The sequence below is a fragment of the Podarcis muralis genome, chromosome 17 (genome assembly GCF_964188315.1).
Source record: "Podarcis muralis chromosome 17, rPodMur119.hap1.1, whole genome shotgun sequence".
Taxonomy (NCBI): domain Eukaryota; kingdom Metazoa; phylum Chordata; class Lepidosauria; order Squamata; family Lacertidae; genus Podarcis; species Podarcis muralis.
In genome coordinates this window covers 11,967,902-12,039,651 of record NC_135671.1, presented here as the reverse complement: position 1 = coordinate 12,039,651, position 71,750 = coordinate 11,967,902, and the positions used below count along the sequence as shown (strand labels likewise).

Below are 71,750 nucleotides of genomic sequence, written 5' to 3'. Positions count from 1 at the left end.
CTCTCTTGGGGAATACAGTGGAACCTCGGTTTTCGAGCGTCTTGGAAGCAGAACAATTCGGAACCCGAACGCCGAAAACCGGGACGTAGTTGCTTCCATTTATTAACGTGCCTCGGAAGTCGAATGGCTTCCAAAGTGCATTTTTCATTCTCTCCCCCATTGACTTTGCAGCCAGCCCATTGATCCTCGGGTTTCAAACATTTTGGAAGCCAAACGGTCTCCCAGAATGGATTACGTTCGAAAACCAAGGTTCCACCATATTGGAAATGTGGGGAGAGAAGATCAGCATCAGAAACAAGGGGGGGGGGGTGGAGAACCCGTGCTATTATTTTCTAAAAAAAAAAGTTTAGGGGTACTCTCATTTTCCTATTCATATTGAAATACTGCCCATCAATGAGGCCAAACTTAGATTCACAAAATGTTTTGGTGTATGCATCCCCCTGCGTCCCCCCAGGAAAAAAACAAAACACTGGAGACAACACAGGAGGAATGTTGAAAATGGGAGAGTCAAGATTAGCATCGGAAACAAGGGGAGGGAGTCAATATAAGCATCTTAAATGAGCAGGGAGCATGGAGATCAGCATCAGAATGAAGATCTTCACTCTCCTCTTCACTCCCCAATTTTACCCGGTGCTGATTTACACTCCTTCCTTCTTAAACGTCACTCTTTGCTGCTTCTCCCTCTTCTCCAAGAGAGGGAAGTGAGGCTGTGAAACAATTCCCTTGAGTTAGGAGAGGTTGGTTGGCTCACGGCAGCTGTGATTCCCTCCCTTAGTTCACCTTCTCCACTGTCTAGGCCCGGGATGAGCAAACTTTTTCAGCAGGGTCCACTGTCCCTCAGACCTTGTGGGGGCCCGGATTATATTTTGGAAAAAATAAATAAAAAATGAATGAATTCCTATGCCCCACAAATAACCCAGAGATGCATTTAAATAAAAGGACATATTCTACTCATGTAAAAATCCGGGCTGGATTTAGAAGGCAATTGGGCCAGATCTGGCCCCCAGGCCTTAGTTTGCCTACCCATGGTCTAGGCAGTGCTGCAAACTGGGTTGTTGTTGTCCTATTATTTCTTTGTGTATTTCACTTATTAGTTACTCACTACAAAAGGTTCTCTAAGCTACTGTCAGGGACTGGGCAGAGGGGGAATGGTGGAGACTGCCTCCCCACCCTGACCTTCCCAGGGAGGAGGAAGAGGAAGACAGTATAGATTTACAACAGTGGTTTGTGGAGGTCACAGCACATAGGCAGATGAGGGGGAAAGTTGGGATATAATAGGAGAGGAGCAGCAGGCAGAACTGGAGCAGCAGCTGGCGGACACAGTGTCGTTAGAAAGCATTCCAGACCCTCCATCTTCCATAATCTGGAGAGCCTTAAAAGTAGGGGAGCAAAGAGCTCAAAGACAGAGGGCACGTAGCAGCACCCAGAAAAGTGATGAATGAGGAAGTGGGAGAGATGAGGGGGGTGGATTTTTGCTTGTGACAACAGCATTATTCAAAAGGCTGGGTTCTATAGCCTCTCTCCATAAAGATTAAAATAAAAAAGAAACTTTTCCTTGTCTTTATACTTTCCTGGGCAACCAGCTGAGAGCCGCTGACAGCATCCTGACAGCTACATAAAAAAAAAAGACTCAAAGGCATAACATAAAAACAAAAATAATGCATTGCAGCAAACCTAAATTTCTTAAATTTATATCCTGCCCTTCCTCCTTCCTCCTAAACAGACCCAGAAAAACAACATCACTAGAGGAAACTTAGCTACAAACAGCAGAATATTTAGCACGATTTGTCAAATGCCTGGGAGCAGCGAGAGTTTTTCACATGGGGTCATAATGGTGTCAACAGTTGTGTCTGGTGGACTTCACTGGGGAGCTGCAAGTGGGGAGCCACAACTGAAAAGGCCTTCTCCCATGTTGCCATCCTCTTAATCTCCCTCAGAGGGGTTACCTTGAGGAGGGCCTCAGATGAAGGCCTAAGGACTTAGGTTCATACTAACTCTTCCTCGAATCTGATTCCCACTGCTGTTTAGGGTGAAAGGGCAAGGAGGTGAGCAGGTGGCAATAGCTGCTAGTGCTTCTCATTGCTCCTAGCACCCACAAATTTTACTCTTGGCAGCAGTGGCAAAAGAAGTAGCCGCAGGGTCCCTCCTGAGGTTGTGGGCCTTGGGAGTTACCTGAAGAAGCCAACTTCTGACATCAGCCTTGGAGACAAGGAAAAACCAGCCTAAGAAGCATCACAAGGCAAGGATGATGGGGCAAAAAGAGGAAGGTGCTGTTGAAGAATGTCAAGGCCGTTGACTTTAATGCTGGCCATTAAAGTAAGTCCCACCAACCTTATTGTGAATTGAAGACTGGTGGTTGTGGAAAATGGAGGATATTGGTCCCAGTCTGATGACAGTCCCATGTTTAACCAGGTTAGGGAAGATCACTTGGGGCATAACATGAAACTGGCTCCTATGGCAAGGAGATTGGCATTCCATAGTGAGATCTGAAAAATCATACTTAGTTCCTGGTTGTATTCTTCAGCAGAACTCACCATGAGTTTTCTGCTCCAAATCCATGACTTGGTGGCTTCCAGTGGGGATGGTAAAACTCACTAGAAGACACCCATGACCACATTGTGGGTGTGGGTGTGTTAGGAGGGCAATTTGTCATCATAAGCCACAGCAACATATAGGCCACCTCTCATTTCAGCCTCTGGGGCTTCCTAAACCAAAGCACAACGAAAGCAAATTAAGGGATTATCATCACACAATAGTTGACTTTAAGAACAAAACCCAGTCATTCCTTTCCTTCCAATTCATATCAGCCAAACCACAAAGCTCATCTTGATGAGGCAACATATCCTTTTTGTTTCCAGGTCCTTCAGACTTAAGTTCTTATCTCAACCCTACAAACATTATTATTCATTAACACGTTTGCATGAATCAAACATGAGGTTTTGGGCTTATTTTTTTAAAAAAAGAAAGACCGATAACAGCGATACTGCCTTTGCTGTGACGAATGCAACTTTGGAGAAGCCAATAGGCTGGGTGATAAAGGGGTTCAGGTACAAATAACGTGGATTGCTATGGGACACCCGGTCCAAGGTGCCACAACCAGTTTTTCTAGGAGTGTTGCATTAGGAAGGAACAGTCAACAGGTAGGTAAATTATCTGTTTTTCTAATCAAAGTTGCTTTATATTTTTCCTTGTCGTGTAGAGTGATGCTTAAGATCTAAATCTGCTTTCACCGATTATTTTCTAAGTGGAAGCTGGGCTTAATCAGGCCCTTGATGAATTTATGAATTTTGAGTGAAGAATAGCCTAAAATGACTACAAGGGAGGAAGAAGGGTCCATGGGCTTAAATTAGCCATAACTCAGTGATTTCTGGGATCATGTCTTTGAGAAAATATATGATTTCATAACACATGAACCTGTGAAATTCATTGTCTGAAATTCACTGACTGAAGCATCTGGAATTGATCCCTCTTCATGAACTATCTTTCTGCCTATCTTAAACAGTATAGTAATACAGAAGTTTTCTTTTTTCAAGTAACATTGATTTTTTGATATTTTTCCATTGTGAATATTATTATTGTTGAAAACATCCCACTCTTTCTTCAAGGAGCTCAACAGGGCTTACAAGATTTTCCATGTCCCTCACCCAGTCCTATTTTTCTAGAAAAAGAGGTGCTGGAACTCACCATGAACTCCTCCATTGTTCTCTTATAATGTCAATGGTGCCCACCTAAGAGGTGATGGAACTGAGTTCCAGCGAGTTCCGGTTGAAAGAAAAAAGCCCTGTCCTCCCCATATTTTTCCAAAATAACCCTGTGAGGTAGGTTGGACTGAATGATAATGGCTAGTCCAAGGTCACCTAATCAGCTTTGTGACCGAGTAAGGATTTGTAAGCTGGATTCGCCACTTCAAAGCCAATGCTCTAACCACTATGCCACACTGAATTTCTGTTCCTATGGCCTATTTCTCTGTTCTGCTTCAACAGTCAACCTTTCAAGAAATAGCACCCACCTATGAAATGACTGGTTTGGCGAGGACTATGGAGACCAGACGCACAGAAGCTTAGGGCTCCTATATTCTTATCAGACCAGCAACAATGGGGATAGCCACAGTGCCAATGTGAGTGGCGCTGTGGTCTAAACCACTGAGCCTCTTGGGCTTGCCAATCAGAAGGCCAGTGGTTTGAATCCCTGCTGCGGTGGTGAGCTCCCATTGCTCTGTCCCAGTTCCTGCCAGCCTAGCAGTTCAAAAGCATGCCAGTGCAAGTAGATAAATAGGTACCGTTGTGACAGGAAGTTAAACGGAGATTCCATGCACTCTGGTTTCTGTCACAGTGTTCCGTTGTGCCAGAAGCAGTTTAGTGATGCTGGCCACATGACCTGGAAAGCTGTCTGTGGACAAACACTGGCTCCCTCGGGCTGAAAGTGAGATGAGCGCCACAACCCCACAGTCGCCTTTGACTGGACTTAATCATCCTTTACCCCTTTCTTTTCTTTTTTTCACCTTTTAGTCACCATTTCTTCCCAAGAATACCCCAGGCAATAACACTACATAGGGTTGCTATATTTCAAGAATTTTTTTTGTGTGTGTGCAAAGTCTCCATATTCACCAATTTTTTAACACTTCCGATATAGCCATACGCCAATTCAGCAAGTCACCACATGATCCTGCAGTAAAGTATTCTTCAGGTTGTTAAAAGAAAGAAACAAATCCTTCTGCCATCTCACGTAAAGTAAGTAAAAAAAATTAGCGTTCACTCACAACCCCTAAAGTTCAACACAATATTGGGGGGACATTTTTTATCCCAAGCTGAAACTAATGAAATTCACGTGGGCTGAATATTCCAACATGAATGCAAAAGTTTCTAGAGCTGTTTACAAAGATCAGTAATAACACTAGACAGTCCCTTTGAAGGAGAAATTTAAAATTATTGAGGAAGTGGGAGAGGAAGTGCAAGCACTGTGTTGGTTGGAGGAGGCAAGGAAGTGTGAACACAGAAGGGATGGTGTCTGGAAAGAATAATAATAATAATAAATTTTATTTATATCCCACCCTCCCCAGCCGAAGCTGGGCTCAGGGTGGCTAACAACAATCAAAATAGTCCAACATTCTAAAAACATTCATTATAAAATTAATTAAATCAAATTAAAATCAAATTAATGGCAACCATCAAGCAAAATTCTGTGCAGATTGCCAGAGGCGGGGGTCAGGCTGCGCCCTGACCAAAGGCCTGGTGGAACAGCTCTGTCTTGCAGGCCCTGCGGAAAGATGTCAGGTCCTGCAGGGCCCTAGTCTCTTGTGACAGAGCGTTCCACCAGATTGGAGCCGCGGCCGAGAAAGCCCTGGCTCTAGTTGAGGCCAGCCTAACCTCTCTGTGGCCTGGGACCTTCAAGATGTTTTTATTTGCAGGCCGTAAATTTCTCTGTGGGACATACCAGGAGAGGCGGTCGCGTAGGTACGAGGGTCCTAGGCCGTATAGGGCTTTAAAGGTTAAAACCAGCACCTTAAACCTGATCCTGTACTCCACCGGGAGCCAGCGCAGCTGGTATAATACCGGATGGATATGATCTCGCAGCGAAGACCCCATAAGGAGTCTCGCCGCGGCATTCTGCACCCGCTGGAGTTTCTGGGTCAGTCTCAAGGGCAGCCCCACGTAGAGCGAGTTACAATAATCCAGTCTGGAGGTGACCGTCGCGTGGATCACAGTGGCTAGGTCAGGGCGAGAGAGATAAGGAGCCAACTGCTTAGCTTGGCGGAGATGAAAAAATGCCGCCTTTGTTATAGCTGTAATCTGCGCCTCCATAGAGAGGGAGGTATCGAAGATTACACCCAAACACTTAACGGACAATGCTGGCACTAATTGCACCCCCGCAAGAGATGGGAGTTGCCCCCTCAATCCCATATCGCTCCATCCCAGCCAGAGGACCTCTGTCTTCGACGGATTTAACTTCAACCGGCTCCCACGTAACCATCCAGCCACAGCTTCCAGACATCTGGTTAGTGTATCTGGGGCTGAGTCAGGATGGCCGTCCATCAACAGATAGAGTTGGGTGTCATCGGCATACTGATGGCAACCCAGCCCAAAACTCCGGACAAGCTGGGCGAGGGGGCGCACAAAGATGTTAAAAAGCATCGGGGAGAGAATCGCACCCTGAGGCACTCCACACACCAAGGAGTGGCGCGATGACAATTCCCCCCCAAGCGCCACCCTCTGTCCCCGACCAGAGAGAAACGAGCGCAGCCATTGAAGGACTGTGCCCTGGATCCCCACGTCGGCAAGGCGGTGGTCCAGGAGTTCATGATCATCCATGTCGAAGGCTGCTGACAGGTCTAGAAGAAGTGGAAGAAGTGAGAGATGGAGGAGAAGAGTGGAAGAAAAAAACCAGGGAAGGCAAGCAAGGAGAGGGGGGAAAGAGTAGCAAAAAGCTAAAAAGAAGAAATGAGTTGGTGGGGAATTGAGGGAACAAGGAAGTGAATGGAGTTAAGGGAAACTGAGGAAGCAAAAAGGAAAGGATGGGAGGGAGGGAGGATGAAAACAAAGAGGTAACAAAATAGATGGAAAGGCAATGGGAGGGTGTTGTGCTCCCCTCTAATCTGGCCTACCACTGCCAGATGGCCTGCACAGGTAACAATAATATTATTGCTACTATTAATATATTAATTATTTATATTTATATAATATTATATTTATCTAATAATGTATAATATATTAATTAATAATGTTAATGATAATAATGAACATTATTATCCTCATGAATAATATCCTTACCTGACAAGTAAAGCAATCAATGTGTACATAAGGAAAACTGTCCCCCCGACTTTGTCGGTGTCCCCCACCCACTGAACTTTGAGACTGGCTATGAGAGTAAGGCTCCAGCTAATTTGTATATTATCCTGGTATGTGGCTGAGGCAATTTTTTCTACCCTGGAGTGCAACTGGCACTTGCTTCATGTCACTCAGCTGGTTTCTCTCCCAACAGAAATCATCTGTACCAGATGAGACCCGCCATCCTGTTGCTGCTCTTTTTATTTGTCGCCATGGGTTCCTCTCGCTCGGTGCGCAGAGTGAGTATAATTACTTCACGACAGTCGCCATCTAACAGCTTGATCTGTCTGTCCAATCAACTGAAGTCAAAGCCTAAACTTTGCTCTCTGTTGTGTTGTGCTGCTTGTCTGTGAACCTTGCCAAGGCATATTCAGCAAAAAAAAAAAAAAAGGTTCCCCTAGTGCCTCTTAATGTAAGCACAAAAGGCATTTGATAGAGCAGCAGGAACTTTTAAAACTGATCAGGGCCGGCCCAAGACATTTTGCCGCCTGAGGCAAAAGAGAAAACAGCATATCCTCCCTCCCTGCCACCTTATTTTTCACCACCTCACCGCCCTCCTCCTCTGCTTCCTAAAGCAACTGGAGGTGGCCCAAGGAAGCCCCAGCACACTGAAGACACCGGAGAAGGAGAGTTTGGATTTGATATCCCGCTTTATCACTACCCGAAGGAGTCTCAAAGCGGCTAACATTCTCCTTTCCCTTCCTCCCCCACAACAAACACTCTGTGAGGTGAGTGGGGCTGAGAGACTTCAGAGAAGTGTGACTAGCCCAAGGTCACCCAGCAGCTGCATGTGGAGGAGCGGAGACGCGAACCCGGTCCCCCAGATTACAAGTCTATCACTCTTAACCACTACACCACACTGGCTAGCACCAGAGGGAGGCCAGAAAGAAGCAGGTTCTGCTCTTCCCGGGTGATGCCAGAGGGTGGCAAATGCAGAAGGTGGCAAGCATCCTCCTCCATGGGAGCTTGGATCTGCTGCCCCTCCAGTCTGCTGCCTCACTGAGGTTAATGGATGGGCCGGTCCTCTTGTTGATGCAGGGCAGCCGCACCATTCAAGAGAGTGGTACATGTGACATTAAAGCATACTGTCTTTTTTGTGTGATCAGCCAGTTCGGAGCATACTCTCCCAAATCGGAGATGATGAAAAACGGGATGTGGGACCCCCAGACTCAGTTTGCAGAGACAATTGAACCACCCCTCCCCACTGCCAAACAGGGGCAAAAGCAGCAGGGGAGGGGGCCCTCCCCTTACCCCAGGGCCAAAGCATAAGCCAGGACTCACCTCTGGTGGGGGCATAGGTTCAACAGTGCGACGGAAAGCAGGAGGCAGAGACCAGCAGCGCAAGGAGACTCCATTCTTCAGGAGCCAATCTGCTCCTACCCTCGGCTCAGATCCCCACTCCTCCCAGTGCTGTGGGGTGCATGTCCACACCCACACACCAGCCCCATGCAAAAACACATGTCTTTTGGTCCTGCTGTCTCATGAGAGAGTGCGGAGCAAAAAAACACACGACATTCTAGGATCCATTCAGAAGCCAGGATGGTTTCTGTAATTCTGGGGTGTCCTGGTCAAATCTGGATGGTAGGGGGATATGTCCATTCAGAACTGAGGAAGGTCTCATTTGGTGGTGGCTCAGTGGGGTTGAACAGCCCTTATGATTCTGAAAGGGAATGTTCAGAATCTGGTCTCCAGTCACATCCAAACCATCCATTCAAAACACTCTTAATACCATTTCAACAAACCACTGCTTCCCGCAGAGAAACTCAGGAACTGCAGTTTCTAAAGAGTGCAGAGAGCTGTCCGGAGACTCCCTTACAGGGTTAAGCTTCCCAGCACCCGTAACAAACTATAGTTCCTGGGATTCTTTGTGGGAAGTGTTAACTGTCGAAGTGATACGAGCCCTTAAAATGTGTGTTGTAGGTGTGACCTTCTTCTCTGATCTCTCTCCAAGACCCTAGCAGATCAAAACAGATGTTTCCACTTGTCTTCATTGTGCAATGAAATGACCAGCGTACGTGAGAACATGCTTTGTTTTCACAGCCTAGAAATGGAGATTGGACCAAGTATAGGCCAACGCTTGGACTTCACTACTGGTGGTTCTCAGGAATTTCCAGGCTGCCACCTCGTGTGGTGGTGGTTTTTGTGCCTTTCAAGAAGCCCTCGGTGACCTCTGGTAATGCAAAACCTGTGACACCTGGAAGAGTTCCAGATATAAACAGAACTAATGCAACACCGGGTTCAGAAACAGGAACTAGTGGTAGAGGAGACAGGAACATGGGAAGAGGGGATCGCGACCCCCTGGTCACACCTCGTCAATATTGAATTGCTGAGGGAGCCCATGGTTAGATTTCCTGCATTTCAAAAAGGCGTGTCATGTGTCATGTGTCATGCAGATTGGGTGTTGAGAAGGGGGCTTTAATTTCCCCACCCCAGTGCCATTTATCCTGATCTAAATTGCGCTCTGGAGCTGCTCTGTGCTTTGGGAGGCAAAACATACAGACGCTATACGGGCTCCAGTATGCTTTACGCCTTAGCACAAATAGCAGCGGGGGTGGGGGGGTGGGAGGCGGGATTTAGGCATGAGAGGAAAGGGTTAACAGTGGTTCTGAATCTCCTCCAGCTGTATTTTCTTTTTAAAGAAACTGTTAGAGAACCAGTCATGAATCTTCTGCGCTCTCATTTTGTTGAGCCCTCAGATGCTGCACAGAATTGAAATGAAACACCGTGTAATCAAAAGAAATTACAGAGATCTCAAACTGAGTTAGCATTCATATTGGGGTATAGTTTTTTGTTTTGGTTCTTTTAGGGTTTCTTTTTTTTTTTGCTGAAGGGAAAAGTAAGGAGGATAAGTATTGACCTTAGCTGTGTTTTCTTTTATTTCTGTTTTCTTCCTGTTCCCCTCAAAGACTCAATAGTCCCTTAGTTTCTTTCAGATTTGTTTCTTTCTGTATTTTGGTAAATCATCTTTATTATCTTTTATTGGTTGAAAGCTAGTTATGACTTCTGTAACCATTTAATATATATATGTACTTTTACATTAAATTGGAAATCCATGTTAAAGACCATGCCATTGATATTTTATTTTTTTAAAAATAGTGCTTGGCTGACATGGTGCTTAAATAGTGCTTAAGTTCAAAACTCTTTGACCACAGTGTCTGATTTGTAAAGTGATGGCTTAAAAAACCCAACACGGAATAGTTTTCTTCAACCTTCACATCTCTGTACCACATATTAAAATCATAACATGTTGTATACCAACAGAACAGTGAGATCAACTGTGACCGATGAAATAGGTTGGATGGTATGTTGCATTAATAAGTGAAGCTGAACCAAGCAAACAATTGTCTAGCTAACAAATCAATAGCCAACCTGATCTTTGTAAATGGCATGATTGCTGTATTTCCTAAAATGGACACCAGAGGGAGGAAAAACACAAGCTACTACAGGATAGCATCTTTTTTTATTTTATATTTTAAAAACAACTTCATAAGAGAGAAATAAACAACATTTGTTTTGAGTTCAGCACAATTTCTAAGATCAGGAATTGTAAGGAAACGATTGGAAACATCAGTAGTAATCTTCTAAATGAATATAAGAAAGGCAAATATAATACCTTGAGCTGTTTTTGGTGCTAGAAGTAGGTGTGATGTTCATATCTTGCACTTGTATCTTGCATTCACCAAGAATCAGAGAAAAGGAAGTCTATTTTAACCGACAGTGCAGAGTCGGAATCAGTGCTGGATTTATGTATAAGCTAAACAAGCTATAGCTTAGGGCGCCACTCTCTTGGGGCCCCCCAAAAAATTTAAAGGAAAAAAACACACCTGGATGTACATTTCCAAAACATAAGATAAAAAAATAAAATAAAACGTACATACAGCAACAGTGTTTTGTGTTGTGTAGGCTCCTATGATGTAAATAATGGGCCCAACCTGCTAGCCTGCTCCCTAAAATATCACTTGTTTGCTATTCTTATTTCATGTTATAGCAAGTTTCTAGAGACTAGATTATGAGTCTTTGTAAATTGTGTATCTAAAGGAACCTTTGTTATTGCCAAATGCCAATGTGTTTGCATTATTAAGTTTGTTATGAATAAAAAAATCATTTTAAGTTAGAGCTTAATAATTATTTCACTATTAATATACTTCTTTTTAATTGCATTTCACTCTTAATATACTTCTTCTTAATTGTATTTCAGTTCAACAATTACTTTGATAAAATACATATTTTGTTATGTGCAAATGGCTTAAGGTTCATAAATTACCATATAGCACATATTCAACACAAAAAACAGCGGCAATTTGTTGTTGACAAAGGACAGCTGGATATATAAAGGGCCCCATTACCTTCAGTGGCTTAGGGCCTCATCAAACCTAAATCCAGCCTTGGTCGGAATCATCCAACAGCAAGTGCCACACAATACAGTCCTAGTGTTTGAGGCACCCTGGAATCAGTTGGCCTAGTTCTGCTGGAACTTCAGTACAGGCTCCTGCAGTTGTGAACCCTTCTTAGCAAAGCAACTGGAGGAGGCGGAGGAGAGGACAGAGGAGGAAGAAAGAGCCGTTAGTGGAGAGGGAGCCTTTGCCCATCCTTTGGACCCCCTGGGAAACTTAACAAACCTGCTGCACCTGGAACAGGGTGTGGAGAGCGCAGCTGAAGGGGACAGAGCTGTGAGCAGCCAGAGGAAGGGCCATCCATCTTGGGTCTAGCCATAAAAGCAAGTGAGAGACTAGGGTGATGTCTACACTTTCCAGGAACTCTTCTTGTTGTGAGATTTTTTTGGGTGAGCTGAGAATTTATTTGGACCCTGGGTGAGAAGCTGGAGACTGAGAGAGCTGATTTATATATATATATTAGTAACTTTGTATTAATATAGTGGTACCTTGGTTCATGAAATTAAAAGACGCCTGCTTCTTGGGAGAAAAGCAATGACAAACCTAGACAGCATCTTAAAAAGCAGAGACGTTACCTTGCCAACAAAGGCCCATATAGTCAAAGCATCGGTTTTCCCAGTAGTGATGTATGGAAGTGAGAGCTGGACCATAAAGAAGGCTGCTTGCCGAAGAATTGATGCTTTTGAATTATGGTGCTGGAGGAGACTCTTGAGAGTCCCATGGACTGCAAGAAGATCAAACCTATTCATTCTTAAGGAAATCAGCCCTGAGTGCTCACTGGAAGGACAGATCCTGAAGCTGAGGCTCCAATACTTTGGCCACCTCATGAGAAGAGAAGACTCCCTGGAAAAGACCCTGATTTGGGGAAAGATGGAGGGCTCAAGGAGAAGGGAACGACAGAGGACGAGATGGTTGGATAGTGTTCTCGAAGCTACCAGCATGAGTTTGACCAGACTGTGGGAGGAAGTGGAAGACAGGAGTGCCTGGCATGCTCTGGTCCATGGGGTCATGAAGAGTCGGACATGACTAAACGACTAAAGAACAACAACAACCTTGGTACCCAAACAGCTTGGCTCCCAAACAAATCGGTTCCCGAACACCGCAAACTCGGAAGTAAGTGTTCCGGTTTGCAAATGTTTTTTTGGAAGCCAAACATCTGTTTGGGCTGTAAGCATTGTTTCTGGGGCCAATCAGCCAATAGTTTGCGAATGTTTTGGAAGCTGAACGGACTTCCAGAACGGATTGAGTTTGAGAACCAAGGTACCACTGTATATGTAACTGTGCATTTCTGTAATAATTTAAGTTGTCTGCTATTGCTCCAGGTGTTTTTGGTTTTTGTTTTGGCACACAGCTTAGAGATATTTTAACATATTAAGTGTTGAAGAAATAATTTATTTGTACCATGCCCATCTGACTGAGCTAAATTATAATGATACCCCCCAAATAGGTCTAGGGTTTGAGCCAAATTTCAAAATTCAACAGAGATTTATATCTAAAACATACATGCTTCCGCACCTCAGCTGAACACCTTAATATGCCCCCTACATCTCCGGTTAACATGAGCCGGAGCAGCACGAGGGTTTGCTTAGCTGAGGTGTGGCTCCCCTTTGCATCAGCTGTTAGCTGGGCTGGGAGGCTGAAGAGCCTCAGGAAAGCTCCACTGTGCCTCCGGCTCACGAGGAGACCCTCTCCAGAGTGCATAGAGGATGTTCTCTTCAGGCTCCAGGAAGGGTCTCCTCATGAACTGGAGGCACAGCCAGGCTTTGCTGAGGCTGGTCAGGTCTCTCTCTGTACTTCCAGGGACCAGCTGAGAGGTGCCAGAACACTGTTCCAGCTCAGTCCAGCTGAACAAAAAGCCCTGCTCAGAGCCAAGGGAGGGATGGTGGGACACTGAAGACAGGTCAGTGGATGAAGGGGGCAGGGCCAGAATGGTTGGGTGCTGAACAAACAACAGGCTTGAGTGAGAGAGAGGAAGAAGAAGAGGCAGAAAGCACTGCAGACATAGGACAGACAGCTGAGGAGGAGGTTGGGGCTGAGGGGGCTGAGGCTGGAACAGATTCCCTGGAGCCTACAGATCCTACTGTATTCAGCTCCCCTCCTTCCTTGTCTCCAAGAGCATACAGAGTTTTGCATGTAGCAGAGCAGAGAGCATGGGGGGTAGGGCTCCCCAATGGAGTTTAAGACTGCTGGGAAAACAGCTGGATGGTGGAGAAGACTTCGGGGGAAGTGGGAGAGACAGACCATCAGTCCTGGCAACTGCTTTACCAGGGCCAGTCTTGCCCATAGGTTTCTCTGTTTGTATTCTGTTTCCCTGAATAAAGGATCAACTTTACTGCTCATCTCTGAGTTCCTTTGCTGACCTGCACTAGCCCTGACACCAGGTGCAAGGAGGCCCTTTACAGAGGAGGAGCTAGGTGCTCCGGTACCCAGAGCAGCGTGTGCAGGGCTAGCAGCGGGGGCGAGCTTCCCGGGGGCGCACGTGGCAATTTCATCCCCCCTGGGATGACACCCAGTCACCACACCCCCTTTCTCTGCCAGTGGCCCTTTATCATAGAACTGTTCTGAAATCCTTTGTGATGGCCTGGGAATCAGATTCAGAGGCTGAACCTGAGGAATCCCAGCCTGCACAGGAGTCCCTGCCTCCAGGACCAGCTGAGCCGGGGCAGGGGCTTGAACCTGAAGGGTCCTCACCTGTGCCAGATCCTCAGGTGCAGACACCAGCTGAATCTGCTCTGGCTCCGGAGGTGATTGAGGACCCATTGCCTGCAGGTGCTCCACTCTCAGCCCCGTCAGGGGAAGGTGAGATTGCCTCTGGGTCCAGTAACCCTCCAGCCTCTCCTGAGCTGCAGAGGCTCAGGGCAGAGAGGCGGAGGGAACTAAGTTCCCGCAGGAGGAATGCTCGCCTCCAGGCCAGGAGAGGCGAGTCAACTGTGGACCGGGGCCGCCCTATGCCTCGGGGCACATAAAAGCTGGCCAGCCCAGTCCCAGGTTGCGGGAGCAACATTGTTGGTAGCCTGTTCCTGCCGGCACCCTGTCCTGCTCTTCTGCCAGAGTTTCTGACCACACCTGACTCCTTGCCTTGGACCTCGCTTCAGCCTTGATGGACAGCCTCCATACCACACCCTCAACCTCGGACTGGACTTGGACCACGCCGCACGGTAACCCCCCGGGACCAGCACATCCTTACTGTGGCATAGTGGTGTCACCTTGTGCAGAGGACAGGGATAAATCAGGATTATTTATGTGGTATCTTCTGGAGGTTTTGGCCTCCGACTCCCATCATTTCAGTCAGCTTGACTGGTGGTAGAACATTATGAGAATTGTAATCCAAAATATTGGAAGGGCACCACATTAGCCTTAAAATCAGGCCTTAAAACTCTAGGTAAACACTTGGGACAGGTATGGGGGGGGGACCTTTGGCCCTCCAGATGTTGATGAACTGCAGTTGTCATAATCCCTTGGCCACGCTGGCAGGGCCTGATGATCATTTTAGTTCAGCAATATCTGGAGGGCCAAATGTTCTCTACACCTGACTTAGGAGATGGAGGTATAGAAGCAGCCTAGCTAGGAGGTTAGGGTTGGAGCAGGAATGTTGTTATTGTCGGCAGCCATCTGTCTGAAGAGACAATGGAGTGTGGCTCCAGGGGTGAAGTCAAACTGCAGCACCAAAGTGACCTCTCTGGGGTGCAAGCCTGGGTAGTGTGTATGGAGGTCCTAGGCTGCCCATATGACAAGACCTCCCCATCGACCTCACTGATGTGGTCCAAAGGAAAGCAGATCAGTTTGGTACCAGCTCGGCTGCAGAAGTTGCCAGAAGGAGATATTCAAGGCACCAACCAACCGTCTCAGGGACTCCACTCCGGATTTGGGCAGGGTTTACTTCTTAGCCTGTTCTTCTCCTGAAAATGTCCCACAAGGCAGCAGAGGTTTAGGACCGGAGTTTTCCTCCTCCTAGACTGGCTTCCTTCCGAGGTTGCCAAGCCCCACGAGAAACAAACCCTATAGAAGAGGGACGGAGAGATAATTTTTTTAGCGCACAGACTTGCAAAGGATGTGTTGAATCAATGGTTCCTTTATGTGGAGCAGCAAATGTGAATAAGAGAATGGGGGTTCTGCAGGCTCTGACCGTTTTGGAACGTACCTCTGCTTTATCTTGAGAAAAGAGGAGGCCTTTTTCTCTTTAGGAGTGTTCTGCAGGGGGAGTTCATTCTCCTTAGACACCCAGGAATAAAGAGCAAGTGTGGATTGTGTCCTTTCAATATGTTGCACTGCCAGCCCAACTGATTTTTATATGCAACTGATTGCACATCAAACAGCCCAACTGATTTTGATATTTGGCAATTTCAGTGTTGTGAGTCAAGGTGAGTTTGGTGTTACATTACTAGTCACCAGACAACCAGGAAGCCCTTAATTGGCAGCACAAATCCGAAGCTATTTTAGGAGATCAGTATGGGATTAGGAGCACCTTTTGAATCAAATGTGTGCATTGGTTCTTGCTCATTATGTCTACTTATGCTAAGTCTATTATGAATCACATTTTTGCTTACTGCACACTTTGAAAATAGCCCATTTATTACATGTAATTCTTAACCTAAATGGGAAACATTAGTTTCTTCACACTCTAGAGAAAAGTTGGAGAAGTAAAATTATATACCACCAGTTGATCTGTCATTTTCATCTATATTATCACAATCTAATTAACCATCATTTCTGTTTTGCTGATGCTGTGTTCATCTCTACTACAGATAATCTTAAGGACATTTTTGCCTTGTCTAAACCATTAATTATGGTATGATGGTCAGGTTACCCAATTCCAGAATTAGGTGTAGGTTTGGAGCAAGAAGTAACTTGTTAAAAATATTCTTTTTGTTTTCCTTTTTCTTTTTTTTGCGTAATTAAGAGAGAAGTGGGGAAGGAGGAAAGCATGAAATCGAGGTGATCAGAAAAAGTGGGTGAGTTAACGTATGTATTTTTAGAAATGTATTGCTCGCATAAAACAATGAATTTCAAAAGAGAGAAGAAGAAGAAGAAGAGGAGGAGGAGGAGGAGGAGGAGGAGGAGGAGTTTGGATTTGATATCCCGCCTTTCACTCCCTTTAAGGAGTCTCAAAGCGGCTAACAATCTCCTTTCCCTTCCTCCCCCACAACAAACACTCTGTGAGGTGAGGGAGGCTGAGAGACTTCAGAGAAGTGTGACTGGCCCAAGGTCACCCAGCAGCTGCATGTGGAGGAGCGGAGACACGAACCCGGTTCCCCAGATTACGAGACCACCGCTCTTAACCACTACACCACACTGGCATATTTATACACCACCAGCTCATACACAGGCTTACAGTCAGTGGACTAGGGAGACTAGATTAATTCCCTAAAGGGTCCAAGTGCCCTCCCACTTCCTTCCTACAGGGCTCCAGAAGAAGAAGAAGAAGAAGAAGAAGAAGAAGAAGAAGAAGAAGAAGAAGAAAAGAAGAAGAAGAAGAAGAAGAAGAAGAAGAGTAGTAGTAGTAGTAGTAGTAGTAGTAGTAGTAGTTTGGATTTGATATCCCGCCTTTCACTCCCTTTATGGAGTCTCAAAGTGGCTAACATTCTCCTTTCCCTTCCTCTCCCACAACAAACACTCTGTGAGGTGAGTGGGGCTGAGAGACTTCAGAGAAGTGTGACTGGCCCAAGGTCACCCAGCAGCTGCATGTGGAGGAGCGGAGACACGAACCTGGTTCCCTAGATTACGAGTCCACCGCTCTTAACCACTACACCACACTGGCTCCTAAAATAGGAGTTTTAGGCCCAGTCCTAAATATATTTATTATTCTGGGCACTTCCCACTAAGTTTAGTGACATTAACTTCCACCCAAACATATGTAGGGGTTAGGCTGTGTCCAATCTGCAAAACACTTTGCATTTCATCTGAACTGGACACTATATATGGTCGAGTATCTGGATGCACCTTCTTCATCTGTTGCTATGGTTACTGTTCAGTTTGTTGAGCCTAAGGATGTGCTCAGAACGTCCAGAGCTGTAAGGACATTTGCCTGGCTGATTAAAGTAACCAGAGGTAGCATGTTCTGCTGGGTGGGCAAGACAATAAACGCTTCTTTATAGCAAAGCAAGGTGCCAAAGGTTTTGAAGAAAAGCATGGCAAGACAAGACTATTACAGAAGGAACTCTTTTTTTTTTTTTGACCCCACCATTTTAAATGACTACTGGCCTATACATTCCATCTGTATCAGATGCTTGACACCCCAACTTCAGGTGCTCCTGGAAGACACTAATTTTTTGGATCTATTTCTATTCTGGCTCTCAGCCTGGTTTTGAGACTGAAATTGGAATTGGACAGGGGGGCTTGCATCCTCATGCTGGATCTCTGATGGCCACACCGACCTGTCAAAGGGACTCATGGGGAGGGGAGAGATTAGGATCCAGTCCACCAGGCAAATCCAGTTCCCCACTCCTGGTTTATGAGACCCCTTAGGCTTCCACCTTGTCCCCAAACTATTTAATATTTGCATGAAAGTGCTGGATAAGTTGTCCAGAGATTTGGAGTGTAGTGTCATAGAATCCAAAGAAAAGGGCAAAGTCCCCCCCCCCCATTAAACCCTCCAAGGAGGCCTTTGTCGAGCCCACTCAAGCTACTACCCATCTCATGGGCTTCCTATTCCTTTGCTCCTCCCACTCACAGCCTTTTCTTAGTAATTGCAGCGATGCATCTTCTGTCGCCTCTCTACTTCCTTCCAGAACCACATAGGAAGCAAAGACACAGCCTATGCCTCATTTCTCCTGTTCATCTCCCAACCACCACCACTAGGACCAATAGCACAGCTGCCTTTGTGATCCCCCAGGGAAAACACACACATACACTGGGGGGAAAACCTGACCTCTCTCCACAAATGTCAGGAAGAGAACAAAGGGCAGGAGCGAGCCTACTGGGCACATGGTGGGGAAGAATGTAGTGATGCTTGCAGATACCACAACAGAGGCTCTGATGGGGCTATATGGATGCAGACCCAGAGAATGAATCAGAAGAGGGACCACATTTGCAGAACACATGCAATCTGTCACCCAGCTAAGACTGCACATACACCATACATGTAAAGCACATTCCTGTCCCCTCCAAATATCCAGAGAACTGTAGTTCATTAAGGGTGCTGGGGACTTTAGCTCTGTGAGAGGTAAGCTACAGTTCTCAGGATGCACAAAGCTACAATTTGACGCACCCTTAACTACAATGCCCAAGATGTGCTTTAAATGTGTTCTGAATATTTGTTGTGTGCACAGCCTAGCAATGTTTGTGCAGAAGCACTTTCTGATTGTACATGTCCCCTCTGTAAGTTGGGCATCAGTCTGAAGAACCGGCGAGTTGGATATGGGTGCTCCTGAATTATGAATTATGGTGCTGGAGGATTGAATTATGGTGAATTGAATTATAGTGCTGGAGGAGACTCTTGAGACTCCCATGGACTGCAAGAAGATCAAACCTATCCATTCTGAAGGAAATCAGCCCTGAGTGCTCACTGGAAGGACAGATCCTGAAGCTGAGGCTCCAATACTTTGGCCACCTCATGAGAAGAGAAGACTCCCTGGAAAAGACCCTGATGTTGGGAAAGATGGAGGGCACAAGGAGAAGGGAACGACAGAGGATGAGATGGCTGGATAGTGTTCTTGAAGCTACCAGCATGAGTTTGATGACCAAGCTGCGGGAGGCAGTGGAAGACAGAAGTGCCTGGCGTGCTCTGGTCCATGGGGTCATGAAGAGTCGGACACAACTAAACGACTAAACAACAACAAACAACAACATGGGTGCTCCTGAGGAATAATGACATGTGATCTGAAAGTGGGGTGATGGTGGTTAATTGCCTTCTCTCAGAGGCAGGTGTGTTCCACCCCTCAGAGAAGTGGGTCTGGTTTGGTTTAGCTCATTCCATGTGTGTTCCACCTCAGTGAGAAAAGACTTCCCTCAATAACCACAGACTTTCTGTGACATAATGATACTTGCTGCTAATAAGATGTTGGGCATTGCGTGAAACACAAATGACTGTGTGTGGGTTCGGCTTTGATCACTGCCCACTTGGAAGAGAGTTTAAATTCCATGCAGGAGACGGGTACATCCCAAAAAGACTTCAGCAGCCGGGGAAAGAGCTTCAACAAAGCAGCAGGAGGACCAAGCCATTATTTCTTCTGAATTTGCCATACAACCACGTGGTAAGAATTCCTTGTAATGCCAAGGTTGAAATTTGCAATGTGAATAATGAAAGACGGTGGGGGAAAAAATCATTTCTGATTCTTTCATGCAGGTACCAATTTGAAATATGAAGATTGTAATTCTACTCCTTTCTCTTCTGGGGCTGGCAATCTCTTTACCAGTAAGTAGCTTTTAATCTACTCAAGCTTGGCTGTTTTGGTAAGACGCATGCATACCTAGCAAGCTACAGCAAGGTACACTTAATGTACGGCGTAGCTCTGGGCTTCTAGCTGATAATGGTTCAACATGCTTCTCCCTAAATCCAAGCCTGCAGGGGCAGTGAAACTCACCATTCCACATGTAACTTGGCTTCCTCTGTGCTGCAATACTTTCCCAAACAGGAGGCAACTTCATGCTCCAAATATTGAAGCTTAGGTGTGAAAATGTTCATTTTCAGACTTTTTTTTTTTGTAATCAGCATTTGCACATACCAAATTTCAGTTGGTTGAAAGTAGTATAATTTTTTTTTGTGTGTGTGTGTGTGTCCTTATCTCCCCCCCCCCCCATTTCCTAGGGAGAGACTTACAAATGTCTCAATTTCACACTGTGCTAGTAATCAGGGGACTGCAGTGTGCTATGCCTATGCTACTTGCTAGCTTTCTGAAAGTATTTTCAGCAACGGGGGTATAATGTTTCTGGGGGCAGGCCTGTGAATGTCTTTCTTTTCAGCCTTTTTCTGCCAACTAGTCCCAGACTAGGTGTGTGCTTTCTGTGTGGCAAAATACCTTAACCACATGGGTTGCAATTTATAACACCCACCCACCCCAATTTGAAGACGAGACATAGAAACATCCTGCTTTCAGGGGGGGGTGTAGTATATTGTATACTGTAGTATACAGTTGGGGTATACTGAACTTTATGTGTGCCCATTTTCAGAGCTCTAGCTCACTGAGAAATACTCATTTTCATTTCCCAAGTGAGCCAAGCAGACAGTAAGGGGTATATGTGTACGTTTTCAGAGAATGAGAAGGTTTAGAAAGGTTTATATGCAGAGGAGAGATTGCCGGCTTGCTTAATTCAAGGCTAGGCATAACAACAACAACAATTTAAATAACTAACAGTTTGCTGCCCTTTCATGGTGTCCCAAATCAGCTGCCTGAGGTGGAAGGTTTCCTTTGTGTAAAGGCAGCTGCTTGCCTTTCATTGCTCATGTTATTTTGCAAAGCACTATGTGCATTGATTGTGCCATTTCTGTGTTTCCCAAGCTTCTGAAAGCTGACACACATTTGGCTTTTAAAAAAATATAATAATAATAAGTAAATCCTGAATTAACATTAGGGACATGCATCGGTTTCAAAGGAAATTCTAAAAGCTTACTTTTATGTATGAGAAAGAGCTACCCGCACACAGAAGTGCCCTCAACCTTGCTTTTTGAGGCATCTGTGTCCTGTGTGGGTCTTACCTGGGGTTGCATGTCCAGATTTTCCCAGAGATATTTGAAATACCGTGGTCAGCAGCAGTGTCTGGGCAAAAATTGTTGAAATGTCCGGGAAAATCCAGATACCTGGCAACCGATGTCAGCAGTGTGTCGTTTTTACTGATTTCCCATAAAAAAATAGTTCAGAAACGTTAATTTTGTTTGCAGTTTTGGTAAAAAAAAAAAAGCTCAACAACCTGTCCGCATTTTCACGGTTTGAAATATGGCAACCCTAGTCCTCCAAGGATAGATCATTCTGCTATGTCCCAGGTTCAACCCCTGAATGTCTCCAGTTTAAAGCAGGACTGGGTAGCAGAGGTTGTGAAACCTTTACCAGAGGCCTTGGAGAGATTTTTAAATGCTTGGAAACAATACCCAAGAAAGAATAAGCAGTTCCATGTATATCCCCTTAGAGTAACAATATTTACACATGTAAATCCAACACTAAAAAGTTCATCAGCAGCTCAGTGCATATGCACCTGGCAAACACAGAGTAGTGAATTTCATGTGATAATTTATGCCATAAATATAATGCTGCAACTCACAAAGCTCTGCTGATGCTTGATCTCTGCCCATCTCATTGCACAGAAAGTTCTGTGCTCTGTTTCTGTAGACTTCTGAAACTTCAAGCTGTGATGCTGGGGAGATGTTGCTACCTTGATGCACTGCGGTAAACGGTGCACCGCCCAAGCAGTTGGTGCGACGTGACCTATCAATCATAAGCATTCAGGAACTGCTGCATTACCATTATTTCATTTTGAGTAGGTTGCAATGATGCTGGAACATGAACTAGGCAATTGCTATAGGAAAAGCGAATGAAACGCAACACCAATGGCAGAGGAAGGGGGGTGGGGTGGGGGCGGTCCGCCCTGGGTGTCGCCACTGAGGGGGGTGACAAAATGCAGGGCGGCACTCACTGCGGGGCCTGAGCCACGTGTCTCTCCTGGGAGTGAGGTGGTGGCTTGGGCGCCATCAGGCTCCATGCTGCCCCAAGTGGTCAACCCGCTGCCTCCCCCTCAGCTGTAGGGCGGCTGAGTGGGAGGTGGCAGGCAGACTCTGGAGGCCCCACGGAGCATCCTGCCCCGGCTCGCTCTGCCCAGTGGGTGGCTGGCCCTGCTCTGAGCACAGGGCATGCGTGCCACCCCAGGCGCCCGATCAGCTTGCTCCGCCGCTGTGCAACGCCAATCCATTTTGGTGTACTTCATCTGGAATGCATTTACTTCCTCCTTAGGTGAACCAAATGGGCAGACTCCTTGCTACAAGCAACAGCAGAGAGGTAAGCAGTGTGCTTGTGTGCATGCATTGTAATGTTAGGAAAGCGTCTTTTAAACTATGTATTTCCTTGTCGCTTTTACAAGCTGGATAATTAGCTAGACAAATGCCTATCAAGATGGCAGTGATGCTGGAGACTGGCACAGATTCTTTCCCCTATATACATATTGTGAGTTGCTGGGTTCCCTTGGCAGCTCCTCAGCCTCCCCCCCCTATTGGTTCTGGCCAAAGCAAAAGGCAGAGGAGGGGCTGTTTCTCAAGGTTTGGCACTGTTCAGCACTAAGCCAGAGTGCACTTTGGGGTGAATTTGAGGGCGAATGCTCAGTAGAGGAAGCTGAACAGATGATCTCTCTGGGAATTAGACTGTGGTTCCTATTTGCAGAGTATGCGGAAGACAGACCTGGGTTATCTGACCCTTTCATTCTCTTTTCCCTCGTATAGAAATGATGCAAGACACTCTCGTTTAAAGTTAAAAGAATGCATAACTTTTACTTTGTGTACTTGCAGTTGTGATGTCCCCCCCCCCCAATTGCCCTCGCAAGCTGGTACCTCTGTTCAGATGTTTTGTGTTTCCTGCAAATATTTGGCTTCTCTGATGTACTATCAGCTCTGGTGACAAATGTTCTATAAGGGCTGGTGAAGCTGTGGGTGTTATTGTGCCGTTTTTGTTCTTTTCTTCCTTTTGTGCCAACCCGAACATCTCCCAAAAGTCTTCATCAAAACATTCTGTTTTGTTTTACCGCTGTAGACACTTTGAATTGTTTTCAGTCGAAATAAACTGCCTCCCAAGCTTAAGTACATGTGTGTATAGGAAAACATCCGCAGTACAAGGGAAAGCCAGCAGATTACTATATATCATAGTATATGAATAGTCTACATCACTTCTCCAATGATGAATAATCCAGATTTATCACTTGCAAGAAACTGTTCTGTAATTCAATCCTCAGATACTACGACTGATGCAAAGATACAAAGCCATGGGGAACAATCCGCAGCAAACACAGGTACCTTAAAAGCAAAGTAATTGAAGTGCAACAAGTTGGAAAAGAAAAATTAAGTTTTAACTGCATTGTTCTTGTGAATGTGACGTCTCAAGATAATCTTTAACTGCTGCAGAATTAGGTCATAAGTTTAGTTCTGTATTTCTGTGTGCTGGCTTTACCACTGAATATTACCAACATTGAAATTTCAAGGCTAATTTGATGGCTCAGTAGAAGCATCCAGTTCAAATGGCAGTGGAATGAGAAATGGAGAACAGGGAGCTTGGAATGCCAACAATTCCTTGTCAGACAAGGCTGTCCCACTTCAAGTTGTGCAAAGCCCACTTTAAGCTTCTCCTAACTTGGGCTTCTCCTAACTCTGGGCTTGGACAACACCTCTAATCTTTGCAGCTGGAGACTGAGTACAAGACCCACAATCCTCAACTGCATATGGCAACCAAGGCTAGGTTCTGCTCAGTAAGGGAGGTACAGAACTAATAAGGAGGGGGAGGGTGTCTATATTCTGAGTTTTGCTAGCATTTATTGTGAACATGTAAAGGCTTCTGAGTACACAGTAGGAATGCTTCCAAAAACCCAGGTGGTTTTTGAGACAAATAGGAGAGTGTCTGCACATGTTATAATCCAGGAGAACTAATGGAGTCTATTCTTGCCTCAAAGGGACATTTGGCACAACTACTCAAATAGACTTCTGTCAGTATCCTTATCTTTGAGCCTCTTGCTCTCTCTCTACTTTATGGGACTTCCTCCCAATCTTCAGCATCCCTAGTAAAGCTATTTCTGTCCCTAGAAGCTGATGTGTGGTTTTAACCCCAGCCAAACTGACAGCATTGCTGTCCTTCACAGACCCACAGATACTGAATTGCAAACATTCTGATACACTTCCCACCCAAATATGATGGTGGACGGTAGATGACAGACAGACAGACAGATGATAGATAGATAGATAGATAGATAGATAGATAGATAGATAGATGATAGATAGATAGAGGATAGATAGATGATGATAGATAGATGATAGATGATAGATAGATGATGATGATAGATAGATAGATAGATAGATAGATAGATAGATAGATAGATAGATAGATGATAGATAGATAGATAGATAGATAGATAGATGATAGATAGATAGATAGATAGATAGATAGATAGATGATAGATAGATGAAGATAGATAGATGATAGATAGATAGATAGATGATAGATAGATAGATAGATAGATAGATAGATAGATGATAGATAGATGATAGATAGATACTGTAGATGATAGGTAGTAATAGCTTGCTCTTCACCAAATGGTCCAGGGCAAATTACAAAAATATCACAATAAAAACAGGTGCAATTTATATTAAAATCATAAAAGACCACAAAACTAACTGATAACAAAGTTAACAAAACACGAGCCCAGAACAGCAATGGATAGGAAGGAAAGAGGAAGGAAGACATATACTCAACCAAAGGCAATCCATACTGGATCTTCCAATAGGTAATAGTGGCTAACTAGTACAACCTCAGTGCAATATAGAATTAATTTCATCATTAGAAAGAGAAAATCTTGGAGCAGTAGCAACACTTTGGGAGTGCTTTTCTTTATTTCGAACAGAGGCCATCTCTCTTTTAGAGCTGAAGCAATAAGCAAACATAAACCTGATCCTTAAAATAAAATAAAATAAAAACAACGTTCAAATTGCATACTTCATCCTTAATTTGTGTTCCCTCCTTGATGGTAGCAAAGGCCAAGATTGGGGCCTGGATTGCCTCCAGCAAAGCTGGTTCCAGATCAGAATCCATCAGTAAACCAGGTGCCCAATGAGGTAAGCTGGAAAGAATTCATCTCACAAGTCAGTGTTGTGTAATGCGTTTCCATGGTAGTGGGTACCGCTATTTTAGAAGTGCAGACAGAGAAATCAATGCCAGCTGCTCGACTCCAAATTGCAGGCCTTCTGGCTCATGGGGGAATGACCCAGTGGAACTGGTCTGGCTAGGTCCATTAAACAAGATGCTGTAGGTGGGCTGAAAGCAAGGAGCTTAGAAGTCCCAGGCCTTATGGTGTGAGGGCAAAAATGAGAAAAGTTTGCAGCAGGCAGATCTGATATAATGGCTCACATTCTAGAGGGAGTCTGGTGCCTGACTGCCTTCGCAGATGAGGCTTCTGTTACTGTTATGGAAGGCTGCATATACATCTGCTCTGTGTGGTTCAAGACAAAGAGATCTGGGCGCTGAATGGCAAGACATTTCTCTCTTACTGCTGGTGTTATTTGTGCTACTAAATTGACTGTGCAGAGAGGAAGTGATGTGGTTAGAAATACATTTTCTTAAGCCCAAGTTAGTGGTTCCAGCTAGGTCCCTCCTTACTGCACATGAAGGGGTCAGTCTATGGACTGACAAGAATAATGATGATTCTGGGTTTGTGGCAAAACTAGTTCACATTCCTGCAGCAGCAAGTGTACGACAGGTGGGTCAATCCTATTCAGAATCAGAACTGGGACTAATGGACCTCAAGAGTCCCAAATGCTCTTGCTCTTGTGTGTTTCAGAGCTAAATACGCTTGTTTTGAAGTCATTTCCTTAGTCTCACCTATTTCCACTGGACCTACTTCTGAATAAATGTGTTTGGGATTACATACAAAGTCTTTTCACCACAGCTTGACTGTGGCTCAGATTTCAACTAAGAATATGGGAGATAAATTTGGCATATCTTCACGCCCAATATCTTGATTCAAACTATGCTTATCCATATTAGAAGAGTTTGGATTTGATATCCTGCTTTATCACTACCTGAAGGAGTCTCAAAGCGGCTAACATTCTCCTTTCCCTTCCTCCCCCACAACAAACACTCTGTGAGGTGAGTGGGGCTGAGAGACTTCAAAGAAGTGTGACTAGCCCAAGGTCACCCAGCAGCTGCATGTGGAGGAGCAGAGACACGAACCCAGTTCACCAGATTACGAGTCTACCGCTCTTAACCACTACACCACACTGGTGTATTTACTCTGGCTAAAATTCTATACACAATGGGGTTAACTCCTATTGAATTCTGAGTGGACTGCACTGTCCATCTGTTCCAGCATAACCAGCTTTCCAGGTTATATTTATTAAATGCATGTTGATCAATGTGATTCTTTGTCACCCTTTAGCAGGTTGCTCCACTTGAATGGACCTTTGCAAATTTCCCAGTTACTTCCAATTTCCCACAAAACCCACCAGAGCTGGGAGGGCCAAACATGCAAGTAAGGAAGCTTCTTAAAGGGTTATGTGCCGTCTTAAAAGCAGATCATAAATGCATTGTGCTTTTCTAACTTGTAACAGAGATTTGAGTATTATTTTATTTTATTTCTCCATGTAGTCCAGGAATTATTTTCTTTCAGCATATAGTCCAGATATTGTTCAACTCCAGCTCCCACCAGCCCTGACCATAGGCTATGTTTACTGGGGCTGATGGAACATTTGGAGGTCCCCCTCCTATTACCTTCTTCTAGGACCTTGTTTTACCTTTTCCAGTGTTTTTAAATAAAACTGAAGGATACATTGGCCTGGTTGACACATCACAATCAGCCAACCATGGCTAAGCACATGTGTGTTGAAGTCTTAGCCACTTCGTTCCATTCTCCTGTTGTGCTGAGCTAAGCCATGGTTTGGCTTAAGATGTCTTCTGAACCTGTGCTCATGATGTAGCTCTCCCAGACTCTTTCCACAAGCCATAAACCACAGGACGAACCTTAAAGTTCATAGTTAGTCAGTAGAGGGCTAAACCACAAGCCCGTATTTGGATGACATGATAAGCCAAGCTATGGTTTATTTGCAGTGCAGTGCAGCTCAGCAGCAGAACAACTGTAGAGGAGAAAAGCAGCAGCAGGAGTCCCCATGTTAGTACAGTCATGCTAGGCCATGGTTTCACTTAACGTGGTGTGTGAAACAGGCCATCAGTTCTTCACTGTTATGAAACATTCATTGTGAAGTCACTCAACAGTAAGTTTTAAAAATGAGATTTCAAATGGTTTGATCTTTAAGGGCTAAGCAAATATTCTAGAGCTGCTATTATTGATTTGAATGATATCTCCTACTCCTCAGCCAAGAAAAGTTCCCAGAGCAGCAAACACTGCTCTGTTGCATCACCTGATATCCAGAATACTCTTTGAACATTAGAATACAAAGTAATATTCTGCCTAGTAAATGTGTTATATGCTATGACTTTCAATGTTTTTGCATAAATCAGTGTTTCCCAACCTTTTTTGGGCAAAGGCACACTTGTTTCATGAAAAAAATCTCGAGGCACACCACCATTAGAAAATGTTAAAAAATTTAACTCTGTGCCTATATTGACTATATAAAAAGTACAGTGGTGCCTCGCAAGACGAAATTAATTCGTTCCGCAAGTCTCTTCGTCTTGCGAGTTTTTCGTCTTGCGATGCACGGTTTCCCATAGGAATGCATTGAAAATCAATTAATGCGTTCCTAGGGAAACCGCCTTCAGACCAGGTCCGGGGACAGTCTGTCCCCCGACCTCTTCTGAAGGCTGGGGGGGGGGGAAGGGCTTTTATTCCCACTGCCAGCCTTCAGAAGGCTGTTCTGAAGGCTGGCGGTGGGAAGAAAAGCCCTTCTTCCCACCTCCCGCCCCGCAAGCTCCGGGGACAGGAGGGCTTTGCTGCCGACCGCCAGCATTTTAAAAGCCCCTGCTGTCCCGGGGCGATTTTAAAATGCTGGCGGGCGGGAGCGAAGTCTCCGCTGCCCCGAGGAGATTTTAAAATGCTGGGGGTCGGCAGCGAACGCTTCGCTCTCGCCCGCCAGCATTTTAAGATCGCCCGGGGCAGCGGAGAAGTCTCCGCTGTCCCGGGAAGGCAGGCGGGGGGAGCAAAGACTTTTGCCCCCGCCTGCCTTCAGAAGAGGTCCAGGACCTCGTTCCGATGCCGGGCGGCGGGGTGCGAGGTTCCCGCCCCACCGCCCGGCATCGGGGCATCGTTCCGATGCCCGGCGGGGTGCGAGGTTCCCGCCCCACCGCCCGGCATCGGGGCATCGTTCCGATGCCCGGCGGCGGGGTGCGAGGTTCCCGCCCCCCCGCCCCGCTTCGGAGCAGCGCTCCGAAGCGGGGCGGCTGGGGCAGGTGTTCCCGCCCCCCCGCCCCGCTTCGGAGCAGCGTTCCGAAGCGGGGCGGCTGGGGCAGGTGTTCCCGCCCCCCCGCCCCGCTTCGGAGCACCGGGAGAAGCGATCTCCCCACAGCCCCTTGCTTCAAAAGAGGTCCGGGGGCAGCGGGGAAGAAGCGCTGCGCTTCCCGCTGCCCCCGGACCTCTTTTGAAGCAAGGGGCTGCGGGGAGATCGCTTCTCCCCGCAAACCCTTGCTTCAAAAGAGGTCCGGGGGCAGCGCGAAGCGCTTCCCGCTGTCCCCGGACCTCTTTTGAAGCAAGGGGCGGTGGGGAGAAGCGATCTCGGGCGCCGCGGCGCGCAGGCGCACTGCTCGCTCCTCTTTCCGCGCAGGCGCCTTCTCTCGCTCTTTCGCCTCCTTTTCTTTCTCTCTCGATGGTCCGCCTACAAAGGAGCGAGGGAGGCGCCCGCCATGTTTGGATTTGCATTCAGCAGGAGATGCCGCCGCCGCCCCGCCTCTCCCGCCTCCCTCCCACGGCACACCAGGCAAGGTCTCACGGCACACTAGTGTGCCGCGGAACACCGGTTGGGAAACACTGGCATAAATCACTTTAAAAAACTTCAGTCATTTTTGTGTTACAGAACTTTCCTGGCTATAATGTACTACCATTGACCCAGATGCTCCCATTGGACCTTAATTCTGTAAGTTATTTTTCTTCCTAAGCATGCCATGTTCTATATTTGGTTTCATCACTGCAAGATTATTATTTTTTTTAACAAAAAGAAATTGAAGAAATCATTCTGGTTTTGCTCTATAGGAAGTTTTGTTATATCTGAAGGTATTCTGATGTAAGAAGACACCATTATTGCTGCTCCTATTACAGAACTTCTATTTATCTAAAAGAGTCAAAATATAATGTCATAAGCACGATGTGTCCCAATTTTCTGGTACATCTCTCTTTCAAACCACTGTCAATGACTTCCTTTTCTTTTTTGAATTGTTAAAGTTGTTGCTCTTTGGGGTTCTAAGAAATACACACACACACACACACACACACACACACACACACAATATCTCCCAACCCTGTAGCAGCAGGTGCTGTTGCTTACAAAGAGGGGCAGGGGAGGGGCAAGGTGCCAGAGACCTGGGTGCAGTGCGAATGGGCCAGATGAGCCAATCCAGTTCTCCCACAACCTCCCTGCCGCTGTCCCAGTAAGCGGCAGTGACTCATCTGCCAGGAAACTAGCGTGCTGGCTCTGCCCACCCACTGACCTCATGGTCAGATTCAAGCTGGAATGAAATTTCTCTGAAAACAATTTTCTGATAAATGTGGTGAATTTTTCTTTTTTTTCTTTCTTGAACTGAACTGCTGGAGAATGTATTTTGAGGGGAAACAGCCCTAATCCATAATAATAATAATAATAATAAATTTTATTTATATCCCGCCCTCCCCAGCCGAAGCCGGGCTCAGGGCGGCTAACAACAATAAAACAGTACAAAAGTACAGCATAAATAACATTCTAAAATCATTCATTATAAAAATTAATTAATTCAAGCCACTGGCAACCATTGGGCCAGAGCTCCGCGAAGATTGCCGAGGGAGGGGGTCAGGCTGTGCCCTGGCCAAAGGCCTGGTGGAACAGCTCTGTCTTGCAGGCCCTGCGGAAAGATGTCAAGTCCCGCAGGGCCCTGGTCTCTTGTGACAGAGCGTTCCACCAGATCGGAGCCACAGCCGAAAAAGCCCTGGCTCTAGTTGAGGCCAGCCTAACTTCTCTGTGGCCTGGGACCTTCAAGATGTTTTTATTTGAAGACCGTAAGTTTCTCTGTGGGGCATACCAGGAGAGGCGGTCCCGTAGGTACAAGGGTCCTAGGCCGTATAGGGCTTTAAAGGTTAAAACCAGTTTCTATGTAGTTTCTATCAGTTTCCTACTTGAGCAGCACCCCCCCACCCAGCTGCTTTTTGCCCCAAAGCTGCTTTTTGCTGAGAGGAGAGGGGATTTTCAGCAGGAACCTCACATAGGTTGCCTGTCTAAAACGGGACCCCATGTCTTCAAAGTCAAAGCACACTTTTTAAAACGCTGCAGATAAAGTAAAATGGTGCTTGGCCCTGTGTGCCCCCGTTTAGCAGGCAAGTGGAAGAGGATCTATGGATCACCAGAGGCACAGGTGCAACAGAACAACCAAAGGGCTTCCAATGTCCCATGGTGGTCTGCTCCTCAAACTGACACCTTCTTCTCAGAGGTTTCTGTCTGCTGTAGTTCCCTGTTCCAAACTGTGCTTGGTGCTGTGAGTAAAAAAAGCCAGTGCCCAGTTCTCAGGGCTTCACGTTGAGGCCACACACTCATACCCTCCAACATTTCTCCGATGAAAATAGGAACATCCTATTCCATAATAATAATTTCATTCATTATACCATGCCCATCTGACTGGGTTGCCCCAGCCACTCTGGGCAGCATCTAACATGTTTAAAAACATAATAAAACATTAAACACTAGAAGAAGAAAAAACCCTTCCCTATACAAGGCTGTTTTCAGATGTCTTCTAAAGGTTATATTTTTACATATCTCCTTGGCTTGGATAACTCCATATTTCGCTGATGAAATATGAATAACTCCATATTCGGCTGATGAAAATAGGGATGTCCTAAGGAAAAGTGGGACATTCTGGGATCAAATCAGAAACTGGGTTGGCTTCTGTAAATACAGGACTGTCCCTGGAAAATAGGGACACTTGGAAGGTCTGCACACTGCCTGTCAAATGATGCAAACGACGACATTGTTCAAAATGACTCAACATTGTCTTGGCAACATTGTGGCTGCCCTGTTTACCCATCATGAGATGGCCTGGGCTGAAGGCCTCTGCTATGACAACAAAGCTCATGTCCCTGTCATCTGCTGTGTTTGGAATTAAAATATTTATGGTTCTGAGAAATTATAATCAGATTTTACATAATTGATTTCAAATGGAGCATTTATTCTCTTTCTGTATTTGTCCCTGATAGTTTCAAACCCTTATTTCTTTTCACATAGCTTGCTATCCTATTGGGGGCATTGACACTTCCTCAGACGCTGCCTGTAGCGGGCGTTGGAACAACTATGCCACAACAGCTGCTGCCACCCCAATCGGTAAGTATTTTATAGCACTTTGAGGCTGCAATCTCATACCTGATTTGTTGTTTGGTCGTTTAGTCGTGTCCAACTCTTCATGACCCCATGGACCAGAGCATGCCAGGCACTCCTGTCTTCCACTGCCTCCCACAGTTTGGTCAAACTCATGTTAGTAGCTTTGAGAACACTGCCCAACCATCTTGTCCTCTGCTGTCCCCTTCTCCTTGTACCCTCAATCGTTCCCAAAATCAGGTTCTTTTCCAGGGAGTCTTCTCTTCTCATGAGGTGGCCAAAGTATTGGAGTCTCAGCTTCATGATCTGTCCTTCCAGTGAGCACTCAGGGCTGATTTCCTTAAGAATGGATAGGTTTGATCTCCCTGCACTCCATGGGACTCTCAAGAGTCTCCTCCAGCACCATAATTCAAAAGCATCAATTCTTCAGCGATCAGCCTTCTTTATGGTCCAGCTCTCACTTCCATGTATCACTACTGGGAAAACCATAGCTCTGATTACCTGGCAGTAAATCCCACTGAACTCTGACCATGCACTTATAGGATGGCGCTGTAAACATACTAATGCTGCAAGTCTATATAAGTCTGCTCCAAAGTGAGCAAAGGATGGCGGCTAATAGTGTCTACACTATTCACCCTTCGCCATTTGGGAATTTATGTTGGTGCTAGTGAAGAGATACTGGTGCAACACTAAAAAACACACACTCACCCTTCTAGATAAGACAGCACAGCTAGAGATTGGAAACTGGAATGCAAATGAGAATAATGTCCCCATAACTTCTGTGATTACTTGTAGCTTTGTAAGGGGTAATCTACAGCTTCCATGATCCTTGTGTAGGAAATGTGCTTTAAAAATATGGTGTGTATTTTAAATTTGTCAAGGAGGTGCCAATTATGACAACTTTTCTTACAGATGCTTCCAATTATAGTTGCGCAAATGGGGCCACAGGTAAGAAGTTAGACAAAACTATTTTAATAATAATAATAATAATAATAATAATAATAATAATAATAATACCCTGTCCATCAGGCATCCACTCTGAATTTCTTGGGCTCTTGAAATATAGTTGTCCCTTTCTTTTTTTCTTTTTTCCTGAAAAATGAGGGGTGAACGCCTGTCAGATATTTCTGAGCTACAGTTCCCATCATTGCTGACCATTGGCAATGCTTGCTGGTGCTGATGGGAGTTGTAGTCCAACAACATCTGAAGTGCCACAGGGTCCCCATCACTGCCCTTTTCTCTCATTGCACCTAGTTAGCAGTTGGGTGAGGGAAAGGAGTGACCTCACATTCCCTGCCATATCCACTCTCCACGTGCTGGTGGAAGGTCTGGTGAACCTGGACTACACATATAGGCTCACTGCATGATTTAGCTCCCCCATGGCCTGGCAGGGGGTATGGCAGCAGGGGGGGGGGCTAATGGCCATGGCCTCGCTTTCCCTGCCCACCCTCCAACATTTTGCTGGGAAAAATAGGGACGTCCGATGCTGTTTTTCTAGAAAAAGAGGAGCTGGAACTCACCATGAACACCTCCCTCATTCTCCTAGAATCTGACATTATTGTTAATTGCGTGAGGGAATATGGCTCTAGCTTATTAGAGATGCTCATTCTCATAGCAAGGGGAGATGTAGCTTAGTCACAGAGCATTTTCCTCGCAAGCAGAGAGCTGCATGTTCATTCCCCCAGCATCTCTCGGTAGGGTTGGGAAAGATACAAAATCCTGAGCTCAACAGTCTGGCTCAATGTGAGGCTGCTTCCTTCACACGTTTTGCTCTCGAGAGAAACGCACAAGTGGAAAGCATGGGGATTATTTCTCTGTCCTGGATCTGGCAGGGTGTTTTAATTCCAATGAAACCTGCATAGAAGCACACACAGGCAAATACAGGATGGCATAGAGGTGTGCTAAAGAGCTAGGAACTGGTTGTGTTGCATAGTGGCTGTTTGTTGACAGACCGAGCTGTGAACAAGGAAGTCCATTTTGTACGTTGCTATATAGTAATTTGCCTCATAAGACTACTAGGCTACTATTACTACCAATACTACCCAGTTTGCATTGAATTTGAATAGACTTTTTGTGTGTGTGTGTGTACACCCACAGCCACACACCATTTCTATTGTTTTGATATACTGAATAGTTTCATATCTGTTATTAGCATATTGTAAATTTCTTTTGGGATGCCTCATGGCAAACTACTCCTAAATGAAATAAACAACAACTACAAAGCCTGCTGGTGTTAGTATGTTGTGTACCTTCTTAAAGATACCATTTAAATATATATATATATTTCTGCAAATTTAGCTTTTACTTACCTCACCCCTCTCCTTTTTGGGGCTCTAGGGTGCAGTGCTCAGTTCTGAAGAAATGGTAAGTAGCTCGCTCCTTAATTTCTTATATTCTTTTCTCAAAATAGTTGGTCAGCAATCACCACCGAGCTGTTTCAAGCCCACCCTGTTAGTGTGGCCCCCTCACTTCTGTGGCCTCCACTACATAGGAGAACAATGAAGCACCCATTCCAAGATCCTGGGTCAAGGAGGGGGAGGGTATGTCAGAATTTAGTCTTGGTTTCAGGACTCAGTACCCCTGAGTATTTTAGTTTTTGTTTTGAATGTGAGGAAGCCTTTAGTCAAGGTATATGAAAACTCTGGGCTGAGGGCCAAAACTGGACACCATGGAACTCTCCCCTGGCCTCCCCTCTATCCACACCTGATGATGCTCTAGGTACAACACACCCTAGCCAGCTTCCTGATTGTGGGTTTGTGTGACTACCCATTCTGGCCACACCCTCACACTCTGGCCTCACCCTCTTTTGGCTCTGACCACACCCACCGCTAGGGACGCAGGTGGCGCTGTGGGTTAAACCACAGAGCCTAGGGCTTGCCGATCAGAAGGTCGGCGGTTCGAATCCCCGCGGCGGAGTGAGCTCCCATTGCTCAGTCCCTGCTCCTGCCCACCTAGCAGTTCGAAAGCACGTCAAAGTGCAAGTAGATAAATAGGAACTGCTCCGGCAGGAAGGTAAACGGCGTTTCGTTTGCTGCTCTGGTTCACCAGAAGCGGCTTAGTCATGCTGGCCACATGACCCGGAAGCTGTCTGCGAACAAACGCCAGCTCCCATGGCCCATAGAGCGAGATGAGCCCCGCAACCCCAGAGTCGGTCACGACTGGACCTAATGGTCAGGGGTCCCTTTACCTTTACACCCACCGTTGCAATGTAAAGGGGCTTCTGTTAGTTGGATCTGGCCCAATAATAACTAATAAGGATTGATGTGTGGGTAGGCTTGCCAAAACTAAAAAGGTTCATGTGCGTGACAGTATACCCGTCACCGAATCCAACTTTTCTTGGAGCAGAATTTGGTCTTCTCCCATCTCACCATGGGGTTTAGGGAGATGCTGAAGTTCCAACTCAAGCACTGTGGATAAGGAGGTGCACTACATTTCTCCTCCTCCTTCCTCTCTCTCTCTCTCTAATGTCCAAAGAGGCTCTCTGTGACGTTGATGTTAGTCGTCAAACATCCTGACAAGTGTTCTATTGCTTGTCTTCTCCCTTTGTAGGCACCACAGTCACAAATTGTTGGGGTTCTAGTCCCCGGAGGAGGATTCTTCCCTTTGGGTCAGGCCCTTCCTGAAGGTCAAGAAGATCTTCTTCCAGCAAACCAGGCTGGTTCTAATCCGGGCAACCTACCATTTCCAGAGGGCACAGCAGCAGCCATCCAGAAGATTTCTCCAACAGCAAGTGATGGCCTGAGCGAGGTTGCAAGCGGGTTATACCCAACCCCCTCGGGCTTCAGACAGCCAGGCCCTGTGATGAATGGTGTGTTTGCCGAACCAACTTCTGGCATGAATATGGAGCCGAGTGAACTCCGGGAACCGCCTACGTCTCTCATAAGACTTGATAAGGACAATAATGGGAAGCAGCAGCACAATCTGTCTCGGTCACATGTGAGAGGAGACAGCTACGTGCCATTAAGCACCGTGGCAAGTAAGCCATTGAAAGAACCATAAAGGGAGACCTCTCAATTATCATGTCTTCTGTGTATTGTATATCGTATGCAGATGCTAACATGTGTGTGGTAACTGAGTTGAAATTTGCGCTAGGGGTGGTTGGAGGATTTTTTGTTTTTTTTTGAAAAAATAGTAATCATTATGGATTGTATCTAACATTAATCCTGCTTAGAGGAGACCCAGTGACATTAATGGACACGAGCAACTTAGGCCCCTCAACTTTAGTGGGTCTTAGTTGGATACAGCCTTACTAGTTGGAAAATTTGGAAATTCCCATTCCAGAAAGGGAAATACTCTTTTAACAGCCTTATAACAATGCTTAGCAGCTTTTAATTCCGGCTCTAGAGCTTAATGACGACGGGTTGAGTTGGGTGATACATATTTTAAGAAAGATTATTGTGAGAATCTTTTTATTTAGTTTCATGCCTCTTTACAGTGAGACCCTTTTTCATAAAGATTCTCTCTTATATACAGGGAGGAATCTTCACTTGCAGGGGTTCCATTTAGGGAGGGAAACCAGAATCTCCCTTTTCCCTTTTCCAGACACTCTGCAATAATTCATTGGAAGCATAGATCCGTAGCCTGCAAACGAGTTTCATATACTGAGCGGCTATTGTGATAAATGATTAATGGCCAAATTACACATGTGAGCAGAAGACCTGAGTTTTTAATCATAGGAACTGCCCAAATCACATGTAAAAGGGTGCCATTTAAAGTACAAAAGTGGGTGTATGATGTCCTCTATGCTGTTTTTGTCCTCAACTAAGTCTGCAGGGGCCACATGCCAGTTCCTGCCTGCTAGGGATAAGACTTGAAAAAATGCTTCATTACCACTTTCTTATATGATGCAAAGCCAAAAAAACCAAATTATAAATTCATGGGAGATGTATCCTGCTGAAGATATCAGATAATGAGAGACTGTCCATCAAAGAACACATTCATTATATTTCACGATTTGACATGACTTGGTGAACAGTGTGCCACAAATGTCCCTTTCCTCATTGTGCCATATTGCATCTGATAGTAATTTCTGGCAGCAATGCATAATAAACAATAAGTCAATAAATATCTTTTCAGAGGCATGTGATTGGGCTTGAATTTAGTGCGCTATTCCAGCTGAAAGTTTTAATCATATTAAAGGGAATGAGAAAAATTTCCATTCACAATATGAAGCTTGTTCTGGTTATTTCTTCTTTATGGTTGCTTGGAAATGTTTGTCACGCTATTACAAATATTACGCCTGCACAAATGTAACAGCTTGCCAGATGGAACGAGCTCCCCTCGTCCCCATGTCCTGTTCTGGGGTTTCCTCATGAACACACCCCGATTTTAGGGAAAACCCTAAATTTTAGGGGAAATTTTAGGGGGAAATCCTGTTGCACAAGCGGAGGTTCATTAGATAACAAGAGTATCATAACAAACGTTGCTCGAGTTTAACAAAATCTAATACAGTTTGAAATCCAAACTAGAGCTTTGATAGCTACTCTGTTATTGGTGGAGCCTCTTCCCACCTCCTAGTTTTGTCTGATTATCATTCTTCTTGCAGTAATCCCGAGAAAACCCATTAATCCCAATTATATTTTATTCTTTGGTAGATTTACAAAAAGAAAAATACACACCAATAAATAATTTTTAGAAAGGAGCAAGATGAGACACCGACGCACAAAGCATATTTTAAAAACATTAAGACTCCTTTGCGCTCTGCTCTCCTCCTTTCTTCCCACCCAGGGCAGCCCTACCCTCTGCCTGCACTATATATATATAATAATAATAATTTATTATTTATACTCCACCCATCTGGTTGAGTTTTCCCAGCCACTCTGGGCAGCTCTCAACTGAATGTTAAAAACACAATACAGCATTAAATATTAAAAATCTCCCAATACAGGGCTGCCTTCAGATGCCTTTTAAAAGTAAGATAGTTGCTTATTTCCTTGACATCTGATGGGAGGGCGTTCCACAGGGCAGGCGCCACTACCGAGAAGGCGACTACTGAGAAGGCCCCTTAACTTTAGTAGGTCTTAGTTGAATACAACCTTACTAGTTGGAAGATTTGGAAATTCCCATTCCAGAAAGGGAAATTCTCCTTTAACAGCCTTATAACAATGCTTAATAGCTTCTAATTCCGGCCCTAGATCTTAATGATGAGGGGTTGAGTAGGGTGGTACATATTTTAGAGCTGACATGTCATGTGGGGCTGGATCTCAATGTCTCCCCCTCCTGGCCTGCTCTCCAGAAGCCACTACGAGCTGCCCAAGAGAGGAGGCTAGTGGTGGCGGCCAAGGAGAGGCCATGGAGAGGCGACGGGATGCTCCTTCGTAGATACCACTGCCATGATTGCTGCTCAGGGCAAGCACCAGGTCATCCTCCTCCCCAGGCTCTGCAGTGGCAGTGGTAGTGGACAAAATAGGGACATTCCAGGATCAAATCAGAAGCCAGGATGGCTTTCACAGTTCTGGGACTGTCCCTGGAAACTAGGGACACTTGAAGGGAGGTGACAGAGACACTGCAGGAGTTTCAACCTGTGACTCAGAGGATGGTGTTATGGCTGCATCCACCAGTCTCAACAATACTGGCAGCTCCCATACCCCACCCAGAGGAAGTAGCCTGAATCCTCGCCAGAGTTTTCTGCCAAACACTGCAAGGTCATGAATCATGACAACAAGAGCATTGTCTCTCACAGGCTCACCGACCACAGTGTGTCTGTTTACCCAGGTACTATTTCTACACACATACTATTTCTTGCTGCAGAAGCTTATGACAGCCCTGCTGATTTGCTGCAGAAAACCCTCACTGAAACACCAGCAATTGTGGCACAACCTGTGTGCTATTGCTGTTTTCCCCAGATCTGTTAACCTGAGAACAATGCATGTCTGGGAGAAGCTTTCACACCCTTCAAAAAACAGGGGAGTTGTGAAGCTCCTGCAAGGTGAAATCCCTAGGCTGTCCAGCAAAAACAATCTAAAGTGTCAGGCCTGCGAAAGACCCCCAGAGCCTGAGAGTGTCTGGAGACAATATTGGACTAGATCAAGGTGTCCCAACCTTGGGTCTCCAGCTGTTTTGGGACTATAGCTCTCATCATCCCTAGCTAGCAGGACCAGTGGTCAGAGATGATGGGAATTGTAGTCCCAAAACAGCTGGAGACACAGGTTTCGGAAACCCTGGGCTAGATGGACGTATGGTGTAAAGCAGTTATGTATGCTTCTAGTTCACTGGCCATGTACTGCAGCCCTCCAGGTGCATGACAAACTTTCCCCAGCTTTTGCAGTCTTAGGCAAGCAGCAAGAGTCATGCAGCTTCACAGCTATCCCATCATATAGCTTAGTGGACTGTGTGACTTGTGATAGATCACCAGTTGTTTAAGCAGCCATCCTGCTCTGTTGCTGTTTGATACTTTCTTTCAACCAACTGCCGAGACATGTAACTACTGCCTGTCTCTCCACAAGTCTTTGCTCCTCCACTTCTCTCCCTTTCTTCTGTTCTCCGTTTACTCCTTTGTCATTTCAACCCCTCTTCCGGAACTCCCTCCTTACAATGAAGGCATGAGGTACCTGTACATTATTACAATTTATGAACTGTCGCCCATTTAAAATGGTTTGTGCAGCTGGAATGTACAGTAAGTGGCTCTGAGCACTTTGCAATGCTAACCGGGCTTCCCTGTTTGCTCAAACGCCCCATCTGGTCTCTTCAGAAGCCACTTATATGTATTGGGTACGCAGGAGACATCAGCTGGGTAATTTGCTAATACTTTAGGTTGCTCACGGCAGCTCCTGGTCTTTTTGTAATTAATATTTGCTCAAACGTTTCCCCAGGCTAATCAGTATTGATTGGAAAGATCAAAGCGCTCCCCAATCCTGTGCGATCTTTACTTCTTTTTAAATGAATTGCCCCTTCTCGGACATGCATGGAATCTGAAACGCAGTCTTTGCAAGGAGAATATGAAAGCAAACTATTTTAGGATGGAAACGTATTTCCATTTCAAAGCCCCAAAGAAATATTTCTCTGTATCTTCCACTGGCAGACAAAGTCTGGGCTAGAAATACATTCACTGCAGAGATTGCTTGCCTCTAAAAGCAGTGGCGGAGCTTCATGCTCCAGCACTGGGAGGTGGAGAGCAGGTGGGGCGGGGCATGTGTCCTGGGGGCGTGGTGCCCAGTGCGGGCGGGGGGCAGCCGTGATGGCACCCCACTGGGATCGCACTGCCAGGGGCGGTGCGCTCCCCCCACACTCCTCTTCCTCCGCCAGTGTCTAAAAGAAGGAAGCCTGGATAGCTCAGCTGGTTACAGCATGGCGCTGATAACGCCAAGGTTGCAGGTTTGGTCCCTGTATGGGACAGCTGCATATTCCTGCTTTGCGGAGCGTTGGACTAGGTGAGCCTCAGGGTCCCTTCCCACTCTACAGTTCTGTGATCCTGTGAAGACCAGACTTTGTCTGGAGTTCCAGCTCTTCAGCTCACAAAGACTCCAAGAGAAAGCTCTAAGCCAGATTCACTTCTACTTATGTGGTTGGTTTCACAAAATAGTATTGGGTGACTGTGATTCAACCCCTGCAGTGGATAGGCAGGGCGATATGATTGAGTCCTCAAGGCCACTTAACAGTTACATGAAGCCTCTGGGGGCAGTCTTTAGAAGATGGGTGAGAAGGGGCCACCAGTATGCTGGTGACACCTAGCCCTAGTTTGTGAGATGTAAGTGAGATGTGGGATAATATTTCTTAATATTGGGGTGGACTTTATTATTATTATTATTATTATTATTATTATTATTATTATTACCCCACCCATATAGCATTAAATACTAAAAACTTCCCTAAACAGGGCTGCCTTCAGATGTAATAAAACCCTCTCAATTCAAATTGGATTGGCTATCTCTCATTACACCCCTAAATAATCTTCCCATTTAAAAAAACAGCCCTTTCCCCAATATTCTGTATGTTCTTTCTTCTTTCTTTCTTTCTTTCTTTCTTTCTTTCTTTCTTTCTTTCTTTCTTTCTTTTTGCAACTCTGAGTTTTCCAGTTGTCCTTATCAAACTTAAACCATAAATTCTCCTCCAAGCCTGGAAGTAAAACCTTGAAATCACCTGGTTTCTAGCTAAGATTGTACCCTCATTCTTCAAACTAATTGCCCCAAACAAGATTTCTGTCTCTAAACAGGGATGAAAAACTTGGTTAAAATAAAAACAATCCAATTTAACAAACATAAAGGCACACACCTGGGCAATTCCAGACAACAGGGGAAGTCATCACTCACACAACTTTAGTTCATATCTTATATCCCCAAAGTTCATCCCATAGTTTATGATTGGGGTGTTTTTCCTTGAACAGCTGCTTCCTAGCTGAATAAAAGAGGAGAGACATAGGTAACTCTCAAATTCAGAAAAAAACAGTATGTAACATCAAAAGGTACCTAAAGATACAAATGAATGAAAGGAGTAAGATAGTTCATTCCCAATTAAGCAACAATTCTGTGTTGCTCCAGAACAGGCTTGAGTGGGTCACAGTGATAAATCCACTCCTTTTTAATTAGAATAGGGAGTAACCAGAATCCACTTCTCCAGGGATTCCTTTGGTGCTGCTATCAGAAAACTGTCAACCAAAACTATATTCAAAGGAAGATATAGTGTCCATCTCTTTGTTAATGTCAAAGTTTGTATGGTGGGAAGAATGATCCATGTATTCAAGGATGTTTAGCCATCATTTATTTTGCTCCCTCCAGTCTTTGGACTTGGCACAATCATCAAAGCTTCCTGAAACCCAACTTCAGTTCATACAGGAAGTGTATGAAGGAACTGCTCCTTCTTACAGCACCCCAAAACCCAGAAAATAAGTGTTTAAAAGTCCAGCAACTAAAACAAAGTAGTGGATACAAAAATGCATGTAGTAAAGTTTGAATAAGATGCCTATAACTATTAGGGATGCAAAAATGTGCCCATTAGGAAAAGATTGCCTGCAAAGTTGTATGTAATACACAAAATTCACACTAAGGTGCTGCTGGATTTTCATGGAGACTTCCTATAGGAAAAAATGCAAACTGATGTAGAAATGTGGAGAAGTGAACTTAAGAGTGGGAAAATGAGAAGCTGAGTAACTCAGTTGGTTAGAGTGTAGTGCTGATAACGCCAAGGTTGCAGGTTCGATCCCCGTATGGGACAGCTGCGTATTCTTGCATGTCAGGAGTTTGGACTAGATGATCCTCATGGTTCCCTTCTAACACTGCAACTCTATGATTTAGCCATTACTAGGTGGCTTGAAAGTTCCAGAAAGACATCTACTTCTGCTTCATTGACTATGCAAAAGCCTTTGACTGTGTCGACCACAGCAAACTATGGCAAGTTCTTAAAGAAATGGGAGTGCCTGATCATCTCATTTGTCTCCTGAGAAATCTCTATGTGGGACAAGAAGCTACAGTTAGAACTGGATATGGAACAACTGATTGGTTCAAAATTGGGAAAGGAGTACGACAAGGCTGCATATTGTCTCCCTGCTTATTTAACTTATATGCAGAACTCATCATGCGAAAGGCTGGGCTGGATGAATCCCTAGCTGGAATTAAGATTGCCGGAAGAAATATCAACAACCTCAGATGTGCAGATGACACAACCTTGATGGCAGAAAGTGAGGAGGAATTAAAGAACCTTTTATTGAGGGTGAAAGAGGAGAGCGGAAAATATGGTCTGAAGCTCAACATCAAAAAAACGAAGATCATGGCCACTGGTCCCATCACCTCCTGGCAAATAGAAGGGGAAGAAATGGAGGCAATGAGAGGTTTTACCGTATTTTTCGCACCATAGGGCGCACCGGACCATAGGGCGCACCCAGTTTTTAGGGGGGGAAATCAAGAAAAAAATCTTTCCCCCCCCAGCCCCAAAGAGCAGCGTACAGGGTGCGCGCAACCTCTCCCTGCCAGAGGGGTTGCGTGCAGCTATGGAGCAAGCCAAGTTTTGGCTTCCCCTTTAGCCCCATGCAGCCTCTACTTGCCGGGAGACGCTGCGCAGGGCTAAAGAAGCCATAGCCCCATGCAGCCTCTCCTTGCGGAGGGGTTGCGCGCAGCTATGGAAGAAGGCAAGGCAGCGAGCGGGATGGATCCCGCTCGCTGTTTTGCCTTCCCCTTTAGCCCTGCGCAGCCTCTCCTTGCGGAGGGGTTGCGTGCAGCTATGGAAGAAGGCAAGGCAGCGAGCAGGATGGATCCCGCTCGCTGTTTTGCCTTCCCCTTTAGCCCCGCGCAGCCTCTCCTTGCGGAGGGGTTGCGCGCAGCTATGGAAGAAGGCAAGGCAGCGAGCGGGATGGATCCCGCTCGCTCTTTTGCCTTCCCCTTTAGCCCCGTGCAGCCTCTCCTTGCCGGGAGACGCTGCGCAGGGCTTTCCTGGCTTCTCTGGGAGGTGGGGAAATTCCCCCACCTCCCGCAAAACCGGCAGAAGCCGTGCGCACTTTAAAAGGGCTGCACGGCTTCTTCCGGCTTTCCTGGGAGGTGGGGGGATTCCCTCACCTCTCGCAAAAGCCCGCAGAAACCGTGAGCTCTTTAAAGGGGCTGCGCGGCTTCTCCTGGCTTTTCTGGGAGGTGGGGGAATTCCCCCACCTCCCGCAAAACCAGCAGAAGCCGCGCACACTTTAAAAGGGCTGCACGGCTTCTCCTGGCTTTTCTGGGAGGTGGGGGAATTCCCCCACCTCCCCCACCTCCCGCAAAACCGGCAAAAGCCGCGCGCACTTTAAAAGGGCTGCACGGCTTCTCCTGGCTTTCCTGGGAGGTGGGAGAAGGGACTGATGCGGCCAGTCAGTCCCTTCTCCCTCCTGTGGAAAAGCCCGCAAGAGCGCACGGAGCTTGTGTGTGGCTCTTGGGGGCTTTTCCTGCCTGCCTCCCCCCTGCATTCGCTCCATAGGACACACACACATTTTCCCTTGCTTTTTAGGAGGGGAAAAAGTGCGTCCTATGGTGCGAAAAATACGGTACTTTCTTGGGCTCCATGATCACTGCAGATGGTGACGGCAGCCACGAAATTAAAAGACGCCTGCTTCTTGGTAGAAAAGCAATGACAAACCTAGACAGCATCTTAAAAAGTAGAGACATCACCTTGCCAACAAAGGTCCGTATAGTAAAAACTATGGTTTTCCCAGTAGTGATGTATGGAAGTGAGAGCTGGACCATAAAGAAGGCTGATCGCCGAAGAATTGATGCTTTTGAATTATGGTGCTGGAGAAGACTCTTGAGAGTCCCATGGACTGCAAGAAGATCAAACCTATCCATTCTTAAGGAAATCAGCCCTGAGTGCTCACTGGAAGGACAGATCGTGAAGCTGAGGCTCTAATACTTTGGCCACCTCATGAGAAGAGAAGACTCCCTGGAAAAGACCCTGACGTTGGGAAAGATGGAGGGCACAAGGAGAAGGGGATGACAGAGGACGAGATGGTTGGATAGTGTTTTCGATGCTACCAGCATGAGTTTGACCAAACTGCGGGAGACAGTGGAAGACAGAAGTGCCTGGCGTCTTCTGGTCCATGGGGTCACGAAGAGTTGGACACGACTAAACAACTAAACAACAACAACAAAGGTGGCTTGAAGTCCTTTCTTAGTTACTGGAACATATTATGGTTTCCTTTCCACCATTGCCACTTATTTTTAGGAGTATTGCACCAGAGGCCAGACAGCCACCAATACCGCAGGGCAATTAGGCCATTTCCATTGTCTAGCCAGATCTCTGCTTGCCTTGCTGAGTTCTAGGCAAAGCTATATTTTTCTAACCACCACAGATAGTGCTTGTGTGTATCAGCAAGCAGAGCACCATCCATTACCAGCAATTTCAAAATCGTGTTCTCTGTCTGCCCCATTTTAATTACCGTTTGTGCAACAGTGAAACCCAAAAGCTTCAGAAAGTCTTGCCTCATCATTCTGATCTGAGACACTACTTCACTTTCACACATAACCCAGACTTCTGAAATGTGCAGAGAGATCAAAACAGGCACTTCTTCGACACCTGCCCAGAAACATCAACTTTCAGCCGTTTCGTCTTCTTCAAGAGCCACCCATAATTCAGACAACTGATGAGTCAAAGTCTGTCTTGGTCCAGTTCCAGCCCCTTTCACAAGCATTGCTGAGGGTAATTTGCTTCTCCTGCCTATACTAGCAGAGGTCACCCTATGGTTCAGGCTAGGCTGCCATCTGAATATTCAAGACGAAATGGAAACAAACTCATCGACATTCACCAGGTTTCCCTCTCTAGCTCTGGGGTTATGCTTCAGGCACAGCATCAAAAGTCTTCCTTCCAGTGTTGTAACGCCAGCCTTTTGGCCACCAACAGGGTGCACAAAGACCACTTACATTACCCTTCTGTCAAGGCCCACAGTGTTGGAATATAAATTGTGTGAATCCTAGAATTTTAGGAATTTTCCATGGACAAAGCTGATATTGACAATGACTTCCATCCAAAATGGCGTCACTAGAAGACACCACCACACCTTTCAACACCACACTTGGCAGAATGTCTGTGCATGCAAGACGTTTCTGACAATTCCTTCCTCCAAGTCGTTTATGAAGACATTGAACAATAATGGGCCCAGGACAGAACCCTGTGGCACCTCACTCTTCACTTTTTCCCAGGATAACAAGGAACCATTAATGAGTCCTAGTCCAACATTTCAACCAGTGCACCACACTGGCTCACTTTAGTTCTGTTTGCATGCAAATTCTTTCCAAAACCTTTTCTTTTTCTTCTTTGGTCTTTTTTGTCTTTCTTTCATCATGGATGCAACAAGTACTAAGAATATATTCCATAGCCTCCTTATTCCCAACTGCAAGGGAAGCAGGAGATGGTAGAGACAAAATTGACTTTGCCACGAATTTCTACCTTGTTTGAACATATCTAGAGCACTTAAATAATACAATTTCCATTGACATTCTCTTGAATTCAATTCCTGAATTCTTTAGGCACTTTCAAAATTTCCCCAGAGAATCTGGCTATGTGACAAAGTAATTTTGCCTCGAGCCTTTAATTTAAAGGATGAAAGCAAGTCAAATCACATCACAGTGGAAGTCAAACGCCTGACTGCTGGTTTTGTCCTTTCTTCCAAGTTAAGAGAAAAAGTTCAGTGAAAGAAAAATAGTGCCACAGCAGGAAACAGAGACAGCTTTATTGTTATAATTTCATTTAGACGCGGGGGTATATTTAAAAGGAGTATCGAGATGTAAAGGCCTTATGTTAAGGGAGGCATTCAGAATGGGTGTGAGGTACATATATTCTAACTTCATTTATCAGAAATTTACTTCAAATATATATAGTATTTCAAATCTCCCATTTTGCAGCATTAATATTGGTTGTAAGGTAAAAGTAAAGGGACCCCTGACAATTAGGTCCAGTCGTGGCCGACTCTGGGGTTGTGGCGCTCATCTCGCTTTATTGGCTGCGGGAGCCGCCGTTTGTCCGCAGACAGCTTCCAGGTCATGTGGCCAGCATGACTAAGCCGCTTCTGGTGAACCAGAGCAGTGCACGGAAACACTGTTTACCTTCCCGCCAAAGTGGTACCTATTTATCTACTTGCACTTTGACGTGCTTTCGAACTGCTAGGTTGGCAGGGGCAGGGACCGAGCAACGGGAGCTCACCCCGTCGCGGGGATTCGAACTGCTGACCTTCTGATTGGCAAGTCCTAGGCTCTGTGGTTTAACCCTATATATATTGGTTTTTGGTGAGCTTTAAAAAATGGTCATGTGACAATTCTATGTCCCCTTTGAAAAAAAAGTGAAGAAGTGATTTGAATTCTTTAGTATTCAATGATTTTTATCTGGATGCCATGTTCTGAAGGGTTTTTTTTTTGGTTTGGTTTAGGTTTTTTTTTGGGGGGGCATTATATGACTTTATATTTTCTGAAGAATTCATGGGATTTTGGGATGGGAGCATCCTGTTCTTAATGCAGGGGTATGTTCAACATTCATTCACTGTAGTCATTCAACTAAGTGACTCACAGGTGTGAACCATCACAAAATAATCACCTCATACAGAACCACCATGTCATTTCATAGAATCATAGAACTGTAGAGTTGGAAGGGACTGTGAGGGTCATCTAGTCCACTGTTTCCAATCCTTGCTGTTTTGGGACTACAACTCCCATCAACCCTAGCTAGCAAGACCAGTGGTCAGGGATAATGGGAATTGTAGTTAAAAAAACAGCTGAAGACCCAAGGATGGGAAACACTGATCTAGTCCAACCCCCCCAAAATGCAGGAATCTTTTTGCCCAATGTGAAACTTGAAGCCATGACCCTGAGATTAAGAGTCTCATGCTCTACTAACATAACCCAGTCATATGATGTCAATTAAAATTAAATACCTTTTTCAGTAAAGGTCTCCCCCCCCTTCAGTAAGGGATCCGGCGTGGTGCTATGGTCTAAACCGTTGAGCCTCTTGGGCTTGCTGATCAGAAGGTCAGCGGTTCGAATCTGCATGATGGGGTGAGCTCCTGTCGGTCTGTCCCAGCTTTTGCCAACCTAGCAGTTCAAAAGCAGGCCAGTGCAAGTAGACAAATAGGTACCACTGCAGCAGGAAGGTAACCAGCGTTTCCGAGTGCTCTGGCACTCATCACAATGTCGTGTTGCCCCAGAAGCTGGCCACATGACCCGGAAAGCTGTCTGTGGACAAACGCCGGCTCCCTCAGCCTGAAAAGCTTACCTACAAAAACAACAAGAAGAGATGGGCTCATTGGCAGGTTTTGAAGAAACATTCACAATCTTATTTAAGTAAAATATGAAGAAAGACAATGCAATAACATCTAAAGTATATTAATATGCAGAAGATAACAAATAATGTAACAAACCAGAAGGGGAAGATGAGGGAAGACAATGGGGAGGGTGGGGATTGTAAAATGTAAAATTGAATAACTGTTTTTGCAATTTGTTATAACGAAAGAAATTTAATAAAATATTTATAAAATAAAATAAAAAGCGAGATGAGCACCACACTCCATAATTGCCTTTGACTGGATTTAACTGTCCAGGGTTCCTTTGCCTTTACCTTTTACCTTTGCTTTGCTATTAAATTTCTTGAGATGAAATATTACAAAACAAATCAAAGTTTTCATTTCATACTTGTGTACAACAATGCACTCACATTTTTCTCTCTTATCTGAAAAGTCAACATCGTCAACGAAATGTTTCTGGTTAAAGACCACAAACCAATTCCAATTATAATCATGTCTCTTTATCTTGTTTATTCCTTTCCTTCATTCTTGATCCAACACATCCTCTCATCAGATGTGTTGATGTCAACATAAGCATAACATTTACAGGGCATATCCAAGTTATTGTGGCTGCCATTAAATCAATGATAATTAATTGGGGATATCCAGTGCTTTTTTTGGGGGGGGGGGTACTCTCATTTTCCTCCTCATATTGAAATACTGCCCCTCAATGAGGCCAAACTTAGGTTCACAAAATGTTTAGGGGTATGCATCCCACTGCGTCCCCCCAGAAAAAAGCACCGAGGATACCTGTGACTTCCTTCTATGGAGCCTAAAATAAAACAACAACAACAATAATGATAACAATAATTTATGGGTTTTCCCAGGCACTCTGGGAGGCTTCCAACCAAAAGTTAAAAATACATTAAAACATCGGTCATTAAAAACTTCCCTAAACAGGGCAGCCTTCAGATGATAGTCAGATTTGGTGGGATAATAACTGTAGGTATATTATGCCTCATTACTGATGAAACTTCCTTCCAGAATACCTTAATTTTACTGGGCTCAAACATAATTTTCTGTGGGCCCAGTTACACATCAATGAGTGGGTGAGTTCGTACATGTGACTGCTTATATGCCTACTGTGACTGGGGAAATTCCTGGAGAAATTCTAAAACTGGGAACTCATCTGTCAGAGAAAAGTGCTGCAAAACTTCTCCAGAACTACGCTGATCAACCCCTGCTCACAGAAACCAGGATGGTGCCACAATCCCCAAGGCTGGGAGTCTGAGTGAATCCCCAATATTTGAGTCTTGATGAATCCCCAAAGCCATGAATCTGAATGAATGCCCAGATACTTAGGCTGTCTCATGACCTCTTTTAACCGCTGAATATTTTGCAGGATTGGTTTCCATCCTTTCCCCCTCTCTTTACTAAGCCTCCCACCTGCTTGTATCTCCTGCAGCTTCCTGATCAGACCTCTTGACTCCCATGTAGCCACTTTACCCAGCCTTGCTTCACTGCTGGAGAACATTCCCTGGGGCTTCCTAGTGTCCCTATTTTCCAGGGACAGTCCTAGATTTACAGAAGCTGTCCCAGTTTCTGATTTGATCCTGGAAAGTCCTGCTTTTTCTTTGTTGTTGTTTAGTCGTTTAGTCATGTCCGACTCTTCGTGACCCCATGGACCAGAGCACTCCAGGCGCTGCCTCCTGCAGTTTGGTCAAACTCATGCTGGTATCTTCGAGAACACTATCCAACTATCTTGTCCTATGTCATCCCCTTCTCCTTGTGCCCTCCATCTTTCCCAACATCAGGGTCTTTTCCAGGGAGTCTTCTCTTCTCATGAGGTGGCCAAAGTATTGGAACCTCAGCTTCACGATCTGTCCTTCTAGTGAGCACTCAGGGCTGATTTCCTTAAGAATGAATAGGTTTGATCTTCTTGCAGTCCATGGGACTCTCAAGAGTCTCCTCCAGCACCATCATTCAAAAGCATCAATTCTTCGGCGATCAGCCTTCTTTATGGTCCAGCTCTCACTTCCATGCTTTTTCTTAGGAGATCCTTATTTTCATTGGAGAAATCTTGAAGGGCATGAAGGTTGAAGTGACCCCCCCAAGCCAAGGAGATAAGTAAGTATACAACCTTTAGAAGACATCTGAAAGTTTAATGTTTTATTATGTTTTTTATATATGTTGGAAGCAGCTCAGTGTGGCTGTGGCAACCCAGTCAGATGGGCAGGGTATAACTAATAAAATTATTATTACGGAATAGGATGGCCCTATCTGGATGTGCCCTATCAGCACTTGCCAATGTGGGACAGCACTGGTTACTTGTCAAATCTCCAGGATTAGCCTCAGGAGATTCCTGGAGATTAAGGTTGATTCCTGGAGGTTCCTGGCCATACCTGGGGGGGGGGGGGCTGGCAACTCATTGAGACCACCAAATAAAATCAATTACATTCAAATACAATAAATGCGACGATATACCTGAATGTTCTACAAACGCTTATTACACAATAAGAGGTACATTACCAAGTAAAACATCCCAAAGGGTACATAGGATTCAAATGGTTCAGCTTCCACTAATCAGTGTAATTGGCTGACAGCGTTAGCTATTATTATCAGCTGAGGAAGAACATTTGAAACAGTCGGTTATCCTGGAAGGATTGTCCTGCTACTGCTGCTGTTTTTGGAGCACCAACATCCTTCAACTTATTCCCTGCAAAACACTGCATAAATTGTGCTTTGTCTGATTTTACACTTACCTTGGAAGGCATGTTGCCTCAAGTTTGAGTGAATTTTTGTGATTTTATGCTAGCCAAAAAAAATCCCTTACTTTGGGACATTTTCTTAACTCATATTAGGAGGTGTCACCATGTATATATTGTACGCTGATTGTAAATTAAGATACAATTCAGTAGTGATATAAAAGTGTTGTAATCATATTATTAGACTACCGTGTTGCTTTCGGATTGTCTGATTAACATATAATGTTGACACTGGACGAAAACATGAAATGAACTATAAACCATTAAATAAATCTCAGCTGCTTTCATATGCAGTGGTACCTTGGGTTAAGAACTTAATTCTTTCCGGAGGTCCGTTCTTAACCTGAAACTGTTCTTAACCTGAAGCACCACTTTAGCTAATGGGGACTCCTGCTGCCACTGCGCCACCGGAACATGATTTCTGTTCTCATCCTGAAGCAAAGTTCTTAACCCGAGGTGCTATTTCTGGGTTAGCGGAGTCTGTAACCTGAAGCGTCTGTAACCTGAAGCATATGTAACCCGAGGTACCACTGTATATTTTTCATTCTTACCAGAAGATGAGGTTATGTCCTTAAATCAACATTTTCTCCTGGTTTTAGTTCATTTTGTACCTGCAGTGTGTCCATGTTTTGATACAGGTTTTGCAACCTGAACAGCTGAGTGGCAGGTAGGTATTCCACAGGGCAGTGTTTCTAGAAATGTAGTAAGGTGGAAAGCTACACCTGTGGGATAGCTACTAAAATGGAGCCGTTTCAGGTAGAACACTTCTGTTGCGGCATGGAGAGGGTGACCGCCGAGACACCTGGTGTCATAAACAAGATATCATCTCCATTTTGCTTTGTTGCGCACATTCTGTTTTTGTGCTCATTTTCTATGTGTTAGACAATGGTTTCTATAAATATAGACTTGAGGATGCAATTATAAGTAATGAGATATTATGGCTTTGAGTTTTATGTGCTGTGGTAAGGGTAGGTGGGAACTTGCTGGAAGTCTGTAATTCCCCTGTCCTTTTGCTCAGTATTGATTGGTTAGCCGGCCATTTCAATAAGGCTTATATTCTAGAGAGAGAAGTTTACAAATCATTCCTGTGAAAGCTTTATCTTCTGAAGATTTCTCAAGTTGCCTCAAGACAACAAGGGTTGGGGGATTTTCAAGACAGCGTAAGGTAAACATTTCTTTTCATCTTCTGTAACAGCTATGCTTGGAGGAAGGGGACTGTATTCCATCAGAGGCAAGAGTTCTGTCTGAGAAAGAAAGCAGTCAGGACAGCACACTTTCCCCTGAATTTTTAGTTCTGCCTCAGGCTAGTGGGGTGTGTGTGTGTGTGTGTGTGTGTGTGTAGAACCCTGTGGGAAAAAGTGACAAAGCTTACATTGCGAGAGCTCAAGGCAAGTGTGCTAGGCCATTTCCAGAGAGTCACTATTTTGTGGGTAGGATTTAATTGCACACTGACAACTTTAGTTTGGGCAATTAAAGTGGATTTGGTGCTCTTGCAGAACAAACCCACTCCCCTTCCCCCCCCCAAAAAAAACAAAAAAACAATGGGCCTTTTGTGATGAAGGAAGTGGTGAGGGGAAGCACTGGGGGAAAGTGGGATAATAATTACCTGAAGTAGGTCCTATAGCCTCCTCAGAAACAAATCAGAGTGAATGTTCAAAAAGTAGGGGGTTTTCATATCACCGCCCTGCAAACTTTGTGCAAGTTGATTAGGACAAATGCTCACTAAACACAAACTAAACTCCAAGTGTCCCTATTTTCCAGGGACAGTCCCAGATTTAGAAAACAGTCCCAGGTTTCTGATTTGATCCTGGAATGTCATTAGGATGTCGCTATTTTCACCAGAGAAGGGTTGGGGGGCATGGAGTTATGTGACTCCCAAGCCAAAGAGATAAGTAACTATAGAACCATTAGAATACATCTGAAGGCACCCCAGTATAGGGAAGGTTTTTTTTAATGTTTAATGTTTTGTTATGCTTTTTATATATGTTGGAAGCCACCTAGAGTGGCTGGGGCAACCCAGTCAAATGGGCGGGGAATAAATAATAAAATTGTTGTTGTTAATAGGATGTCCCTATTTTTATCAGATAAATGTTGAAGGCTATGTAAACAGTCTTCAGGAAACAAACTTAGTCTTTAAGGTTTTACTTACTTTGGTTTTGATTTTTGCTGCAATGGGTTGTCATAACTTCTTCCTTAAAATTTATCATCAAGAAACCCTTTCACCTTTCCTCAGCTGCCACGAGGCAGAATGTAATGGCCGCCACAGGCAGCTGATTTGGGGTTTGTTATCGCTGTATTTTTATTCCCAGGGAGAGACACTTTTCTACCTCAGGTGCTAAAGTAACTTGACTGGCTGTGTCTACACAATACATTTTGTGGTGTGTGTGTGTGTTGACTGGGAAGGGCACATAACATTTGCTGCTTTGCTTCAGGCAGCAAAATATATTGGGCCACCCCCAATTCCCCAAGCAAGAATTTCCACATTTGTCTTCCGTTCCTCTATAAGTGAATTACAGGACAAGTGTATTTAATCTAGAAGCCCTGCCACTTGTGGAATATGGCCCCGCTGTGCTGGAGAGCTTGCTTGGGATCAATTCATTAGCATTGCTTTTTATATCTCTGTGCACTCTCAGCCTAAAATTACTTTTTGCAGTGTTAGGCTATAAACATGTGACAGAAGCTATTCTTTAGGGAAGAAAAATGTTTGGCACAGGGTGTATATTATGTAGGCCCGATTGTGATTGTTATGAAAACCCTCATTATCTTGTAGACTAAAGTTTCAGACAGTTTCAGCATTATTCTTATTGGAGATTAGTGTATGCTCAAAACATATAAAAGCAGCAAAGCCACCAGGAACCAGAGAGGGGTTTACTCATGAGGATCTCCACTGGCCCAAACCAGTACAATGTACCTCTACTTGCGTTCACCTCCAGTTATGTATCCTTCAGGATACGTACACGGCAAACCTGGAAGCATTTTTCTGGGTTTCGCCCCGCCCCGCGCACATGCGCAGAAGCACTCTATGTGCCACGTGCATGCGCAGAAGCAACACCTCTGGTTGCAGAAACCTCAGGATCTGACCGGAGCTCCGGAATGGATCCTGTCCGCAACTGGAGGTACTTGCAAAGTCCATTTTTAAAAGGAACAAGTTTAGTTCAAGTTCCTCTTATCCAAAAATGAACTTGTCTGAGTTCAAGTTTGCACTTTCACAAAGCAAACAAATTCACTCCCAGTTCATCCAAGCTCTTCAGTTCATAAAAAGTTTATCCTCACCTGCTTCTATGCTGAAGTGTAGGGTCTGAAATCAAACCAGTAAATGCACACAAGTAATAAGCTCTCTTGACAGGCAGAATAGGTAAAGGTCAAGGGACCCCTGACCATTAGGTCCAGTCGTGGCCGACTCTGGGGTTGCAGCGCTCATCTCGCTTTATTGGCCAAGGGAGCCGGTGTACAGCTTCCAGGTCATGTGGCCAGCATGACTAAGCCGCTACTTAAACCAGAGCAGCGCTCGGAAACGCCGTTTACCTTCCCACCAGAGCGGTACCTATTTATCTACTTGCACTTTGACGTGCTTTCGAACTGCTAGGTTGGCAGGAGCAGGGACCGAGCAACGGGAGCTCACCCCATCGTGGTGATTCCAACCGCCGACCTTCTGATCAGCAAGTCCTAGGCTCTGTGGTTTAACCCACAGCACCACAGCAGAATATTAACAGGTAATGATTCCCCCATAGCTGCATTACAGTACCAGAAAAGGCTTGCCTGCCACACAACTGGCACAAGGCATTGTTCATTTAGTTCCTGTACCTCTCCTTTTATCCATAAGCTACTCCTGTTGGAAAAGCAGGACTCCGTTCAACAGGGAAGATTCAAAAATGCCTCGCATTCCTCCATCTGACTGCTTGGCAACAGTGTTAAGGGACCAAGCATTCTTAGACATGCAGAGCATCATGGGAAGGGCTCCCTCTACCATTGGGTTGATTGTGATGTCATGATTTGGGGTATAGTGAAAAAGCAGCAATTAAATCCGTTTAATTAGTGATTAAAATAAATTATTTGATTTATTAGCATTGTATTAACATTGTATTGTAATGTTATACAGTATAATAATTGTTTTCCCCCACTCCTCCTAGGGATGTTGAGAAATTGTTGTGGATTTTTGTTTCAACTTCACCAGCCTTGGGTATTAAGTACCTCAAGCTTGGAAGGCAAACCACATTTGTCAAAGGGGTCTTTGTGCTGACTATGCCACTATTTCACTGTTTACTATATTTCATTTCCAGGACCTCATCCTCCTCTGAAATTCTTCCCAGGTCCTTTTTTTACTCAAGACATAACATCAGAGATATGAAAAAATGGATCCTTATCTCAATCCTATTAGGAATCTGCTCTGCAATGCCGGTAACTAATACAATTTTGCCTCAAACTGTTGTCCGTCAAATTAAGGAGAACCTGTTTCATGCTTTGTTTTGTTACTAGTAGTATAGATTGTTATTTTGGAGACTTGACATGCACAATGCTTTCCAGAGTAGATGATCCTCTGGTTTTTTTCTCATGTTGGAGGGAAATATAACATCATAAATATCAAGATGGCTTCCAAGGCATTTTACAAATGGTTTGAATTTAATATGACAAAGGCCCAGTGTTGCTACATCTCTGCTGAGACTGGGAGCAGATTATGGGCTTGATGGCTTGCTCCTCACACAACCTCTTTGCCTATCCAGAGAAATTTCCCCCCTTCCTTTCTTCTCCCAACATTAACTTTAATTTTGCTTCAGATGAGCAGCAGCAGAAGCCATGGGCAATGCAAACCAGGGCTGAAAACTATTGTTTGCAAGTCTTACAACATTAAACAGACATGGCTTCCTCCAAAAACTCACGGGAAATGTAGTTTGTTAAGGGTGCTAAGAGTTCTTCGGAGATCCCTATTCCCCTCACAGAGCAACAATTTCCATAGCTCTCTGGGGAAATGGGTTGACTGTTAAACCACTCTGGGAACTGTAAGTTCATATGGGAAATACCGTATTTTTTGCACCATAACACTCACTTTTTTCCTCCTAGAAAGTAAGGGGAAATGTCTGTGCGTGTTATGGAGGGAATGCCTACGGATGGCGGGGGGATCTGCTGCAGTCATGAGCAGAGGATCCATGGTTCCCCTTCCTTCCCTCCTCCGTGTCTCGCTTTGAAACAGCAAAGCGGGAGAAGAGCCACTGAGTGGGAAGGAGAGAGGGACAGAGAGCCTGCTTCTTTAAAGGAGCAAAGTGGGAGAGGAGAGGAGCCTTCTCCCCTTAAACCCCTCTTCTGCATTATTAGCAGCATCCTTCTCCACACACCCCAGGCATGCTCCTTGTCCCTTGAGTGCTTTTCCTTCCCTCCCCACTTAAAACGTGGTTACAAAGCACGGATCCACGTGGATCCTCAGGATTTTTGCACTGGGTCACCCCAAATTCACCATCAGATCACATAGCATGTCCATGGCTACATCTTGCACCAAAAAAATCACGCACCCACTGTTGTCTGGGGCTGCAGTGGTGCAAAAATGTGGTTACAAAGCATGGATCCACATGGATCCTCAGGATTTTTGCATTGGGCTACTCCAAACTCACTGTCAGATCACATGTCTGTGGCCACAGCATGAACCACAAAAATCATACATCCACTGTTTCGTATAGAATATTTTTTCTTGTTTTCCTCCTCTAAAAACTACATGTGTGTTATGGTCGGGTGCGTGTTATAGAGCGAAAAATACGGTAGGTATGTCCTAAAAACTCTCAACATCTTTAACAAGCTACAATTTCCAGAATTCTTTGAGGGGGAGCCATTATTGTTTAAAGAGGTATGATGATGCTTTAAATGTACAGTGCAGGTGCAGCCTAGGTGATGAGGAGTCCCATTACTTTAATCAGGACTATGTCATGCCTAACCTAGCTTGGATTGGGTCCATTCGTTTTTGTGTCAACAATGTGTGGTTGCACAAAGCTGAATCTGTGGCCATTTTTAGACACCTAAGCCTCAGTACAATATAAATTCCATGCAAAAGAGCAAGTCAGCAATGGCAAACTTGCTTCTCCCCTTTCTGAATACAGGTGATTAGCACCTTCCCAAATGTAAGTGTTGCAAAAGGGGGGGGGAGAGATTCAAGAGATATTTTGTTTGTCCGCAGATGCTTCTTCAACATGCTGGGATACCTGGAAGGGGTGGTATAAGCCTTGAGGTATATTTTACCCCCCACCAGCAGTTGCAAGTACAGTGGAACCTCAGGTTACATACGCTTCAGGTTACATATGCTTCAAGTTGCAGACTCCGCTAACCCAGAAATATTACCTCGGGTTAAGAACTTTGCTTTAGGATGAGAACAGAAATCACGCAGCGTTGGCGAGACAGCTTCAGGTGTTCAGGTGGTGCTTCAGGTTAAGAACAGTTTCAGGTTAAGAACGGACCTCCGGAACGAATTAAGTAGGTAACCAGAGGTACCACTGTATCTCTAAAATATCCAGAAGTCATTATGATAACCTTCAAGGAGAGCCGGTCCAATTAGCATCTTAAAATAAGCTTTTCTGAATGATGGTGTTTGCTGTTTTAAATCATTAATGCAGTAATGAATAATTAGCCAGGGCTGCAGTGCTACAGCTGGTGAAAGGCTAGCTGAATTGTCTTAGGAAGCTGTAAATGCCATCCTCCAGCAGAGAGGGAGATCTACAGACAGGCCTTGGCACAGAGAGCCCTGCAAGTGCAGATGTTCCACTAGCAGTGGGGGTGGGCAAACCAAGGCATTCTGGGGGCACATCAGGGCAGCCATGGATCATGGGGCAAACACTCCCTCATGCCCCTGGCACACCCACAGAATGATCCAGAACCAAAGGCAGCTTTAGCGGTGCCATCAATGTTTTAGCTCTCTCCAGTATATTTTCCGTGATGCTTAAGTAAAGGGGTAAAGGGGACCCCTGACCATTAGGTCCAGTCGTGTCCGACTCTGGGGTTGTGGCGCTCATCTCGCTTTATTGGCCGAGGGAGCCAGCGTACAGCTTCCGGGTCAAATGGCCAGCATGACTAAGCCGCTTCTGGCGAACCAGAACAGCACACGGAAACGTGCTTTCGAACTGCTAGGTTGGCAGGAGCAGGGACCGAGCAATGGGAGCTCACCCCGTTGCGGGGATTCGAACTGCCGACCTTCGGATCGGCAAGTCCTAGGCTCTGTGGTTTAACCCACAGCGCCACCCACGTCCGTGATGCTTAGGAACAACTAAATTCTGTTGCATATGGGCTTTTATAACTAATTCATCACCCAGGACTGTACCTGTCATTATTTACTCTCTCTATCACCTGCAACACACAATGGTTACAAGAGTTAATCTCAACATCACCTAAGAACTGACATGCAGCACACACCTGCTGGGCTGCTGATAAGCACAATCTGCTAGTGAAGGTTGGTGCACTAGGGCAAATGTGGCAGTCCCCCAACAACCTTGGTGTGCCCTCTGTCAGTCCCTGCTTGCCTGCCTTCTTACAGACATCCAGTCCAGGGGGTGGCACTAGCTGCGCGCTTCTCTCCCCGCCCCCCCCCTCCACCATCTCAGCATTGTCTTTGCAGATGTCAGCAGGGAAAAGGATGGGGACCAAAGTAGAATTAGTTATCTCTGCCTGTCATGTATTCTCTGGACCATTTGATAGATGAGAAGGATGAATTTTATGTATACAGTGGTGCCTTGGAAGTCGAACAGAATCTGTTCCGGAAGTCCGTTTGACTTCCAAAATGTTCAGAAACCCATTGGCTTCCAGTTGGCTGCAGGGAGCCCTGCAAGTCACGTCAGACGTTTGGGTTCCAAAGAACGTTTGGAAACCAGAGCGCTCACTTCCAGGTTTGTGGCATTCGGGAGCCAAAATGTTTGACTCACAAAGCGTTCATTAACCAAGGTATGAATGTACTCTGTATTAAAAGCTAAATATCAATTACCTTTAAATGCTCGATGGCAATATCTTCAGAAAAAGCATTTGTCCATTTACAGACCAACAGCTTTTACAACCTCAGAGACCCCAGAGATATTAAAACAGCTGATTAATTCTTATGTAACAAGGAAAAAACCCCTATTACCTTATAGAAATGTTTATTAGCAGCAAACAAGTTCAATGCACATATATTAAGGGAGGATCAGAATAAAGAATTTGAAATCTCGATCTCAGCCAAGCAGTGGGAAACTGTGTTAAGCTCTGTAACAGGGTTTCCCAAACTTGGACCTCCAGCTGTTTTTGGACTACAACTCCCATCATCCCTAGCTTGCAGGAGCAGAGGTCAGGGATGGTGGGAATTGTAGTCCAAAAACAGCTGGAGGTCCAAGTTTGGGAAACCCTGTTCTATAACAAGGGTGGCTCTGGACCTTAAACAAAGACTCGTACAACCTGCAAAGAAGAAAATTTGACACATTTTCACCACCCCTTTCCTCTCCTGGACGCTAATGCTTCGGGCCACCCCATGAAACTGTCCAGTAGGAGATTCTGAACAGATAAAAGACAAGTGCTTCTGTGCACAATGCATAAGCAACATGTGGGAATTGCTGCCACAATGGCCATTAGTTTGAATGGCTTTCAAAGAGGAACAGACCATTTTAATACAGGATTGGTCTGCCAAGGGTTACTAGCTGTGATAGCAACCTCCACTTTCAGAGGCAATGTATTTCTGAATACCATTTGCTGGGCACAAAAAGTTGAGAAGGGCTATGGTTTCATGCTGCGTTTGAGGGCTTCCCAAGAGAATCTGGCTGGCTGCATTTGGAGACAGGATGTTGGCCTAGACTAGATGTGTGTGATCTGGATGTGATCCCGCAAGGTTCTTTTTATGTTGATCTGACACAGGTATTCTACAATATCAGGGAGTTCTTCCACAATAAGAAGGCATTCTGCACGTGCTTAGAAGTGTTATTACTTGTGTTTGAGGCACTATCTCTGGCATCAAAAGATAAGGACCTTGAGTTAAATTCCAATTCTGCACACCAGAAATGGGGGGGGGGGGGCAATAAGAAGGAGCAGAATATTGCGAAGATAAAATGGTTGGTATTAATGTTGTGGGTTTTTCATTTCTTTTCAGCTGATGAGACAATTGGCGGGACCAAACGTGGCAGGTGTACTCCCGCAGGTAACTGCAGCTAACTACAGATACCCTCTTTGAAAAATTCTCTTTCTAAGTGAATGTAACTGCAATAGAAAATACATCATGCAATTCTAGAATATTTTCCTATATGACAAACTACCCAAAAAATCTATTGTTCCTTTGGCAATAGAAATCCAATTGTAATATCCTGCTTGCTCAGCAGATGTCTGCTTGCATCTCCAAAAAGTTATCCGGAGGGTTTGGGGATGCCTCTAGAGTAGATTTTCGGGGGGCCCAAATCTCCATAGGGGAAGGAGATGAAGGAGAATTCCCATCCTATCTGCTGGCATGATGTTGGATCTTGTCTTAATATTCAACAACTGATGATTTCCTTCTATCGGTCCACGATAGAAAGTGTTCTCTCATACTGTATTACGGTGTGGTATGCTGGTTTGACAGCCCTGGACAGAAAGTCCCTACAGAGGGTGGTGAAGACAGCACATGATAATATGGGCTGTCCCCTGAGTCCATTAGATGTCATCGCAGGAGACCGTTGCCTCAGAAGAGCGAGGAATATTCTCAGGGATGACTCACACCCTGGCCAGCACCTTTTTAATCTTCTGCCCTCAGGCAGGAGATATAGAAGCATGATAAGCCACAGCAACAGGTTGACGAACAGTTTCTACCTGTGGGTCATGAGGCTGCTGAATGGAAGACAGCAACAGTGCAGCTTATGTCCGGGGTTGGTGGTCATACAACAGCACACAGAGTATAACAAGGACTGAGAGATTGTGGGAGGGAGGGAGGCTCGTTTAATCTCACTGTAAACAAGTGGTACAGTGACAATAAAGTATTTCTATATTTCTATAACAATCACATAGTGTTCAACATGCGCACAGCCTGTGTACCCAGATAGTTGCACTGTATACTTTGTTCAACAAGTGTGCGGTCTATGTATCTCTGTATACAATAGCTGAGCTGTACAGATGCATGAATTGCACTGCTTCACACAAATACTTGTGCATATGTAGAGACAACTTGGGCCTGTAGGCTGTGCAATGTGTGATCAACCCTCAAGCAGTTTAAAAGTCAATTAAAAGAGACAAAGGAAAGATACATTCTGGCTCAAGTTGGCCATGACCAAGGCTGCAATCCAATCTGCAATTATTTTATTTTATTTTATGTTTTGTGTGACATACAGCTTTGTAAACATAGAAAGGATTTGTCTGTTCTACATTGAGAGGAATGGAATCTACTGTGTTACCCTTTACATATCTTCTCAGAAGTGAATCCCACTGAATTCATATAGGACTGCAGTCTTAGCCTGGGCTATCTTTGTTCCATTGGTTTATTGGATATACAGCCTATTTTAATGCATGTTTACTCAAGACTAAGTATGCTTACTAGATACAGATAGGTAGCCGTGTTGGTCTGCCATAGTCAAAACAAAACAAAAATCCTTCCAGTAGCACCTTAAAGACCAACTAAGTTAGTTCTTGGTATGAGCTTTCGTGTGCATGCACACTTCTTCAGATACTTCTGCCCTCTGATGCACTGTCAGTGTACTGATGCACACTTCTTCAGATATTCAGATTCTTCAGGTATCTGAAGAAGTGTGCATGCACACGAAAGCTCATACCAAGAACTAACTTAGTTGGTCTTTAAGGTGCTACTGGAAGGAATTTTTTTTGTTTTGACTATGCTTACTAGAGAATAAGTATTTACTTCCAAGCACACTTGCCTAGGATTGCAGCTACGTATGGTCAAACTAACTTTATCTAGAGGACTATGGATAAAAAGTGCAGAGCTTTTTATTTCAGAAGGCATTTGGAGGTCTTAGAGTTTAATGCTGTACTTTTGAAAAATCCTGTTGTGCTCTTGTAAGAAAGGCTTTATGTTTTATTCATTGATATGGGTTTATGTTGTCTGTATTTCTTTACTAATTTGTAAACTAACTTGAGGGTTCCTTGGGTACCCAAAGGCGGAATAATTGTAAATACTTCTTTGTTCCACCTTCCTCTTCTGCCTCTATCTCTCTGTAATGAAATATATGGCTGTATTATCGAGCAGAAAAGAACTGGGTATGTCAACATAACAGAAATCAATAAGAAAACCCATTACCAACTATTTATGATGCCACATTCTAACGTGAGTTTTTAAGAATGCTAAAATGTGAATAGCAGCTGCAGAATATCTGCATTGATTTTTGCCATTTCTTTAGTATGCTCAGCCTTATAGATATGCAGATCCGTTTAATACAATGTGGATACACAACTTTCTTCCGCCACATTCATCTTACTATTGGTTAAGAGGAAGACCTCAGCAACATGAAACTCAACAGGTAAGCTGCTTGTGCTACAGTAATTTTGGGAACTGTACTCAGTATAATGAGGATTAAAAATAAGGTGCTTCCAGGCCTTTAGAATTTTGCGAGAGAGATTCAATCACTTACTGGGACTTTAGGTTTGCCCAATTAAAGTGGACTAAAGCCTGAGTTCAACAAATCCTTTTTTTAAAAACACCCAAAAACCCCTTGAGCTTTTTGTGGTTTGGAAAGCAATGGGGGAATGCATTGAAAAGTGTGAGGAGAATGAAATATTAATAGGAAGATGTGCAAAACAGCCTGCAAACAAATCAGGATGGATGGAGGATAAATGTTCATTGTCAAATAAAATATCGGAATGAATACTCAAGTCATAGTCTATTTTGGGCAAAAAGATCAGGATGAATGCTGAATAAACAAGGCATCTGGATGTGATGCAATCGCTTTCATATCTCTTAAATGATGACAGCCAAACTATTCCCCAAGATATTTGCTAGGAAGAATGGCAATTTTCTGTTTGCTGTCAGGGCACAGTTTATAGGGAGAAAGCCCTCTTGGAACACATAAGGAATGATTAAGGATTGTGCTTTATAGGCATTTAAAGAGATCATCTTTATTTCAGTACAACTCAGTCATTAGCATCTTTTGCTAATTATTTGGCATCTTGAATACTAATGAAAAAACGTGAGATTTTGCAGGCAAGAGCCTAATACATTAGATACTTTTTAAAAAGGCATGCACTGCCTTTGGTATCATGGACATAACTTCTTAATGACTGTACCCTTTTCCTTCTGGCTATTTGTCCTCCCACGCTCCTCTCTACAGTATGAAATCAGCATGCCTGTACACCCTCCTCCACTACCATCTCAGCAGACACCCATTCTGCTTCAGCAGCCTGAACTGCAAGAGCAACCTTTCTTCCAGCTCATAAATCTCATTCCTACAAGGCAAGTCCAACTCCAGCAGTACGATATGCAGCCACCATTCCAGCAGAAGCCATTTCTGCTGCCGGAGGGAAACCAGCCAGTTGTCCAACAGCAGCCATCAGAGAGACAACCTCAGCAGGTCAGTTTTATAAACAGGTGACATCTAAGTCCCAAAACCACCAGTACAGGTTTCAGGGACTCCAGTGCTTGCAAACTGAGCTCCACCCACCCCCAAATGATAGGTTCATTTTCCTACCAAAGGCCAGTTTCTGAATTTTTGGAAGATTTTTCTTCCATAGAATTTCAAATTTCCATCCAAAACACTGCTGTAAAAGCATCCAGCCTCAACTGCAAGTTAGGATTAAGGCCTGTCTTTGCTTTTCTTATTCACTTTGTGTCTCCTAGTCTTATGTCTCTAAATGTTTTCTTGATAGATACAGTTACCCGCTATACAAGAATACTCAGGGACATTAGGTCAGGCAGTCAGTATAGAATTTTATTTCATATCGCCTTGAAAAATTAGCATTGAACTCTATGCACAAATAGGCAGCGCCCATAGTTTTTTGATACTTTTCTTGGGTATGTATTATTGTACCTATTCTCTATATATATTAGTTTTTGCCTTGCATTGCATTTCACTGGATGTTTCTATGCTCCTTTCTCTTGCAAAGCTCTTGGAACCCCACAAGATGCGGCCAAACAGCCACAGGAAAGATCTGTATGTTGATTCTCAAAACAGTCATGCAGACAGCACACTGATTCCCATAGCTGAACTCTCTTAACATGCAACCCCAGTGGCGCAGTTAGGTGCTTTCAGGCTCAGAACTTTGTGGTATTACAGTGGTAGTACCTTGGGTGAATAACTTAATTCGTTCTGGAGGTCCGTTCTTAACCTGAAACTGTTCTTAACCTGAGGTACCACTTTAGCTAATGGGGCCTCCCACTGCTACTGTGCCGCCGTCGCACAATTTCTGTTCTCATCCTGAAGCAAAGTTCTTAACCCAAGGTACTACTTCTGGGTTAGCGTAGTCTGTAACCTGAAGCGTCTGTAACCCAAGGTACCACTGTACAGGGAAGGTGTGAGGCAGTAATACATATTACTTTGATCATTCCGAAATGTGGTCAGTCAGTTTTTCTGTTAGGGGTGGAAGGAGCTGTCAATTTCAATTCTCTCGGTTTCTCATTTTTCTTAAATTTAGTTCTTCACATTTCTGCAATTCTTAAAAAAAAAACCCTCAGCATTTTAATTTGAATTTCTCATAATAAACATATTTTTTCATGCAATTTTGTCTCAAGCATACATTTTTAAAAGCAATTACCTATAATATAAGGCATTTTAACGTTACCGGTATTTTCATTGACATATTAGCTTTTACACACACTGTCCCCTAATATATTAATTTTTTTAAATGTTGGAGAACTGCATTGCAAAATTTGGATAAGTGTCAATTTTGAAAGATCCATGTGTTTCATTTCTAACATTGCAAATTTGATGCAGTCACCTTTAAACTGAACCAGACTTCTCATCCATCCATATTTGTGGGTTGGTGGGGGGAAGGGCTCCTGCTCATTCTCCTGAGTTTGGCCCTGGACTTATGACCCAAAGTCCAACCTTGAGTGCATCAAGTAAGTATCTTGCACAGGTTTAAGAATGAGCTTATGTCCAAAGTGACTTTTCTGAGAAGTTAAGCTATGCAAGAACTCTGTTTATATGGGTGCTTTCTGCACTATCCATCATGAAGCAAAGCAGTGCATGGTAACACAGAGATCTAAAGCAAAGGCAGCCATCAAGTGTCTTCCTTTCAGCCTTGCTACCCCACATGCACACCCCACATTGACCTCACAGACAAGTCTGGGCAGGGCAGTAAAGGACTAGGCCAGGCATTTCCAAACTCAGCCCTCCAGATGTTTGGGGACTACAACTCCCATCATCCCTAGCTAACAGGACCAGTGGTCAGGGATGATGGGAACTGTAGTCCCGAAACATCTGGAGGGCGAGTTTGGAGGTGCCTGGACTAGGCAATACAGGGGGTGGGAATCCCACTTAATCATTCTTACTAGTAGGATTTATTGATCTGTCTGGAGAAAAGCCATCAGTACAGTGAATCACGTAAAATTATTGCAGTACCTTAAACTCACCCAGAAGACTCTTCTTCCTTGGAGGTTTTAAAGCAGAGGTTGCATGGCCATCTGTAATGTATGATCTAGCTAAGATTCCTGCATTGCAGAGGTTTGGACTAAATGACCCTCAGGATTCTTTCCAACCCTACATTTCTATGATTCTATACTTGCTGCGAAGAAGTGATGACTTAAGTTGACAGTGTAGGTGCTAACTATAAGAGCAAGAACTGGGAACCTGTGGCTCTTCAGATGTAGTTGGTTTACAACTCCCATCATCCCTGACTATTGGCCATGTTGGCTAGACTGATGGGATTTGGAGTCCAGCAGCACCTGGAAACTCAAAGGTTCTCCATCCGTGTCTTAGGGCATTTTGGCAAGACTACCATTGAGAACAAGATGCTGACGGGCCTATGGTCTGATTCTAAGCTCTTCACTGTTTTGCATGAAACAACAAAGAGTACTGTTCCTGAAAGCAAAACTACTGCTAATTGGTTTTCTCCTTTGTCTAGATGCCACCCAGTTTGCATTACATGTCTTACATAGCCAACCAAGGAGTAAGTATGTTGCATTCATTTACAGGCAATGAAATCCTTATCATTATCATGTCAGGGAGACAACCAAAACATTAAAGGAATATCTGGGATGCGGTACATCTCTGTGTGCTCCACACACAGTATGAGAATGCTGGCAACACCAATATTGTTGTCACCCCAGTAGAAGCTGTGGCCAGCTAGCACCAGAACCAAAGGGCAAAGTGTATCTAAGTGCAGCACTTTTTCCTCACAGGAATGAATGGAGAAGGAATTCAGACATGCCACCTGAATGAGGGCAGAGCTTGCCCTTCCGCTACGGCCAATCCAAGTGCTCCCTTTCCTCCCCACCCAATGTTTTTCTTATCACAGCTTGATTACTTTGTCTCAAAAAGCTCAACAAGAGTACAGTGGTACCTCGCAAGACGAATGCCTCGCAAGACGAAAAACGCGCAAGACGAAAGAGTTTTCCGTTTTTTGAGTCATTCCGCAAAACGAATTTCCCTATGGACTTGCTTTGCAAGACAAAACGTCTTGCGAGTTCTTGCGAGTTTGTTTCCTTTTTCTTAAAGCCGCTAAGCCGTTAATAGCCGCTAAGCCGCTAAGCCGCTAATAGCCGTGCTTCGCAAGACGAAAAAACCGCAAGACAAAGAGACTCGCGGAACGGATTAATTTCGTCTTGCGAGGCACCACTGTATCTGAGAACTAACTTGCCACCCATCTACACATCTCAACCCATTCATCTGCATAGTCTCATCCTTTTCGTCAGTCACACTAAAATATGACAAACGGATAGAATCAAGGAAGTGATTTTTCTGTATGCTGCTTGCAAAAGAATAATTGCATTCTAATTTAGCTATTCAAATGTGTGTGTGTGTGTGAGAGAGAGGGGGGGGGGGAAGGAGGGAGGGAGGGAGCACACTTATGGGAATGATCATAAACCTACCCCTGGAAGCTACACATTGCAATTTTTTTTAATTTCAAAAGACAGGAAGAACTTTCAGTGAAGGAAAGCAAAACACTCCAGAGCTCATTAACTTGTTTATGATAGATACACTAATGTTTCAAAGAGAAGTAAATAATATAAGCAGCAATGTGGACTTTTAAACCATGTAGACAGAAATGTTTTATGAAGTACAATCAAATGGGTATAATATGCTTTAAAATGAAGGGTGTTTTCCCACCACTGTATGTGTATCGGCCTGGGATGATTTGGTTCTCATATGCTGTTTGCTTATATGTTCCTTAGGCAGCTCCTGCCAGACTAGGAATAGTAAGCTCAGAAGAAATGCCGGTGAGTCATGATAAGTTGAAATATGCCTCCTTAATTAATACATTAATTTACACTGTGAATAAATGAAAAAGCAAATTCTGTCTACAAAGATACCTTATGCCAGTTTTCCCTTACCTGGTGCCACCCAGGTCTTGATGGGCTCCAGCTCCCATCAGATATTGTCTACATGGCCATTGGTCAGTGACGTTGGGAGGTTTTTACCCTAAAACATCTGGGGGACAGCTGGTTGGGGGATGGCTGTCATGCTATAAACATTAAAAGCTAAGTATTATAATAGCTACTATTCAAGGGACTCTATGAATTGTAGTTATGGCATTCAGAGTTGCTAAGGAACATTTCTTAGTTACCTCACAAAAAAATTGACAGTACTTGGAGAGGTCATTACCCTCAAACTGATATAATGCTGATTACAGGATTGTAATGTCAGCACATCTCCGTAATTCTCCTACATGGCTAGATATGTATCACAGTACAGGTTCATCAATATTGAGTGATGTATACAGTTTACCACTGATGCTGGAAGAGAAATATTTGGGAGAAACAAATAAATAGTAGGGTTTCTTTTTCTTTTTTCTTTTTTAAGCCTGTCAGTGCCAAGGAGGGTTAAAAAAAAAAAGCTTGGCCTTCGATTAAGCAGCCACTCCCTTTTTGACACAAAACATTTCCCCTCAATTAAAGGAAACTACTCCAATCTGAAGGGATGCGGGTGGCGCTGTGGGTTAAACCACAGAGCCTAGGACTTGCCGATCAGAAGGTTGGCGGTTCAAATCCCTGTGATGGGGTGAGCTCCCGTTGCTTGGTCCCTGCTCCTGCCAACCTAGCAGTTCAAAAGCACCTCAAAGTGTAAGTAGATAAATAGGTACCGCCCCGGCAGGAAGGTAAACGGCATTTCCATGCGCTGCTCTGGTTCGCCAGAAGCGGCTTAGTCATGCTGGCCACATGACCCGGAAGCTGTACACCAGCTCCCTCGGCCAATAAAGCGAGATGAGCGCCGCAACCCCAGAGTCGGCCACGACTGGACCTAATGGTCAGGGGGCCCCTTTACCTTTTACTCCAATCTGAATCAGTAAGTGATCCCCAACACTAAAATCCTACATTAGACTCTAATTCACCAGGAAGTGAATGAGAATCAAGCCCAGAATGTTCCATTAAACACACACCTGGCATCAGAAATGCCAGCCCTATTTTTAATACTCCCTTCTCATTCCAAAACATCTAGAGCAAATGTTTTAGCACTGAAGTCACAGCCCCAGCTAGTAACAGACCATGATGTGGAGCAGGAAAACATGCATTGGTTCAGTTTGCTCGACACCTCTCTCCTCCCCTGGCACAAGCAGCAGCAACAAACCATGCTCCCTGGTTTAGCCTTTCATCTGAACCAGGGACTGTTCTCTTGTTTCACTCCAGCCACAGTTGGTAAGCCCAAGAACAAACAAAAGGGAGCAAAGGAAGGGGGAGAAAACCACAGGGTTCAGTTTGGGTGTAACACTAAGCCAGGGGTTGTGCAAAGCAAGGAGTGAAGTGAGAGTCCTCTGCACATTCACAGCTATATTAACTATAGCTTACCGTAATGTGAAAATACTGCTGCCATTGTGGATATTGGAAGAGCTCTGCTAAGTGCTACTGGGATGTGCAAGGGCAGAGATTTAAGACATGGTTTTCATTTCATGGACATGTAGCACTGCTTCCGGGAGACCACCCTTCCTCCTAGTATTACTGGGAGGTTGACACCAGTGGTACAAATGGAAATACCAGTGCAAATGGTTAGAGCATGGTGCTGATAATGCCAAGGCTGAAAGTTTGATCCCCATATGGGAAAGCTACATATTCCTGCATTACATTCCTGCATTACAGGGCATTGGACTAGATCAGGGGTCTGCAACCTTTAAGACAAAAAGAGCCACTTGGACCGAAGAAAAAAAAACTGGGAGCCGCAAAACCATTGCGACATTTAAAACAGTGGGGAGTGTCAGGGCACACAATGCGCCTCCTCCCCTCGCTAGTATCCGCCCCAGAGCCGCGGCAAAGGTGTAAAAGAGCCACATGCGGCTCCGGAGCCGCGGGTTGCTGACCCCTGGACTAGACGATCCTCAGGGTCCCTTCAAACTCTACAATTCTATGAAATATCTTAGTTGAGATTTAACTTTGGCAAAATCCACATTTGTTTTTCATAGCAGGGTAAAACTTAGCAATGGGAATTTATGGCAGTCGTGGTAATGGGACCCTCTGCAATTTTTTCTCTCTCAGGGTGGTGGATTTGGCGCACCAGCCTATCGTGCACCGGGCCCAAACCTGTTTGCCATGGATGCTAGATATGGAAACATGCAACCGAACCTCGGTGGGCCAGGTGATTACACTGTGGAAGACGACCAGCTTGGAATAACAGAGCAGCCTGAAGTTCAAGGAGGAGCCAACGCAGGAGCTAACCCTTCAGGCAAGGGGAGCAACATCATCCCCCTAGACGGCAGCCAGGGTGGTGCCTTGCCCAATGCCAACAGCAACCTGCTAAACCCCGCGGCCCAGAGCAAAGGACCAGCAGGTGGACCCCAGGCCACAGCAGCCCCTCCGGCAGCTGAAGGGCTCCCTGACAGCTTCATGCCTTTTAACGCTGACGCTGCCATGCCTTTGGAACCCACCATGTTCCCCGACACCGTATCCACAGCCAATGCAGGAAATGAAGCTGGCTACCCACAAGTAGGTCAAGATATGTGGCATTTCCAAGAGCCTTGAGTGCCCTTAAGGAACGCATGCCCACTTCTGCTCTCCAGGTATTTCCTGTGCTTGATGCCTTGGCTTAGGAGGACTATTAATCTTCTGCACAATGAGCACCAAAGCATTAAATGTGCTAATCAATGTATGCAGCTTGTGGCAGTGATGGCGTAATTTCCCACCTCCCCCACCCCATGTCTTACATTTCACGTCTGGAAAAGCAACGGAGGTGCCAGATGATTAATGGCTAAAAAATGAATTCTGTTTCTGCTGGCAACCGCGGAGGTTCCCTTCCCTTTTGTTTATGCCACTTTAGCTTTCATATGCTTTAAGCCCTCGCCTGATTGATATTTTAAAGAATGATTATTATTTATGAAACCTTTGGCATTAGAAACCAGAAATGCACTCAAGATTTATAAGCAGTTGCGTGTTAATCTGGAGCTTACGGTTGGTGTGTGTCTCTGATTCTGATTAGAAGGCTCACTGTGTTGCATTGATTTATGTAGGCAGCATGTAATAAACTTTTATTTAGCCATATTAATGCTTATTGCGGCTTGCTTTTCTTAAAATGTCGAGTAAATGACAGCGCAGTTATGCAAAAGCTGTTCGCAAACATAAACAATTCTTAACCCTCAGTTGGGTCACCTTTTCCTTCCCAGATACTTTGCCTACTGCACATTACACACAGAACTTTCAGGGAACCAGATTTAATTTTGGGGAAACCAAAGTCCCCCATTCATACTCTTCCCTGAGTCACTTGATGGGTCATGTCCCTAATCCCCAGGGGCAGTCATCTTGTTTTGCTGCCTATTGAAGAATGGGAAAGTGCTGTCCCTGCCTGCAGCTGAAGTCTCATTTACCAGGGAGTAGCTTCTGGTGAAATCTCTGTGGAAGCCAGCCAAAAATCTCTCTGTGCCCCCCCCCCCAGCAGTGGTAGGGTGAGGCTACCTACAGAGGCACCATACCATGGGATTCTACTGCCCAAGGTGGCTGCTTTACCCTGCCTCATGGGCCTACCAACCCCATAAACTGAACTGCTGGCACAACCAATTTTACAGATGCAACTCCCTTCACATCCCTCCTTACTTAGCGTATAGATTTGCAACTGGAGAAGCTAGGTGTAGCTCAAGGGCTTCCAGTTGCTTTCCTAGCACAGACCTTGAACTGCCAAGTTGTCATAATCTAGGCTAGGGACATGTGATGCTGGATCGGAGCAGGGACCATGCATTCTCTTTTCAAAAGCGGCCAGCCCAATTTCCTCTGGGAAATGTCCATGCATTTCCAACACACTTTGTGAAAGATTTCTGGTGCTCAATCCAATACCTTTTGTTGCCAGAGTCCATCATGCTATTGCCACCCTCAGACCCAAGTCAAGGTACAAACCTATTCAAGGGGCACTAAGGCGTTTTGAGAACTGTGGCAACATATCCCACAAGCACCACTCTCTTCTTCTTTTAACAGACTATTTGCTGCCCTTTCATGACACCTCAAACCAATTACTTGTCTTTACCTAGACCTGGTTCTCCCACTGCCAGCCTTCACAGACATTGTTTACTGGTGTAATAAATTACTGCATTGTGACCTGAAGGCCAAATGAAGAATCTGACACAGAGTCTGGGTTGAACTAGAGCAGGGGTAGGCAACCTAAGGCCCAGGGGCCGGATCTGGCAGAATTGCCTTCTAAATCCGGCCCACAGACGGTCCAGGAATCAGCTTGTTTTTACATGAGTAGAATGTGTCCTTTTATTTAAAATGCATCTCTGGGTTATTTGTGGGGCATAGGAATTCATTCATAATTTTTTTCCAGAATATAGTCCTGCCCACCACATGGTCTGAGGGATGGTGGACAGGCCCACAGCTGAAAAAGGTTGTTGACCCCTGAACTAGAGCCTCTTTATATAAGATTAAAACCGACAGAAACCCTGCAGAGGGCAACACTACTGCATACCCTCCAACATTTCTCTGATGAAAATAGGGATGTCCCATTCCACAACAACAACAATTTTATTATTTATACCTGCTCATCTGACTGGGTTGCCCCAGCCACTCTAGGTGGCTTCCAACATATATAAAAACATAATAAAACATTAAACATGAAAAACCTCCCTATACAGAGCTGCCTTCAGATGTCTTCTAAAGGTTGCACTGTTACTTATCTCCTTGACTTGGGGGTCACATAACATAACTCCATATCCTCCGACATTTCTCCCATGAGAATAGGGATGTCCTAAGGAAAAGCGGGGCATTCTGGATCATATCAGAAACCAGGACAGCTGGAAAATAGGAACCTGTAGAGGGTCTGCTATTGGTGCAGGAGCAAACCGGAACCCAACTGCAGTCCCTAGAGTGCAGGCGCTGGAAGCATGGTTGTCCAGCCTGCATTCTACTTCCAGACTATACCCTGAATGTGTATAGGAAGGCCTATACTGCTCCACCAACAAGGCTCCATAGCTTCAGGCTGATGAAGCAGTTTAGTGTCAGAAGCAGCCCATATCCCACCTCAAAGCCCAGACAGGAAGCCTCAAGGGCAACCCATCACCATGAAAGGTGCCTAAAGGGAGTCACCAGGCTGAAACACAGCTGCTCCCCTTCGCACACCTGAACTCCCACAAAAGGGGGCAAATCTCTATTTAGTCCCCTTTCCTCCATAGCTCGCCCATTGGGCTAATGCAACACTGGTCCATCTTCAACCACCATAGCTGAAGATGAGCCTGGCCATCAAGGGTCAACCGAGAAAACTGCTCCATCAAAAAACTGGCACTCCCCAGAATCAGAAGTGCCAGAGAAAATAATTTAAACAGTGCACCACCTGTGCCAGACCTGATCTCCTCTTGACCACCCACTCCAAAAAATGTACCAAACATGTACCAAGCAGCCAATTGTAAAAGCTATGTCAACAAAAGAAGAGCCATCCATCAAGGCCCAACAAATAAGAATCCCAGGGCTGACAGGCAAAAGGCAGATTCAATGTCGCATTTGCCCATCAAGGACCCACTAACACAGTTCTG

At 44.9% G+C, this 71,750-nt stretch overlaps 2 protein-coding genes across 2 annotated transcripts; both read left to right on the top strand.

Moving 5' to 3' along the window:
• The first annotated feature begins 19,517 nt into the window (after nucleotides 1–19,517).
• Nucleotides 19,518–35,333, top strand: AMTN (amelotin). The gene is made up of 10 exons (XM_077921229.1): nucleotides 19,518–19,571; nucleotides 22,099–22,143; nucleotides 23,087–23,143; nucleotides 24,870–24,953; nucleotides 26,276–26,365; nucleotides 28,857–28,916; nucleotides 31,245–31,340; nucleotides 32,247–32,282; nucleotides 33,672–33,698; nucleotides 34,884–35,333. The coding sequence occupies exons 1-10, from the start codon at nucleotides 19,518–19,520 to the stop codon at nucleotides 35,331–35,333; spliced, it is 999 nt and encodes a 332-aa protein (XP_077777355.1).
• An 18,708-nt stretch (nucleotides 35,334–54,041) lies between these two features.
• AMBN (ameloblastin) lies at nucleotides 54,042–69,279 on the top strand. Its single transcript, XM_077921523.1, has 8 exons — nucleotides 54,042–54,155; nucleotides 55,918–55,968; nucleotides 58,837–58,884; nucleotides 61,061–61,180; nucleotides 61,988–62,227; nucleotides 64,719–64,763; nucleotides 65,989–66,033; nucleotides 68,281–69,279. Exons 1-8 carry the CDS (start codon nucleotides 54,102–54,104, stop codon nucleotides 68,761–68,763), a joined length of 1,086 nt encoding a protein of 361 aa, XP_077777649.1. The 5' UTR covers nucleotides 54,042–54,101; the 3' UTR covers nucleotides 68,764–69,279.
• The last annotated feature ends 2,471 nt before the right edge of the window (nucleotides 69,280–71,750 follow it).

Coding starts and splice junctions, on each gene's coding strand:
- AMTN (XM_077921229.1), top strand. CDS start 19,518: ATGAAGATTGTAATTCTACTCCTTTCTCTTCTGGGGCTGGCAATCTCT. Junction 23,144..24,869: donor ACAATCCGCAGCAAACACAG/GTACCTTAAAAG, acceptor CCTTGATGGTAG/CAAAGGCCAAGATTGGGGCC. Junction 24,954..26,275: donor TAAACCAGGTGCCCAATGAG/GTAAGCTGGAAA, acceptor ACCCTTTAGCAG/GTTGCTCCACTTGAATGGAC.
- AMBN (XM_077921523.1), top strand. CDS start 54,102: ATGAAAAAATGGATCCTTATCTCAATCCTATTAGGAATCTGCTCTGCA. Junction 55,969..58,836: donor GGGGTGGTATAAGCCTTGAG/GTATATTTTACC, acceptor ATTTCTTTTCAG/CTGATGAGACAATTGGCGGG. Junction 61,181..61,987: donor AGCAACATGAAACTCAACAG/GTAAGCTGCTTG, acceptor TCCTCTCTACAG/TATGAAATCAGCATGCCTGT.